The sequence below is a fragment of the Magnolia sinica genome, chromosome 1, assembly GCF_029962835.1.
Source record: "Magnolia sinica isolate HGM2019 chromosome 1, MsV1, whole genome shotgun sequence".
NCBI classification, from domain to species: domain Eukaryota; kingdom Viridiplantae; phylum Streptophyta; class Magnoliopsida; order Magnoliales; family Magnoliaceae; genus Magnolia; species Magnolia sinica.
Window position 1 is genome coordinate 52,816,733 of NC_080573.1, and position 72,089 is coordinate 52,888,821.

Consider the following 72,089-nt stretch of genomic DNA (forward strand, 5'->3'; position numbering starts at 1 on the left):
CAAACGCACCCTAACAGAAAACCTCATATATCTGTCTCTGCCATGGAATGTCTGTGTCCATGCCGGTTCATGTTGACAGCTAAAAAAACTAAATGTCATATTCAGAAAGTGGTCTATCTGGTTTGATCGGTGTGCCCCACATTCCAATTGGACCATAAATCATGGCCGGATTTGCATCCAAGCATCAGTGGGGTCAACCGTGGACCCCATCTGATGGCTCAAATAGTCCTACGTCATCAGACTTCGCATAAATGTACCATATTGTCACGTTTGAGAGAGTAGGATTCAAAATCCTACTGTTGTGAATAGCCATAGAAGGCTACAAAAAGTAAAAGAACTTTCACTTGTCCAGAAGATGAACTAATTTTGCAACAGAGGAGCAGTATTTAAAGAGTGAGTACCTCAGGGGCAACATAATTTGGAGTTCCACGTAAGTGCAACAACCTGCACATGGAGAGAGAAACAAACTGCAATTAGACATGCAGAGTAACAAATGGCTGGAGCACCTTCATTGTTGCAACAGACTGTCAACTTACTTGCTGGGGCGATGCACCAAGGCCAAAATCTGAAATTTTGCCTTGGGAATCGAGAAGAAGATTTTCAGGCTAAACAAGGAAGATAACTTCTGTTGCTCCAATCTTTGAGCTTCATAAATGGGATTGAGGAGCGAGTAAAGTTGCTACAGAAACGATGTCAAATGTAAATCCAAGAAGAAAAAATTTGGATGTTAACATACCATCAAATTCTCGAATTTTGACAAACCATTTCTAATCTAAGAAACACCATTGTTATTGAAAGTGGAACAAAGAAATAAATTCAATTTCTAAAAAAAAAAAAAAAAACTTTTTGAGGAATAAATAGGGTTAACACGTGTGATACTTGAAAAAAAAAAAAAAAACTCTTAACGTGTAACATGTGCACACTTCTAAGTTAACATGTGTGGTACTTGAAAATAAACAGGGGACATGTGATACATGCAATAAACAGGGTACATTTTTGGGGAATGCAGAAGCTTTGAATCAAACTTATATTTGTGCTTTACTTTCATCGGAGTTTATGTGACCTTATGAATAAGTTGGATGGAAAATAAACATTACAATGAATATGTTGTATAGAAAATAAATATCAAAATGGATCTCAAGAAGCTTTCAACTAGGAGTGTTAAGATTCTGACCAAATGGAGGAATTTATTATTTTCTTTCTTTCTCTGGATTAGCAGGCTGATCAAACTCTATTGAAAATTCAGTTTTATTTATATGTTTTGGCTGCATTTGGATGGTCAGGATAATTAATGAAGCATGATTATAAGACCATAACTCCTTTATAGTGGTACAACAGGTGCCTTTAGTTCCCAACAAGTTATTTACAAATAAGCTTGCCAAAATAACAACTATATACCAAAAAAAAAAAAAAAAAAAAAAAAAACCCAAACTGTTTTCTCCCATTTAAGATCCAATTTTCTTAATCATGCTAAGCTTATGTTATGGATTACTGGGGCTATGGCATGTATAATCGTGTGGAGACGAAGGAAGAGAGATTGGGACAGAACGTAATGACTAAAGTAGCCGTTGGAGGGTTTTCTTTAAGTGACCAAAATGACCTCAGTTGATTACTTATATTTTAAATGCCCAAAATACCTTGACCTGTATTGGAGGTTGAGAACTCTCATGCAAACGAATTGCAGGGGCAGAATTGTCCAAAACTGCCGTGGTATATAGAGATTACTGTATTTTTGTACCAAGTACATTTCTAATTTCCTCAATAAGTTCCATTTTTTGGGCTTAGCAAAATCAATAAGCATCTTGACCTGTTTACCCCATAATTCCCACTTCTAAGAGGTCTCGTAAGCTACAATGGCTAGAGTAGATGTAGACATGGATGTGGTGAGCATGGATACCATGAAGCATTTCTCAAAATTGAAATCGACAACAGTGATATGGATTATGAATATCTCATCTGATACTTCAATACCATGACAAAAACTGATAGTACAAACCAATACAACAGGATACGGTTTAAGCTGCATTTTAGCACTGTTTGGTATTGATATCGCATTGCCAAAACAAGATACAGGTATTATAAGCATATAAATATATCTGGCTATCCTAGCTCATCATAATAAAAAGCATTAAAAAGACAAACGACCATACCAATGTTGAAGTAAAATAAACTCTGTATAAATGGAATCAGTCGATCATTTTATAACACTTACCTCAGGGTCCAAATTGATGTTTACCCCCAATGCCTCTAACACGTCAGCACTTCCACAGGCAGAAGAACTGGATCTGTTTCCTTGCTGCTACCATAACATAGAATTCTAATTAATTACAGTACATACTAGAATAATTTCAACATTATTCCTTATGTGAAAGGAGCATCACCTTGGCTTTTTGGGATCTTCAGAATATGCATGATGGACAACAAACAGATGATTTTTGCAGTTGTTTAAATTGCTGAATTTCTATAGAACATCTTTCACTTGAGATTTTGAATAGTTGTTCATTAGCTTATTTGGTAGATGCAAGTGAGATAATAATTAGAATCTTAAAAAGATTTTCTTTTTTCTGGAACCTCATATTGGAATATGGTAAACGGATTCTTTATATTTCCCATGATTTTGACATGCAAGGATTGTACCTTGGTCATAAATTTTTTAACCCACGAAATTAGCATCTAGAGAGCCAGATAACAGCACAGGCCATTTTTAGGAATGTGGGATCAAAACATTCCCTGTATCTCACTATTAGGGAAAAAAAAAAAAAATCCCAGGCAGACACCTAGTATATGTAAATAAAGGGCTCCTAGTATTGCACTGTAATGGAAAGATGAAGGGTTTTATCTAATTGTATGTACATGTGCTTGGGCATGTTTGGCCGAACATGAAGCTGGTTTTAATACAATCCTGTCAGAGTATGAGCAGATCCTTATTGTTTCATACATGCAATACTATATACAGACGGGAATATAATCAGTAACTAAGAATTACAAGAAGAAACAATCTGCCACAGCAAAACTTCACTAAGTACACATTCAAGGCAGGTTTTTTTCTTTCTTTCTTAAAAGGGAAAGTGTAAATCTCATACTCCTCTCAAAATACTCTACTAGTTTCTTGAGGATGGAAAAGTGTAATTATTACTGGGTGGAAACCATCCTTTCTTTGCCATCCAAACAAAACAAGTCGTCATATCAAAGGCAAACTCCTTTCCATTTCCATTGTTAGGCACAGAATCCATGGTTCCCAAACATGGCCTTATGGGAAAGCAACACCAGGTATTTCATCACTTCAGAAGCATTACTTTCAATTACAAAACTTCACAGCAATCTTCTTGCACTAGGTATGTCTAAAATAGTGAGTTTTGAAATTTTTCCTCTTTTGAAAACCTGGAGATGATAATATAAATAAAAGAACAATGCAAGGTTAGTAAAAAAGAAGTCCAATTCTCTCTCTCTCTCTCTCTCTCTCTCTCTCTCTCTCTAAAAAAAAAAAAAAAAAGGGGTCCAATAGTCCAAATTCAATACATGTGAGGTAATAAGTCTACTAGCTTATCTTTGTTATATGGCACGCTCGCAGTGCGCAATGGAAATGAATGGCCCAGGTCTCTGAACATATTCCATCCACCCCATCACATTAGGGGGGGCGGATTGGGTGCGAACCTTACCACAGGGCCCACCTTGATGTATGTATTATATATCCACACCGTCAGCCAAAATTGAAGAAGATCAGAATTTTAGATGGACCATGCCTAGGAAACGGTGATGATTGACCATTAATGGGTCACATAAGCGGATTAGGTGCGAACCTTACCACGGGGGGAAAGTGATCTCTAGTTCAAGACTAGAGGACTGTTGAGCTCGCTCACAGTCTTGCATTCGTGATCTATAGCATTTGGCAAGATTGTTGGGTCTTTTCCGGCAATCTCTTTCTTTTCGTATTAATCCATTTGCTTCCCCATTCGAGTTTGCATTACATTTTTTTTCACTACTGTGGCCATTAATTGGTGGGGCCAACCATATCAAATCAAGGGTGACACATGAATGAATGGTGGAGATCACTAGGGAATACAAATTTGAGTAGCCGTGGGGACTACCCATAGTCAAAATAAAAAGATTTAGATACTATTTAAATCTTAACATAAACGATGGGTGCGCCATTTAATGACCTGCCCCAACGGCAACACACACAGTAGACAGATGCCATAGGCGCACGTTAGTGAAACCCTAAGAAGAAGTACGGAAACCTAGCGAGATCTACAAATTCTACTAGAGACAGATTTAAGGAATTTTTTTTTAAATGAAATAAAATCAAGAGAGGAGAAATCATACATCAATCTTTGTCTGCTCGAGATGAGAGGTGAGGAGCTCTTCTTGCGTCTGAGCAGTCATGGCGAGCTTCTGATTTTACCTGCATTCCTACGTAAAGCACAAGGGAGTTTATTAGGGGCACATTGTATCGAGTCCCAGCCAGTGCAGCCTCACCCTAAGGAAGCAGCAGTCTCTGCTTCAGCTCTGTTAAGAACGGAGATCCTTATTGCCTTGTCTGTGGAAATTCCAATAGAAGACAAAAATCAGGAGCAAGCAAACGTCACAATACTTTCTTCCATAGATTCAAATGCACGACTACATCTTTCATATGAGAGGAAATGCAGGGAGAGGGAGATCGAGAGAGGGAGGGAGAGTGAGAGGGAGATCGAGGGAGAGGGAGATCAAGAGAGAGAGGGTCGAGATCGGAAGAAGGAGAGGGAGATCGAGGGAGAGGGAGGGAGAGTGAGAGGGAGATCGAGAGAGAGGGTTGAGATCAAGAGAGGGTTGAGATCGGGAGAGAGGGTTGAGATTGGGAGAGGGAGATCGAGGGAGATTGGGAGAGAGAGACACAGACGGCGATGGATGTTAAATGAAGAATTTTAGGGCGTTTTGGCATAGGAAATGAAGAAAAATATTTGGTAGTCTGCGGTAATTTAAAGTAATGTGGCTCTCGAGCCATGTGGGTCCACTCAGAGGTTACTAATAGAATCCATTCTGTCCATCTGTTTCAAAATAAAACAATAAATCATAATAATAATAAATAAGAACATAAAAAACCCAATTAGGACACACCAACAAAATAATGGAAATAACAGTGTATAACAGCAAGTAGTCAAGTATAGTTTAATACCATTTCAAACCAGGAGCGGCTTAGAGCCGTTTCTAAACCAAATTCTCGACCGTACCAGAACGACGATTTTGGTGTAGTGTTATTATCATTAGGATAATTAGTATGTTATTAAAATTATTATCATTATCATTATTAAATAATATTGTCATTTCTATTTTGAGTTTGTATAATTATTAATATTAGTTCTTATTAAATTGTGTTTTATCATTATTAATTTTATTATCATTTATAGCATTTATTAAACTCTTAATTTATGATATTAGATATTGATGGGAGATTTATACTAAATCGCAAAGTATCGTTAATAATATTATTTTATTCATTGCGCAAAAGTTAGAGTTCAAGTTCTAAAACCTACACTTAGATATAGATTGCTGGATAAATCCCAAAATTTTACATAATCTAAACCTTAAACTTAAATCCTAACCATATAAATTTTTTTACTTTGTAATCTAACCACTCAAATATTCTAACTTTGTTAGATTTTGATCCAAGGATGTGTACAATTAACTTTAGCATCGTCGGGAAACGAACCAACTCTTAAAAGGTGAGGATTACCTTCAAGCTTTTCTACATCACGATAATTAGCTTATTTATCCATTCTTGTTTATTTATCTTTTTATTTACTTAATGTGTCTCATTACCCTTGCTAAGTTTGATTTCTTATAATTGATTGATGAATTGGATTTAAATGCATATGTCTGAATATGCTATGGATCTTAAATATCCCTATCTTGTCTGAAAATGAATATTTTACATGTATAAGTGTCATTGATATTGTTCGTGGCTTGTTTGACCACTTGGGATTACTTTATGGTGCATTTGGGAGTCCTCAAACTAGTGGTCATTCTATTTAATAAATTAAATCAAAGTTTGTTATGGACCTACCATCTAAGAGATTGTTGTGCATTTGTGGCTTTTGGGGTCAATCCCTTTCATCGCATCCTAGAATGGACTATTTGCCCTTTGTGGCTTTGACTATATATTTGGCCTGGTGGCTTGATGGAATAATTGCCCTAAGTGGCTTTTATGAATGATTTTCTTACAACCTCATGATGGTAAGTTTCACTTGTTTAATTAGTTCCGGCCACCAGTTATGTAGGTTACCCTTAAATATCTTATTTGTTAGCCCCATGAGCCAGGGATGGTGGAATGAGACACTATGCCTGTGCTGTCGGCCTATGCTGGGTGACATACCCCCCATAGCGACCTTTAAGCTTTCTTAAAATAATTGTTTGAAATTAAAATAATAATGGTTAGGCTAATCATGCATTTTCATGGCATTATGGTCTTTTTCAGGTGGTTAGTTCTCCTTGGGCGTACCTTTGTGTACTTTTCTAGGTGACTAACTCTCCTTGGGTGATCCATATTATTTAGTCTTTTCCAAGAGGTTAGTTCTCCTTGGGCATGCCTTTATGTATTTTTTCAAGTGACTAATTTCCTTGGGCGATCTATATTATATGGTCTTTTCCGGGTAGCTAGTTCTCCTTAAGTGTACCTTTGAGTATTTTTTCGGGTGACTAGTTCTCCTTGGGCGATCTCGTTGCATAGTCTTTTTCGGGTGGCTAGTTCTCCTTGGGCGTACCTTGTAGTATTTTTCTGGGTGGTTAGTTCTCCTTGGGTGACTTTTTACCTACTGGATGTGCATCCCCAGATCTGTAAGCATGTGCATGCATTCATGCATTTAAACAAGCTTATCTTGCATGATTTATTTAATGAATGTGTATCTGATGAACTTTATTTGATTTCCATGATAATCATTGTGTAATATTTATTATACTGTCTCTGATAACTATGCTAAACTATCTTGATGATACAATAAATCTTGGGGGTTATACTTCACTGGATAGCCATTGACGCTATCGAACCGTATTCAGTGTGTAGGAGACGCAGATGATGCGTATGCTGGTGCTCATGTGGAATGGGAGGAGTCAGATGATCTCGCGACTCTCCATTCCTGACTTTATTTGTATTTAATTTATAATGTTATGTTTGTAAAGGTTAAGACATTGGGTTGTATAAGTTTTTGGGTAACCACTAGAAATCTTGGTTATGAATGTTGGACTCCCTCTAATATCTGATTTATTACCATCCCGCTATATTATTAACTCTGATAAAAAAAATGTACGTGAAATTGGCTATCTTTAAAGGTTAGCACTCGGGTTTTGGGAAAACGAGTAGCGTACTCGGGTTTCGGAAACCGGGGTGTTACAATGCCGTGAGAGTAGAGTTTGAGAGATTGGTAAAAAGAACACCTAAAATTAAGTGGAAGATAAATGCGGATATTATCATCCTCCTCCCTCTCATCATCACTGGTTAATAAGTAAAACCCTTCCCTTCAGATTCAGCGCGACTCATCGGAATCAGTGCCACATGATAATAACTGCAATCCATGACAACAACGACCCATATAACATGACAACCACGACCCATGCAACATGGGACTACTTACCATACAACATGACAACCACGACCCATGCAACATGGGACTCTACTCACCATACTACATGACAACCACGACCCATGAAGCATGGGACTACTTACCATACAACATGACAACCACGACCATAATTACAGCACAACATGGAGAACAACTCTGTTGAATGGGCACCCAGCGAGCTTTAAAAAATCTGTTGAGAATGTCTTGTTTTAGCCTGATAAAAACTCTGTTGAGAAGGTTAAGCATAAACAAGACATTCTCAACAGACTTTTTCAGCTCACTGGTGCCCGTTCAAGAGAATCGTTCTTCCTATTGTATTGTAATTTTAGTCGTGGTTGTCATGTTGTATGGGTCGTGGTTATTACGTTCAATGGGTCTTGGCTGTTATGTTATATGGGTCATAATTGTCATGTAATATAAGTCGTGGTTGTTACGTTATATGAATTGCTGTTTGGAAGAGAATTGTCGTCCATAATTCATGCCACCCATATAACATGATGCAATCTGGGAGTAAGAAATGATAACAACGACCCATCTTCAATAGAGTTTTTCAGCTCGTTGGGTGCTCGTTGAAATTATCGAGTTGCCTTAGAGAAATTAACTCCGAGCTGCCGGAGTACGGAAATTGTCTTCAGAATTTCCTATGGAAGCCGTTGAGCTTCATGAAAATCGTCAACATCCCTGAGGAAAGAGAAAGGATCACAAATAAAGGAAGAACTAGAGAGCGACTCGATAGCTTCTTCAAATATCTCCTCCATTATTTTGATTGAAGAGAAAAGAAATCCATGAATGATTAAGGTGTTGCAATAAGGATTGTGGTTCGGATTGACTTGTGGAAATAATTTGAAACCCAAGTACCACTTTTATAGGCTGGTCAACCCATGGTTAAGGTGCTGATTCCGAAGGGTCTCGGTGATTCCCAAGGATTTATGAGGAAGTAGCGACATTAATACGATTTTCTACAAAAGAGTGTGGTGCTAATTCTGAAGGGTCGCGCTGAATCCGAAGGGAATGGTCATAGATATGACGAACAATGGGTCATGGTTGGGAACCACAACCCCAGTGTGTATGACAACAACTCTGTCGTGTGATCGTCGCACACATGCCTATTGGATCGTGGTTTTTATCCACATTGGATCGTGGTTGTCATCCAATGCCAGATCGTGGATTGGGGGAAAATGGAATGGCACCTACGACCCATATAATATGAGAACCATGACCCATATAACACAAGAACCACGACTCATATTACATGAATACTGTTCATCTGTTTTTTACAAAGGATCTAAGGTGGAACACACCACATGATATTACATGAGAACCGTTCATCTGTTTTTTACAGAATCATTTTAAGACCTGGTCGCGCTAATTTCCAAGGGTCACGCTGATTCCCAAGGGATTACAGAGAAGTAGCGACATTAAGGTGATTTACTGAAAAAGAATATCACGCCCCAAACTCGAAAAACGGGCTCACAAAATTTCCGATCGCCGAATCCGGCGCCGACAGCCTTGGTAGTGCCCCATTCTCGGCTCCCAGCACTCATATGTCAATTCCAATCCTTGGATCTTATAAGGAGGATTTTCAGCATGATTTTTTTGTAATGGAGCATAACCACAAGCATAACTAGGTCACAAAACAACATCACCACATATCCACTATATCAAAAACTTTAAGTACAATGTGGAAAGGGAAATACAAGGTGATTAAAAGGCTCCAAAATGATCCGATACGCGCTCCTACCTCAGCGCTGCTACGATCTAACGTCACCTGCACGCAATGGTCATGCATAAGCTTACAAAAGCTTAAAGGGTGGTGTAAGTGTGTGCACAAGACAAGTGTCAAGTATGCAGTATCAGAGTAATGCGGAAATATGTTGGTAAGTCAATGAATACTATCAGTCGTGCCAAGGCTATGCGATGCGAGACATGAATTCTATCGGCCATACCAAGGTCATGTGATGCGAGACATGAATGCTATCGACCATACCAAGGCCATGCGATGCGAGGCCTATGTAGCCAAATGTCATATGCGAGATACAAAGCAAGCATGTCAGTCCTCATCAAGTACACATATCAATGCAGTTCCTCTCTGGGATATCACCAGGGTCTAGTACACTCCACACTGACTGTCGCCTCCCTAGCCGTACAACCCAGCAAGTGGAAGAGACAACACTATCCGCCTAACCAGTAGTCTGTCAATACCTACCTGGCTCATCGATAGCCAACTCATTTATGAGCTGGTCAAACTTAGCCTAGCTTACAACCCCCTCACTCGGGCTGATAAAGCCACACCCCCTTCCAATCGACTACGACACAGTGGAAGACGCGGCCTACTGGTATTTGACACTCAGGCGCTTGTGTATCCACTCGGTTTAGACGTTGGAGCATCTCCTGGTACCAAAAAGGTTCTAAGACTTTCACCCAAGGATATCCTAAGTGCCCACAGTGCTAGAACCAAGTATTTCTAGTATCCGATATGGCCATCCATGATGTTCCTATGGAGGCTACGGCCCTGATGTCGCTAAGGCATGCAATGATCAAGTCACACATATGCGAGATGCATGAGTCACACCGTACAGTCATGCAGTAATCCTGCGCGTACCACACGCTCATGTGGGTAACTCCTATCAATGAGTCTCATAAATAGTCTGCCCAATGGCATATGCTATGATCAGTCACTACTCATATCAAGCATACATATGATGTATATGAGCATGAATCATGGAGTTACACTAAGTATGTTATAATGTGATGAACTATCCTCACAACGAAGATGGGCCTAGATAGCTTACAACAACAAGTATGGGCCTATCAATGGGCCCTAAGGAGAGTTACAATGCGGACATTTAACCAACATTGTACTTACAATGTGGGCATCAAACCATCATTGTTCCCAAGGCATAGCCTGCCATAAACATTATTATATAAGCCATTGTGGAATCACACGTTGCAATGGACCTTATATACATCCCATTGGGCCTCGACCCATAGGCCTCAAATACATCAAATGGACCGTATCACATGGGCCTCTACAACGGGCCTCATACATCACATCAAAGTGGGCCTCAACAACGGGCCTCATATATCACATCGGGCCTAATCAAATGGGCCGAAACAATGGGCCGAATCAAATGGGCCAAGTTGAATGGGCCAAGTCCAACTCATCTATTTTTAGAAATCAATATACATACATATATATATATAAATGAATCATATCAAAAGATCAACTGGACCGCACTCCAAATAACAGTGGTGACAATGATTTCCACCATTAAAATCCTCAAGGCTCACCATAACATTTATGTTCCATCCAATCTGATCATAAGGTCACATAGACCTAAATTAAGAGGAAAAACAAATCCCTTATTAGTTCAAAACTTCTGGAATCCAAGGGTTTTAATGGTAGATGTTCAATTCCATTGTTTTTAAAATGTGGTCCACGTGGTACTAGATATGTCTTATTTTTTATCTCAAGCCTTAAAATGAGCTTTCAAAAGGTTTGGACAGTATGGATGCAACACATGCATCATGGTGGGTCCCATAAATGGACAGCGTGGGTGAAACAGGTGGGTCTCACAGAACTTGGTGACGCCACTACAGCAGCTAGGTAGCTGGAGTGAGGTACACTAGCCATCCCACTCTCAAAATAGGGATGGTCACGTGGGGCCCACCATAACGTTTATTTGTCATCCAATCTATTAATAAGGTCACACAGACCCGGATTGAAGGGGAAAAATAAATTTCATAATGACCCAAAATTTCTTTGACAACAAAAGGATTTCAATGGCGGACGCTCAATCCCACTGTTTGCTGCCATGTGGGCCACCTGAGTTCCACATGCAGCTAATTTTTGGGGTGGCCCACTGCCCTAAGGGGGCCTACCAAATGCATGGTGTTGATGTCCAACACACCTCATGGTGGGACCTACGCATGGGACCCAAGTCCCTTCCCTCCTTTCACGTCCCAGCGCAGCAGAACACTGCTGCGCGTCCTCTGGACGTTAGAAGCAGCACCACATCTTGTTTTATTTTTATTTTTTTAAAAATAGATTTTTCACAGTTTTTCCTAGGTGGGGCCCTCATCAACAGAATCTACCCAACCCATTGGATTCTACGGCTCAAGACAGACTGAATGAGCCCAATATTCAATGTGTTTTGGTGTATAGAAACATCAAAGTGAATTTTAACAATAAAAACTACTGTTTTCTATGCTATGGCCCGTTTGATAATCGGATTAGCTTCATTTTTCGGCTCAACACCTAAAATGATCTGGGGAATGGGATGGTCGGCGTGGATCAAACACATACATCAAGGTGGGGCCTACATGAGCGGCCCTCTTCAAAGCTTGTTAAATCAAGCTAATGTTTTTATTTTCAGTTCACGTCCAGCGTCCTTGGACACTGGACAGTTTTGGGCATAACACATATAGTTAAGGTGGCCCTGCTCAGGTGGGCCACCAAATGGCTAGGTGGTGCGGATAAGACATACATCAAGTGGGGTATATCTGGGTGGGCCACATGGCCCCATCGTCACACATAACAAAAGTGAGAGAGAGAGAGAGAGACCGAGTGATGGAGGGACCCCGGCACTATGGGCCCTCCCTTCCATACATCACAACTTATATCAAGTGGGTCCCATTACATGTGGGCCCACCGATCAAAATCAATGGTGGAGATCATTTCTCCACCAAAATGTGAGGTCTAGATGACCCTATTCATGCAAGGAAAATAAACATCATGATGGGGTCCATAGAGAATGGCCCCATCATGGAATGATCATGAGAATCAAGGTGAGCCATCGGCCACATCTAAGGTCCAAAGTGAGATCCATACCATCAATCTATAGGCCTCACTTGGCCTATCATCAAAACATGAAAATCTAACCTATAAAGCAACTACCGACCGATCTTCTTAGTCCGATGGAACGCCGATCTCCTTGTATCCCTATTTGATGGAAGATGATGAGAAATGAAGGGTTAAGATGATGGATCATAGGAGAGGAAGTGCGCCACACAACTCACTCTTTTCTCTATTGGAAGTACTTGGACATGCACTCCTTTGCTTGCTTGGAAAATGTGAAGAGAGAGAGAGAGAGGGTAGTTGAAAGAGAGGTGATGGATGTGAGGTGATAGTTGTACTTGACATGTATGGGTGTGTAAGAGAAAGAGAGAGGGAGAGAGTTGACTTTGGGGTTGCTCTTGTACTTGACATGAGATGATTGATTGATTAATTGATTGGACATGTTGTAGAGATTCTTTTAGGATTGCAAACGCGCGATATTTTTCTCGAACTGAACGCGAGCCCACATATCCTAGCCAGGGTATCGGATCGGTATGCAAGACGTGACATTAGAACCGTGGTGACGGTGCGGTCGCAATGATATAAGTCTCAGATTGAGCCGACTCAGATCTACGGGATACGACTTAGGGTCGCGAGCAAACATCGATTATAGGTCGCAGGTTGTCGGAATTCGACAAGAAGGATTGCGGGAGTCTACGAAATAGTACGGATTAGGATACGAGCCTTACAAAGAGTGTGGCACTGATTCCGAAGGGTCGCGCTGAATTCGAAGGGAATGGTCGTGGATATGACGAATAATGGGTCGTAGTTGTCAACCACAATGGATCGTGGTTGGGAACCACGACCCCAGTGTATATGACAACAACGAGCCTATCGCGTGATCGTGGTTCACATGCCTATTGGATCGTGGTTGTCATCCAATGCTGGATCGTAGTTGTTATCTAACGCTGGATCGTGGATCACAGGAAAATGGAATGCACCCACAACCCATATAACACGAGAACCACGACCCATATTACATGAATACCGTTCATCAATTTTTTACAAATCTAAGATGGAACACACCACAGGATATCAGCTGACAACCACGACCCATATAACATGACAACCACGACCCATAAAACACAACAACCATGATCCATCAAAAATACGACCCATATAACATAACAACAATGAATCCATGGGAAACAACGACCCATATAATGTAACAACCACGACCCATATAACATGAAAACCACGACCATAATTACAATACAATATGAAGAACGGTTCTCTTCAACGGGCACCCAGTGAGTTGAAAAACTCTGCTGAGAAGGTTCATATAACATTGGTCGTGGTCCTCATGTTATATGGGTCGTGGTTCTCGTGTTATATGGGTCTGGTTCTCATGTATTATGGGTTGTTGTTACAATTTCGTTTTTCCCGATCCACGATCCACTGTTGGATGACAACCACAACCTATATAACATAACAACCACGACCCATGAAAACTACAACCCATTACAACCACAACCCATATCACATGATCACCACGACTCATATCACATGAGAACTACGATCCATGACACCACGATCCATATAACATAACAACCACCACCCATATAATATGACAACCACGACCTATATATCATAACAACCACAACCCATGAAAACTACGACCCATATCACATAATAACTACAACCCATATCACATGAGAACTACGATTCATGACACCACGATCCACATAACATAACAATTATGACCCATATAACATGACAACCACGACCTATATAACATAATAACCACGACCCATGAAAACTACAACCCGTTACAACCACATCCCATATCACATGATAACTACAACCTATATCACATGAGAACTACGATCTATGACACCACGACCCATATAACATAACAACTACGACCCATATAACGTGACAACACGAACCATGGATTATGCCATCCATAATTTGTGTCGCCCATCCTTTTTGCCTTCCATAATTCATGCCACCCATCCATGCCGTCCATAATCACAACCACGACCTATATAACATAACAACCACGACCCATATCACCTGATAACCACAACCCATATCACATGAAAACTATGACCCATATAACATGATGCAATCTGGAAGCAGGAAATGAGAAGCACGACCCATATAACATGATGCAATTTGGGAGCAGGAAATGATAACCACGACCCATATAACATGAAAACCACAACCCATGCAACTTGGCAACTATGACCATGCAAACCATCTCCATAATTCATGCTGCCCATCCTTTTTGCCATCCATAATTCATGCCACCCGTCCATGCCGTCCATAGTTCATGCCACCCATCCATGTTGTCCATAATTCATGCTATCCATATGACATGACAACTCATATTCGAAAAATGCCACGCTAGCTTTGGTACGGAAGGGCACGTTCCTTTTTCTAATTTTGATAGACCACGACCCATGAGGGTCGTGGTTGTAATGTGATATGGGTCATGGTTTTCATGTTACACGGGTCGTAGTTGCTATTCCGTTTTCCCCCGATCTATGATCTAACGTTGGATGACAACAACAATCCAACGTGAATAAAAACCACGATCCAATGTGCATGTTAACCACGATCACATGACAAGGTCGTGGTTGTCATACACAATGGGTCGTGGTTGTCATACACACTGGGTCGTGGTTGGGAACCACGACCCCGTGTGTATGATAACCACGACTCATTGTTCATCATGTCCACGACCCTTCCCTTCAGAATCAACGCGACCTTTCGGAATCAGCGCCACACTCTTTTTCAGGAAATTCCATTAATGTCATTAGTTTTCCGTAATTCGGAATGTTTGACCAGTCTACCTATAAAAGTGGTACTTGGGTTTCAAATTTCACAAGCCAATCCGAAGTAGAATCCTATTGCAGCACCTTAAGCATTCTTCCTTCCTTTATAGATATATTTGAAGAAGCCATCGAGTCCTTCTCGCGTTTTTCCTTTATGGGTGATCATTTCCCTTTCATCAGGGATGTTAACTATCTTCCTGAAGATCAATGGCCTCTATAGGAAATTCTGAAGACACCTTCTCAACAAAGTTTTTCAGCTCGCTGGGTGCCCGTTGAAGAGAACTTTCATATTGTATTGTAATTATGGTCATGTTTGTCAGTAGCTTTAGCCTCTCTTCTGGTAATGACAGAAGTGAGAGTGCATCTTTAGCTTATCTTCTGTCAATGACAGAAGTGAAAGTGCAACTTTAGATTCTCTTCTGGCTGTTGTTGCATTATATGGGTCGTGGTTGTTAGGTTATATGGGTCGTGGTTATCATGCAATTTGGGAGCAAGAAATGAAAACCATGACCTATATAACATAACAACCATGACCCATATAACATGACAACCGCGACCCATGGGATTTTCCATTGATGACCAAGGGCGTACCATTTCTGTTATTGAGCTACAGAGTTGTCCTCCACGACCATAATTACAATACAATATGAATAACAGTTCTCTTCAACGAGCACCTAGCGAGCTGTAAAAACTCTGTTGGGAATTTCTTGTTTAAGCCTAACCTTCTCGCTAGAGTTTTTGGTCAGGCGAAAACAAGACATTCTCAAAAAAAAATTTCAGCTCACAGGGTGCCTATTGAAAAGAATTATTCTTCATATTATATTGTAATTATAGTCGCTAAAGACAACTTTGTAGCTCAATGACAGATATGGTACACCCCTGGTCATCAATGGGAAATCCCATGGGTCGTGGTTGTAGATCGTAGTTGTTATGTAATATGGGTTGTGGTTCTCATGTGATATGGATCGTGGTTGTAATGGGTCGTGGTTTTCATGTTAAATGGGTCGTGATTCAACCTATCAGTATCTAATCCGCGTCCTCTCCACAAAGTCGGTGTTTCGTAGTTTAGAAACTCGGAGAAAATGAATCGACACAACTGATTGAATGCAAGACTCAATTTACTAGAAGAGTCTCGGGAAAACTCAATCAGAGTTATCTCCGGATGAGTCGAGTGGGGTAGGGCGAAACCTGCACCTTACCGGCCTCGTGGTTGTCATTATATATGGGTCGTGGTTGTCATGTTAAATGGGTCGTGGATGGATCAAATGACTATTATATTTAAATGAAATTTATGATACATGGTGAAAATATGATTCCTTATCTGATGGATAGAATGGATCTCATATAAACATGTTCCCACTGTACTGTTTATTTGACATCACAACTGTGCTCGGTGGCCCACAGACCACCGAGCACCAGCCACACGAGTTTTGGATCATGGATTATACATGACAAAAAGGATGGGCGGCATAGATTATACACATACATTAATGTGGACCCCATGAGTTTGGTCCTTGCCCACGTGCAAAAAAAGGGACCCATACAGATCATTTTAGGGCTTGATTAAGGTAAAGGAAGATCATCCGAAAATGTGAAGTCGTGAAAGGGTCGTGGTTTTCAACCAAAATGAGTCGTGGTTCACAGGGCAGTGAAAGACACGATCCTTATAACATGACGACCACGACCCATCTAGCATGACAACCACGACCCATAACATCTGCTAACTACGACCCATGTAACATGATGACCATGACTCATGTGCATATGAAAAACACGATCCTTATGACATGACAACCAAGATCCAATGTGCATGGGAATCGGGAACCACGTTCCTTCGTCTGAGTCGTGGTTTTGAATACATGAAGGGTCGTGGTTGTCACTTTTGGTGGTCAAGGTTTGATTTCCAAGAGAGTGGAAGGTTTGAAAAAAAAAAAGGGGGGGGGGGGGTTTCGTATAGATCATTTTAGGGCTTGATCGAGGTAAAGGAAAATCAGCCGAAAACGTGAAGTCGTGATTTTCTATTATCAATGGTGTAGGTTTGATCGAGATGTGCCCTACGGTTAGCTCCCTTCATGTGACAAGAACCTTCTCGACTCTGATCTTCCTTTACCTTATCAAAATGCCTACAAAAAAATAAAATACGAACCTCATAGTGGATAAGAATTTCAGACATTAACAAACAATGTCCCTCTCTGGAAGTTGGTCCCTAGATCTTCACTTTTCTATGAAAACGAAAGATAAAGAAGAAGGTCCGTAAAAGGTGCATGTGAAAGGAGACATTCGGCCCTTCCGAGCTCATATATTCTTCCGTATTCTCAGATGAGAACGTATAAAGTCCTCCCCCTGTCACCAGCCATGGGTCCAACCACGATGTATGTGTTTCATCCATTCCATTCATCTGTTTTTACAGTGAAAGGCATGATCGTTCATCTATTTTTACAGATCATTTTAGGGCTTGATCCCAAAAATGAGAGGGATCATTTTAATGGTCTACGACCCTCGTTCAACACTGTTTCCTGTAATGTGGTCCACTTGCAATTGGGATATAGCTCATTTTTGGTCTCACACCATAAAATGATCTGGAAAAATATATGGACGGCATGGATGAAACACATACATGGTGGTGGGTCCCAGCGACCACCAAGCACCAGCCATTGGCCGGTGGCAGGGGGAGTAGCCGATCCGTCGCTTTCTCGAGCGTTGGAGTAGCAGGTGACTTCTACTGCACTCTAAGACCTTACAACTCTTGAACTAGGGATAAGAGCATTTTCGTCCAAAACAATCTTCAAAAGTTGTCAAAAGGCCACATTCAAGATATATCGACGGTAGTAGCTTTCTAGGTAATTTACCCAAACTTTGAGGCGAGTACGGTCAATTTCAGTATAAATAAATTGTGCAAATTATGGGACCCAATTTAGATATATCATCACCCTGCTTATTTGATTATCAGACAATCAGATTGTGGACAGTTATTTGGATGGTTAAAAATGAAAAGTATCCAACGGTCCTATTTCAACAAACAGGTGTCCACAAATCAGATGTGGGATGCTTGGACGAATCTGATTTTAGAACTGTGATCTGGAGAAAATGATTTACACAATTTACTTGGTTTAATCTGAGTTAAGTTATTCTACCAAAAAAAATTCCGAGCGCCTGTGTATCAGGTGTCATACAGAGACCGAGTACCAACTAACTCACATTTTTTAAAAAAATGTTCTACCCTTTAATGAGGCTCATGGGTCATGGCATAATCATATGTAATTCAGACCGTCCAAATAGTAGCACAACCTAAAAATAACACTGACAGATGATATTAACTGTCCAAATATTAACCATTTGATGATTATTAATTAGATGGTTAGGATGGCTTTATCAATGTGATTTTAGAAATATGCGCAATCCACAGTGGGACCCGGAATTTGGATGGTCCGTATGGCCCTACAACAGTGCTACGTGAGGTGGATGAGTCCCCACCAACTTTCAACGGTGCAAAACTAACCTAGGACTCTAACCCTGTCCTGATGCCACCGTCCTTTTGTGATGAGGAAATGCACTTCCTCAAGCTGCCCAACTTGAGGGACCTTACCACGTGCATCACGTGCTTCACGTGTGACATTGGGGTGGCCATGGAACCTGGGGAACGGATTAGGTGGGGCCCCGGCTCCACCCAAGACGGTGCAGCCCTTACCGTAGGGCTCATCTTGATGTATATATGTATTCCATATCCACACCGTCAATCCGTTTTTCCAGATCATCTTAATGCATGAGCCCAAAACTTAAACAGATTAAAATCTCAGGTGGACCATACCTTAGGAAACAGTGGTGACTGACCATTAAAAGTTTTCTGTGGGCCACAAAATTTTTGGATCAAGCTGATATTTGCTCTTCACCCTTCATCTAAGTTCAATTGACCTTATCAACAGGTTGGATGGAAAATAAACATTATAAAAAAATTATCGTGGGCTCTAGGAAGTTTTTAATGGTGGAGCATTCAATCACCACTCCTTCCTACAGTATGGTCCATCTTGGTTTTGGATCTGCTACATCTTTCGTCTCACGCCCTGAAATGATCTGTACAACAGATGGACGGTGTGAATTAGGAAAAATACATCAAAGTGGGCTCCACGATAAGGGCCGCACCGTCTTTGGTGAGGCTAGGCCAAACCTAAACCGCCCTCTGAAGCCAGATATGCGTCATTATTGTCAGAGAATGGACATTTTTGTCATTAGTCTAGTGTATTATTAGTCTTTAGCTTTTCTACACATGCATGCATTCATACACACGTGTGTTGTCATTATATCCATGCGAAAGGTGGACCACACCATCATTATCACCTGCCATTGAACTCAGAAGGATCCACTAGCTAGGTAGGCCATATGTACTTGTATTGATGGGACTAAAATTAATTTTATAATATTTCTCAAAATTTGCAATTACTTAGGCCAAAAAGATACTTAAAGCGGTTTGGCAAGATGCTGAATGCCAAGCAGGTTAATGTATCATGAAGGGACTAAGTTCCGCAATTTTTGAAATGTTGGAAGGAATTGTGAGCATTAAAATTGAAATAGTAGTCGAAGCCATTTTGACCGGACCTACTGTTGTGGTCTTCTAGCTTAAGTTGAGCTGGTTCGTTCATTTTTATTAAAGAGAATGAAGTGACCATCTTTATTCATGTTGGAGAAAAGACAATTAGCGTAATTTATAATGCTTTTTTTTGATGTGTTTTTCTCTCGACAAAGGAAGGCATGGCCAATGGAGCAATTGAATTCTTAGTGCTTTCTTTATTCTTCTTCTTCTCGATTGTATGTTTCTCTGTCTTTGATGAGGAAGAAAGTCAGCTGATAATTAGTTCACAAGACCCGCTGATCAAAGTCCCATAGTAATTCTGTCACTAGGAGCGGAATGACTCTAGTTGTTGTGAGTGAATAGTGAAGAGAGGAAACGTAAAGGACAGACTGAGGGACTCGAATCCTTTATGGAGAGTTTGGAAGATGACAATCAAATCTGTAACTGGCCGATGAGTTGATGGTTGGTTACAAGTCCAGTGCAAGATAGGAAAATGGATACCTTGAGCCAAATCTAATTGGTGTGTAAGGAGATTAGGGCGGTGTTGTTCAATGCCAGCTTTGACATTAACCCCAGTATCAATGGTGCTACCATATGGTAAGTCTCTACCGACCGGTAGCATTTTCATGCCACATCCCTAAGATTTGCCATATCGGTATCGGTCAATTCAAATTCTATTGTGAATCAGATCGGACCAAACTCATTATTCTTAAAAGGGCAAAAGGTGCGACTGGATATATTGACGGTAAAAGAAAGAAAGAAATTCATACACTCAGCAAAAGAAAAGTTTGGTTTTGAACCAATGAATGTTACGGTGGCCTAAGGAAGTGAATTCAATATCCATTAGGGTAGATTTGATGAGTTTTATTAAAAAAATATTTATAAAACCACATCTGGACAAACCAAATAGGCACACCAGATTGGTAAAATCCTTTAGTTGTGGTTTCATACATGTTGCGGTAAAGATGATTGAGTACGAAAGGGGCAAAGGCAAGTTAACGACCCAGAGCAAGCACCTCAGCCAAGTGAATGTACTCTTTAGTAATTTGTCGAGAGTTCACACATAACAGAAAATAGTAGATCCACATCAACAGAACTGACGTGTATTCTTCTTCACCTACTTCATCCCGAGACTTGCACTAAAGTGCCATGAAAATGGAGTACGCCCACAGGTCTTGCTTGGGAGAACAAAGGAATGATGAATTTTGTGAATGCACACATATGATCTATGATCAATGGACTCATGGGGCCTTATCTGAAATAGAATGTGTTAGTCAATCACCTCCAAAAGGTCGACACTTCTATAAGGAGGAAATGATTGGTTGGAAAGTCGTGCAAAGAGAGTTTAATGCATTCATAAATTACTGGGATTAAGATTTTTTATTTTATTTTATTTTTTTCTCTCGTGTAGAGCTAGCTCTACCACCCATGCGGATGCTCAACTTCATTTTCTACCTCTCCCACGCGGATGCTCAACTTCAATTTCTTCTACCTCTGCTTGATGCCGATCCTAGTGATCAAATTCATCTGCCTTCAATGGCAAATGGGTAGTTTGGAAAAACAAACAAATAAATTAATTAATTAACTAGAAAAAGAACAATTTCTCAAACCAACCAAATAAAACTTCTTATTATTAAGCTGACTTATTCAAGCAGGAAGTTTTTATTATAATAGGTTAAGAAAGGATTTCTTATTTAGGGATAACATATTTAACCGTTTAATTATCTAGAACTGTGCCTTGAGTAAATCAATCACTTTGTTGTCCACATGGAAGGCCGTTGCGAGAAGATCATCAGGGAGACGCGGGTTCGAACCAAAGATAGCATTAGATATGGTCATGACACCAGGGAACTGGCTGCTCAGACTGGCGATTGCAACTGCATGGGTTTTGCCGATGTTGTATTGGAAGTGAATGAGGCCTTTTGGGAAGACGAACACATCACCCTTATGTAGGATCTTTGTTATGAGGCGATTGTCAGGGTTGGTGGTGACGAACCCAGCGTAGAGTGTGCCCTCTATAACAGTCAAGATCTCTGAAGCCCGTGGATGCTCGTGAGGAGAATTGACACCGTTAGGTTCAATGTCGATGCGGACCATGGATATACCGAGAGTGTTGAGTCCGGGTAACTGAGCCACAGTGACAAATGTAACTTTGGACCTAACGTTATTTGAAGTGTTGCCCGGCACGTTTAGTCCACTGAAGAAGAAATCATCAGCTTGCACCTTCTTTGGGTCCTTACACACGTACCCATTTACAAATACTGCAAAATAAATGTTACCATAAGATAGAAGAAGAACACTTGTCTTCGAATATTGAAGTTCTAAAGAAAAATGCCAATTAGGCTCACTAGTGTAGTCCCGGCCTTACATGAAAGATCCATGCCACTCATCAGGTGGGCTCTATAACATCATCTAGCTCACTTCATATGGCAAACGACACGACAACATCATCTGAGCTAGGAAGATGTTAATTGAGCATTTAAATTTTATAAATTCGGCCCACCAGACGTATGATCTGGTCTATTTCTCTGCCCAGGAAATCAACGAAGTTGGGCCCACCTGATGGGTGAGTTGGATCTCATATGTTGTCACATGTGATGTCAAATACACTGGTGGTTGCATCTTGCATGTATAAAACCAGAGACGACATAGTGAGTGCATCACGAAGTTTCAAAACCAAATGCAAAGAAGAGCATAGGGACCTGGCGGTTGTGGTTCTAGTATGGCAACACAGAAGTCCTGTAAGAGACTGGGGTCATAGGCATGTGTGAGAGAACAAGTGAAAGCGAGAAGGGAAAGCACAAGGATGTGAGCAGCCATCCTCATTCTCATAAAACCCGAGGAAAAAAGAAAGCTAAAGGAGCTATTGGGATTCAAAGTTCTTTCGAGGATGAGAAATAAGGACACAAGCCATGTATATATATAGTGGGAATTCACTGCGATGGTCTTCTTTTTTGCCCACATGTAATGCTCGACACTTGAAATGGTTTTGTTGTTGCGTCGATGCCAAAAAGAGAGGACCACAATAGTCTGTTTATGAATTAAGTCACTGTCATTCTCCAGCTACCACAACTAATACCCATTATCTATTCCTCGAGTGCCAATCTAGAAAGATGCGGTCCCTTCTATATTTTTAATTAGATTAGAGTAATTGTAATACCATTTCCCGACGATAAGATTTGAAAGGCCATCTGCAAACCAACACATGCTGACCTGGAATTTGTGTGTATGTTTCAGTTCATTCATCAAGTGGATCCCACTCTGAACAGGTCCTGGCCCAAAAACCAGGCTTATAGCGTCAAGTGCATGAAACTTATACAGGGAATATAAACCATACCAGTCTTTTTCCTCTGTCCAGTTTTCTCAAGTAAATGTGGTGCACTTATGCTACAAGAATTCACCATGTGTCAGATTGAAGCCAATCACCATGTGTGGCTCCGTGGATATGCCCTAGTCAATAAATCAGGCCTGACACTTCACCGTTAATGCGCAGAATTTGAATCTGTCCTCAGGTTGTCCAAGTCGCACATTCAATCCTCTGATTAATTTGGTGTGTCCTGCATTGATTCTCATCCATAAATTAAAATTAAGGACCATTACAATTTTGATATTAAATGATAACTTATATTTTTAGATCCATTCGCAGGTAACTTCGGAGACCATTTGATTTAAATTAAATTGCTAAATAAATGTGGGATATTTATGAAGATGCTGCACATCCTAAATAATTGGTGACTTGTTCCATTGGGAATGTTACCCACAATGCCTTACACGATTCAAAATGCCTTTAAAAATTACATGGAAATTGACCAAATGGCCTTAGAAATTATATAGGAATTACATTGGTTACATATCTAACAAAAAATTAAGCTATCAAAATTACAGATAACAATTTAGACGCACGATCGACTAAAAATTATGCTTATTTGATAATGTGATTATGGGGTTGATGGACAATTAATTTCATGCATTAAATATTAATAATAATAATAATAATAATAATAACAACATCCAATTGTCCTCATGTCAACAAGTGCCCATGGATTTGAGGTTAGGATTGTCCAATCAATATGATTTTAGGATCATGACTTAGTGAAACACGTACACGTTGAGTTATTGTATAGCCTAATTTGAGATACTCTCTATCATCCATTCAATTTCTGAGAGCCTAAGTTCCAAGATTCGTACTTTCTGTAGTATCAAATAACTTCCGTTTAGCCATTGTACAAATCTTGGAGTGTTTTTATTTATAGAGGACAAGTTTGGTAATGTAGCTGGTCATATATCAGCGGCATTAATCCAGGTCTTACAAGGAGAGACTGCCCTAAAACCTTACAGAAATTTTAAAGAAAAATAAAATAAAATCTTCCAAGAGTTTCCAAGTTAAAATTTCGACGTAACGTGTTGAAACTGTAGCCTACTCACCACGTGCGTAACGCAGTTGGCGCTGACGTCCTGCAGTTGGCCCTGTCACCCTCGGGGGAAAATAATAATAATAAAAGGCTTGTAATTATTGCCTTACGAACAATTTGTACATCACATCAATGTTTTCAGCTCATAGAAAAATTATACATGCCTACCCTCATTAATTATTTTAATACCACCTGCTTTATGACTGTCGGTGAGGAAGATTCCTTGGCCGAAAATCAGATCAATCAAATAGATCGTTGCTTGGTTTTTTACAATATTCGATCTGATCCGATCCATAGTGGGACCCATGGTTCCCTGACCCACTCTTTTTTATCTCTATGCCCCCAAATCTCCTACAGTGGAAGGTCCTAACCTTTTGATAAGTGGCCCACAAATGGATGGTTACAGAAAAATGAATACAATTATAGTTTGTCAAAGAGGCATATGGTTGGATGGGTAGGATCTTTATTGTAGATTGCTCTGCAAGTGTTCCCATATGCACCTTAGGGCTTGTCAGATAAATGGCCTAGATCAACTGATGGGCTCCACTTTTAAGGACAACGCGCATCAACACTTGATGCACGTGGCTTGATGCATTGGGCCTCTGTACTTGTACTTTTTTCTTCTTTGTTTTTTTTTTTTCTAAAGATCGCATATAAATCAACTACTCTGCCAAATGACGGAGGGATTTGCAACATGAGTCGAGATCCTCTGTTATTGGTCAGCAGGGATTTCCTGTTATCATTTGCTTCCTCTTTTGGATGAAACTTTTTGCAGCAAGGATCTTATGACAGATTTTGTAAAGGGTGGGTTTTTGTTTGATACTTTTTGGCCATGTTTGGCCACGTGAAGCACGGCGGATTACATGGGAGTGAATCGTCGGTTGCTCATGGTGTGCTACTATATCCCATGCGCCGCCGGCCCTATTTAGGTTTTGTGGGATTGCAACCATCCCATGGGTTATCTACATTGGTACAGGTTGTTTGGATACCCTCGTGGGATTCAACTGCATATAAGAAACGGACGCCTCTCCCGGCAACTTTACCCACTATACGGCTGGTATGTGGGCCCACGGTGAGATTTGTGTTTAATCCGCTCTGTCCATTTATTTTAGTAGATAATTTTATGGGTTTTGGCCACATGAAGCACTGCGGATTACATGGGATGGAATTACGACCATCCCAGCATTTATGACGTACAGTGATTTGTTAGTTATTCATGGTGTACTACTTTATCCCATGCGCTACCAGGCCTGTTGGGTTTCATGGAATTACAACCATCCCATAAGTTATCTGATACAGGTTGTTTGGATACCCCATGGGATTCAATTGCATATCGGAACCGACGCCTCTCCCGGCAACTTTACCCACTGTATGGCTAGTATGTGGGACCTACGGTAAGATTTGTGTTTAATTCGCTCCGTCTATCCATTTTAGTAGATAATTTTATGTATTCAGCCAAAACTTATAGCACACCCAAAGTTCATGGACCACACCACATGAAATAGTATCAATTGAACTTCCGTATAGAAATTGTTTTATGGGGTACAGAAGTTTTTGATCTATCTGACATTTATTTTTTCCCTCCATCTACGTCTTCGAGATCTTACGAAAACATTGGATGACAAATAAATCTCACTGTGGGTCCTATGAAGAATTCAACGATGGGAATCATTATTCCCAGTCTTTCCTATGGTATGGTCCAGTAGAGCTTTTGAAATGCTTCAAGTTTCGACTCAATGCCTCAAATTAGCTGGAAAAATGGATGGAGGGCATGGATAAGCCATTTTACTTCGTTGTGGGCCCCAGTTCAGGAAAGAACATTATACATTGATAACACCTATTAAAATCAACGTCTGCCCAACTGTCACTTCTAATTTGATATCCAACATATTGATCAGGCCCAAAGGCTAAGATTTATGGAAATCAACTACAGGAAGATCAAAAGCTTTTTATGGCCCACCTAAAGAGTTTTAACCATCAACACTCATTTGAGTTGGTTTCCTGTAGCGTGGTCCACTTGAGATTTTGAAATTGTCATAGTTTGGTCTCATATCATGAAACCATGTAAAACAAAAAAAAAAAAAAAAAAAAAAAAAGATTGAGGGCATGGATGGAAGCTATACATCATGGTTGGATCCACCACACTGACCAGCAGCCATTGGCTACATTGGGTGGATCACAGCCCTGGAAATGTAGGTTAACATGTATCCAAAATCACCGAATATACTACATTCATTATATTGACGCTACCACTGAAAGACATAAGCCACATTCAACAAACACATCAACTCATAATAAACATCACGCAAATATCTTCAGTTCTTCTGTCATGTTCTTCCAATCTCCCCTACAAGACGACCACAATGTCTATGTCATGTGATAGATCAGAAAGATGGAGCCACCTTACGGATCGTGAACCAGGGACATGAATTATTGTCTGCAAAAGCAATACGAAATGAAAATTGAAATCCCATCTCATTTCCATGCACCTTGTAATCATATATAAGAAAAAAAAAATGAGATGATCCGGGCTATAGAACTTACACAAGCCGATGGAATCAAGTCTCAGAGTTGGAGTTCGCCCTGCATAGTTGTTTGGTGCATGACCTTACTGTAGAAGGAGGTTAACAACAAGGGCATTCATGGATAAACTACTTAGTAAATTAATTACGACCCGACTACAAATAAAAGGAATTTGCAATTAATGGAAATCATACTTCGAGAAGGAGATTTTAGGTGACGGATGAAAGGCATTGTACATCAACCCAGAGAAACACAATGCATATTCTTCTACTAGGTCTGACTACTACCCGTACATGTCCGATTGATGTCAGTATGTGATAACTTGTAATGTAAATTGGAAATGGAAATTCATACCAATTTAACACACGATCTTCGAATGATCCGGTGGTTACCCTCCATGATAGATCTTGTCTACACATGCGTTCACAAAAGAAATAGAATTATACATTAATCTGATCACAATTTAAAGACATCATACCTGGCCCTTGGGAACTTATGTTCAGGTGTCAAGACGGAATGCTGTGAACTCCATACTCATGGAGATTATGGGATGACGGTTATAAGATTGTAATGCATGCAGGAATTAAAAGCACATGTTACATTCTATTGGAATAAATCAGTACTATTAAATACATGCAAATCTAGAGATGATTAAAACATATTCGTATCCTGCAATTATACATGCCATTGAAAAAGCCTACTAGATTCAAATATCTGATGTCTACCAAAAACAGAGTGAGAATAAGTGCTGGAACACTGAAACTACAGCTTAATAATTAAATATAAGATGAACATTGTAACCAAGATGACAATTACAAATGCAGCCACCATTTCCCTGTAATTCGTGTGAGTATCATCTGTTTAGGTACTCTTGCACACCCTGGACCTCAAAATTTCTTAGATCGATTTAGTGGCATATGTAGGTGACTCAACCTCACTACAACTCTAGATCATTAACTCACTACTCATACTTGCATGGTTAGAATTCCACCATGCAGTCGCATGTTGGAAAGATTTGAAGGATCGATGTCTGACACCATTATATCCTTCTATATGCAACCGTGCCTCATCCCAAGACATATATCCCAAGTCGACGACCATTGACTATAATGTAATATTTACTTAAACCCATCTATATTCACATAAACATAACCAAGATATGAAAAAATGCATGTTATACAATTCATAATATGAAGGCATGTAAAGTGAATAGTACTGAAAAGGGCAGATTAGTTTCACACAAAGCAGAATATCATGCAGGTGGTACAGTATATAAATATCCAAAGACATGTGAAAAAGACGGTCACTAACAAAAACACAAATGAGTATATAGTTATTACATATCCTTCATTGAAATTATCTAAAATGAAATCTAATTAAGGTTGTTTCAACCATCAATTAGAACCCCTACCAACATTTCTATTGAAATCAGACAAAGTTTTTTTAACCAATTGACCCTCCGCTCTAGTCGAAGACTTACAAAAAAGGAGGCTAGCTTCTCATCCCTGGTTAGAAGCTAAACAAACTCAAGGAACTCTGGGTTGGTCAGTCCCTAAACCTCTCTCAAGGATATCCAGGACTTTACTAGTACGGTTGACCTCTTTACCAAGTCCAAATTTGTGCATTGCCTCTGCCACCCCATTTAGAGATATGCCGAGGACATCAAAGGGACGAGTAGAATGCATACTCTTCGTTGTCGTACTCCCACTACGACTACTCTCAGATTCAGTTGCTTGGCTGGGAGTGCTACAGAATTAGCAATTTTCTGATGCCCTATGGCTTTCCTTCGAAGCTTAAAAATTCTGAGTCGAATCCCTGAGATTTTCCTCGAAAATATCGATAGGTGCATCGGTGTCATCATCCAGGTCAATCCAAGCTTCATTCAGATCTTGTTAAATACGAGATGAAGATGCGGCCATGTTCTTGCTTCCTTAGGCGTAGTGGCCTGTTACATGGTCTGAACCTACAATCGCCGCTAAATCATCCAATCGTTCTATCTTCCCGCATAGTCTTTCTGCTCTCAGATGCGACTACATACAAGGAAGGGATTAGGTAAGTAGATGATAGTCGAATACACATAATTAAGAGAGATATCTATGTGACAAATGAAATTCAATGAAAGGGGTTATGAGCAATCTTTACCTTCAAGTACTCTTCCCAAACCTCATCTGGTGCCATGACAACCATATGCTCGCTATCCCACCCAAAACCACTTGCGGCCAGCATGTCCTTCACATCGTTGTACTCTCGTTTATGATACTGCAATCAGTTTTGCACATTTTACCAGTTTACCAAAATTTCAATCCTCCTAGACACCTCCTCAGTAGCCGCATGATATGTTTCTCTCTTAAATCCATTATCCGCCTTTTGGCCTAAAGCTATTTGCTCAAGTAACGTATCGAACAATATCTGATCCATTGTTCTAGTCCATTTGATTTTTGTCGCTCGCGATAGAGGCTCAACAAGCGATTCCACAGTCTTCTCGCGTGGAGAAAAACGTATCAGTAACACTGGAGACCTCACTGGGGACTGCATCGGTGTAGGTGTACTAACCTAATTGTCAGACATCTCACCTAATGTGTGGATTAACAAACAGTTATAAACTGAAAATAGAGTGAAGTGCACAGTTCTACTAGCAAATATAAATTACTTGAAGACTAAATAATCGTATCAAGTGAATATGTAAGTCCAGAATGACAATGTTTAACTCGACCATAATCTGTTATACATATATGTGCCTATAACATAAGTCAATGCATTTAATAAAAAAATGGAGCCTATCTATTCCTACTATTTATTTGGCCATCTGTCCACATGTGCTCTATAATTTGATCACGATATTTGGTCTACGCCTCTTTCTCCCGTTGTGTCACTTGAACTAGCCACTGTCGATCATCCATTCTTGATACCTCTTTTGGTGTAGGATTACTCTGTCAGGCCCGTATCCTAGACCGTACCATTCTATAGGCTCCTTCGATCCTCCCAGTCGAATTTCTGTGACCCGCGATCTGTTATCGACCTTTGCGTACGATCCTGAGATGTGCCTCGTATATCAGAGTCGGCTCGACCCGAAACATGTACTAGTGCGACCGCGCCATCATCGCGGTTCCGATGCCGCATATTACATGGCGAGGTGATACCCAGGCCAAGAGATGTGAGCCCGCGTTCAGTTCGAGGAAAACGCGGCGCGTTGCAAATACCAAGGGAATCTTTACAATACGTCACATCATTTCATCAATCAAGTACACATCACACTCCATCACTCACCCATCCCCAAGTACAACCATCTTTCCCATAAAGTCAACTCTTTCTTACACAATTACTCTCCCTTACACAAGTACACATCACTCATTCATACCCATCACACCCATCTCTCTCTCTCTTACACCTCTCTTTCTCATTCTCCCTCACAACCCATGAGAGTCCATCATCCAAGCTCTATGAGAGAAGCTTGGCATCGCCCACCTTCCTACCACCCAATCCACCCCTTGGATCATCATCTCAACCGTCGAAATTGTCCCCTTGAAGCTTTAGAGTGCATAGGCGGAAGAAGGAATAAGCGATCAAAGATGGGTGATTTTATTTGTTAATTTTAATGATCAAAGGGTCCACTTATGGTGGGACCCATTTTGATGTATGATATGTATCAAGAGGAGCCCATAATGGCGAGGCCCCTTCGCTACTCCTCCCTCCCTCCCTTCTTCTCTATTTCACTCTCTTTCCCTTTTGGTGTTGGGACGTGGCCCACCTTGCTACTGGATTTTAGCAGGTCCTGGATGCAAGTAATCTTAAATATCAGTTTGATCCAAATAGATGGGCCACGCTGACGTGGACCTCACCTTGAACTGTGTATTATCCACACCGTTCAGCAGCTTGGGGACGGTGCTGGACCCACCAAGATGTATGTTTCACCCACGCCGTCCATCTGGATGTGGGATGGAGTGGGTGCACTATGATGTATATGTTTATCCACACCGTCCAGATACCCTAGACGGTGGTACCCACCTGATGCAGTGCTGCATCCAGCACGTGGACCCCATCTGGACTATATATTCCATCCAGGTCATCTATCTATTTGTATCACGCCAGCAGGGCCGTGGGCTCTATCATGAGGTGCGCGTTACATCTTGTCCGTCCATTTTAGGACACCATTAGAGGGCTAAGTCCTGCCGGATAGATCCACCATCCAGCAGCTATTGTACCGCTCATCCTGCTGTATGTAATAAATCTTAGCCGTCCAGTTGGTGGGCCACGTGTAGTGGGACCCAACCCTGATGCATTTGTTGTATCCTCACCATCCATCAGGGACGGTGGGAGCCACCATGTTGTACGTGCTTTATTCACGCCGTCCATCTCATGCAGCGTGTTGGAGTCCAGCAGCTGTAGGACGCTGGCATGATTTAGTGTAAAATAATAATAATAATAATATATTATATTATATGTATTTCTTTTTATTTTTTTATTTTTTTTATCTTATCTGTGTCGTCCAAACAACAGATGTGTGGGGCCATCCCACATGTGTGACACGTGTGGGATGGGACCCACCTTGAAGTATGTCTTCCATATCCACCGTCCGTCCACCTATCTGGATGGTGGACCACACCTTAACATATATGTTGTATTCACACCGTCCATCTCTGGACGGTGTGCCCTGTGAGGCCCATGTGTCATATCCACTCCATACGTCCGGTACAGAGACGTGGGGCCCACCTTTGTTGTGTTTTATCTCGGCCGTCCATCCATGTGGCCATTTGTTAGGTGTAGGGCCTACTTGCTGTTTGTGTAGAGCCCACCTTATATGTATGTGTTGAACACACACCGTCCCTCCATGGGACCCCCTTGATGTATGGGTTTTATCCATCCTGTCCGACCAGATGGGCTGAACATGGGCCCATCAAAATGTTCATGTCTGATCCGAGCCGTCCACATGGGACGTGGGGCCAACGTGATGTGTTTGCTTCATCCACACCGTCCAGACCATCTGGATGGTGATGGACAAAGTTTGGACAGTGTTAATCATCATTAGTGGGCCATGTGCCCCATGGAGTGATGTGTATGTGATACACATGCTGCACCTGCAACCATTGAAATGATCTTAGATGTAATCCAAGCTCCCATCTGTGAGGCACACCTTGATGTATTTTTTTGTGGCCCATTCATCAGGCACACCTTGATGGGTTTACTGTATCCACATCGTCCATCCTTGGACGTGGGGCCCACCTTGGTGATGTATCTGCCGCACCATCCGGCATAGGACGGTGGGTCTGCCATGATGTACGTGTTTTATCCCATGCTATCCATCTGTTTGATAGGTGGGAACCACCTTGATGGATGTGTTTCATTCCATGCCGTCCGTCAAACGTGGGCCTCACGTGATGTATGTGTTTGATCCAAACAGCCCAATCTGATTTGTATAGGACCTGATGTGATATGTGGGGCCTGAGGTGACATATGTATGGCCCATGGGATGTGGCCTACTTGATCTGTATATAGGCCTACGTAATACGGCCCATTATGATGTATTCGAGGCCCATGGGCAAGGCCATGTGATGTGTTTACGGCCCATACGATGAGGCCCATGAGATGTATGTGTGGCCCATGTATTGTGGCCCATTGCGAGGTGTTAGGCCCATTGGTGTGGCCCATTTGATGTATATGAGATCCATGTACTGTGACCCATTGTGATGTATGTGAGGCCCGCATGACGAGGCCCGATGTGATGTAATCATGGCCCATGTGCTGAGGCCCACTGTGATGAGTATTTGACCCATGAGTGAGACCCATAGTGATGTGTATTAGGTCTTTGTATGAGGCCATGGGCCTACGATACGTTTAGCCCTATGTGGGCCACTCCTTAGGAACAATGATAGTTAAATGTCCACATTGTGACTTTTTCTTATGCCGGGTTAAGTTCATTCTCATCATTCTCTAGTGGGTTAACCCAAACGAATGGGCCCCATTGATATTGCTTGGTCCATCATCAGTCATCCATCTATGAATCCCACCTTGCGTCGAGATCGATTATTGATCGATTCCGATTGTTGTGGCCGATTGCCGATTAGTGATCGAGGCCGATTATCATGACCGACTGTCAATTCCAATTTGACGTGACCAATTTGTCGATTCCGATTGTCATGGCCAATTACCGATTTCGATTGACGTAACCAATTTGCCCAGCCCGATTATCAATCGATCCCGATTATCATGGCCGATTGTCGATTCCAATTGACGTAACCGATTTTCTGACTCTGATTATCGATCGATCCCGATTGTCGTGACTGATTTGCCAATTCTGATTATCGATCGATCCCGATTGATGATGCCAAGTATCGAGGTCGACTCCGATTGTCGAAGCCGAGTCCGAGTGTCGATTTCGATTGTCGAGGTCGATTTCAATTGTCGAGGCCGATTGTCGAAACCTATATGGTGTATATACGACTCATGGTTGAGGCCCATTGTGATGTATAGTCGACCCGTGTTTTAAGCCTAATGTGATGAATATGAGGTCTATGTGTTGAGGCTCATTGTGATGCATTTGAGGGTCGGGCGATGGAGAACATTGAGATGTATGTTGGACCCATGTGAAAGGCCCATCGTGATGTGTATTAAGCTCTTGAGTGAGGCCCATGGTATTGTATATCAGGCCCTTTGTGAGGCCATGGGTCCACTATATGTTAGGCTCTATGTGGGCCATTCCTTGGGGGCAATGTTTGTTAAATGTTCACATTATCGAGGCCGATTGTTAATGTAGGTTATTGATACCGATTATGAGTATGTGGCAGCATAGCATCATGATACATGCACATACGCATCATCTGCATGTTGTTATGAGATGTGATTGACCATTACATATGTCATTGAGTATGTTGTTATGAGACTCCCTGATAGGCGGAGATTATTTTACATGAGCACGTGGTATGCATAGTATGGATGCATGACTGGATTGTATGACTCATACATCTTGCATTGTGCGTTGAGATTACTATATACTTTAGTGACATCAGGGCCGTAGCCTCCATAGGCATATCGTGGATGGCCAGATGAGACACAAAAAATCTGTTCTAGCATCGGTCTACCATAGATGGCTCTGGGTAAAAATTCTTAAACCCTCTTGGTACCAGATGACGCCCCAACGTCGAGACCGAGTGGATACATGAGCGCCCGAGTGCCGAATACCATGAGGCCGTGTCTCCCACTGTGTCGTGGTCCGTTGGGAGGGGGTGTGGCCTTACCAGCCCGAGCGTAGGGAGCATAGCTAGGCTGAGCTTGACCAGCTCGTGAATGGGTCCGCTATCGACATGTCGGATAGGTATTAGCAGACTATTGGCTAGGCGGATAGTGAGATTTCTTACGCTCACTTGGATTGTGCGGTTGGGAGAGTGACAGTGTCATTTGGAGTGTACTAAACCCCGGTGATAATCCCAGAGATGAATAGTACTGATATGTGGACTTATTGAGGAGTTACATACCCATTCATTCATTCATTCACTATCCACTCAGGCTGGTGGTGCGCAACTATTTATTACGTGTACCTTCGCAATGGCCAGGATTTCAGTTGGGGCGTGCGACTAACTTGAGATCAGGAGTTTACCATGTTGAGTCTGACTATCCAAATTTAGGTATGGGACTGGTTTGGATAGAAGCCCTTTGTGGTGGACCCCGTAGCCCGTGATACTACGTACTATCATCCCGACTTCACACTTCAGCTTGGTCATTTCATTCGTATAGCATATTGTTTTGCATCCTCAGCATATAGTATTTGACTTACTATCTCCACATTGCATAACTGATGTATATTGCTTCCTCAATATATGATATTAGTTTATTATATTTTTGTATCGCATTGCCTGGATAAGACTGATGGTATTTATGTGTCTATCAGCATGTCTTCTCATTACTCTGATATTATATGATTTATGAACTTGTTAGCATTTCTGATATCGTATGATTTATGAGCTTGTTAGTATTTTCGCTTACTCTGATTACTCTGATATTGCTTACTTGGCACTTGCCTTGTGCATACACTTACACCACCCTCTAAGCTTTCTATAAGCTTATACACGATAGATGCTTGCAGGTGATGTTAGGTTGTAGCAACGTGGAGCTTGGAGCATGTAGCTGACTTCTGGAGCTTTAATTTTGACATATGTATTTCTCCTTTTAGCATTGTATTCAAAGTTTATATTAGTGGATATGTGATGATGATGTTGCTTTTGTGATTTAGGTAAACTTGTGGTTATGCTTCTTATTAGATAAATGTACATTAGAAAATCCTCCTCGTAGGATCCTAAGATCGGAACCTGGCATATGGGCGCTGGGAGCCGAGAATGAGATACTACGGAGGCTATCGGCACCGGATTCGGCGATTGGGATTCCTGTGAATCCGATTTCTGAGTTTGGGATGTGACAGAAGTTGGTATCAGAGCATAACTTGGGAATACCTGAAGATAATATCACATATCTGCTGATAGCTAACCTGCACTCTATGATTGTTGAGAACTCAAAATGATTAGATCCCCGAGTTCGAACAACTTAGAGACATATGTAAGTCCAGAATGACAATGTTTAACTCGACCATAATCTGTTATACATATATGTGCCTATAACATAAGTCAATGCATTTAATAAAAAAATGGAGCCTATCTATTCCTACTATTTATTTGGCCATCTGTCCACATGTGCTCTATAATTTGATCACGATATTTGGTCTACGCCTCTTTCTCCCGTTGTGTCACTTGAACTAGCCACTGTCGATCATCCATTCTTGATACCTCTTTTGGTGAGGAGAGCTTTCAGGCCCGTATCCTAGACCATAACATTCCGTAGGCTCCTTCGATGCTCCCAGTCGAATTTCGGCGACTCGTAATCTGTTATTGGCGTTTACACACAATCCTGATACATGCCCCGTATATCAGAGTCGGCTCGACCCGAAACTTATACTAGTGCGACCGCGCCGTCGTCGCGGTTTCGATGCCACATATTACAAGCTAAGGCGATACCCGGGCCAAGAGATGTGGGCCCGCATTTAGTTCAAGAAAAATGTTGCGCGTTGCAAATACTGAGGGAATCTCTACGACATGTCACATCATTCCATCAATAAATTACACATCACACTCCATCAGTCACCCATCCCCAAGTACAACCATCTTTCCCTTAAAGTCAACTCTTTCTTACACAAGTACTCTCTCTTACACAAGTACAAATCACTCATTCATACCCATCACACCCATCTCTCTCTCTCTCTCATTCTCCCACACAACCCATGAGAGTCCATCATCCAAGCTCTATGAGAGAAGCTTGGCATGGCCCACCTTCCTACCACCCAATCCACCCCTTGGATCATCATCTCAACCGTCGAATTTGTTCCCTTGGAGCTCTAGAGTGTATAGGCAGAAGAAGGAATAGGGGATCAAAGGTGGGTGATTTTATTTGTTAATTTTAATGATTAAAGGGCCCACTTATGGTGGGACCCATTTTGATGTATGATATGTATCAAGAGGGGCCCATAGTGGCAGGGCCCCTTCGCTACTCCGACCTCCCTCCCTTTTTCTCTATTTCTCTCTCTCTCTCTTTCCCTTTTGGTGTTGGGACATGGCCCACCTTGCTACTGGATTTTAGCAGGTCCTGGATGCAAGTAATCTTAAATATCAGTTTGATCCAAATAGATGGGCCACGCTGACGTGGACCTCACCTTGAACTGTGTATTATCCACACCGTTCAACAGCTTGGGGACGGTGCTGGACCCACCAAGATGTATGTTTCACCCACGTCGTCCATCTGGACGTGGGATGGAGTGGGTGCACTATGATGTATATGTTTATCCACACCGTCCAGATACCCTAGACGGTGGTACCCACCTGATGCAGTGCTGCATCGAGCATGTGGACCCCATCTGGACTATATATTCCATCCAGGTCATCCATCTATTTGTATCACGCCAGCAGAGCCGTGGGCTCTGTCATGAGGTGCGCGTTACATCTTGTCCGTCCATTTTAGGACACCATTAGAGGGCTAAGCCCTGCCGGATAGATCCACCGTCCAGCAGCTGCTGTACCGCTCACCCTGCTGTATGTAATAAATCTTAGCCGTCCAGTTGGTGGGCCACGTGTAGTGGGACCCAACCCTGATGCATTTGTTGTATCCTCACCATCCATCAGGGACGGTGGGAGCCACCATGCTGTACGTGCTTTATTCACGCCGTCTATCTCCTGCAGCATGTTGCAGTCTAGCAGCTGCAAGACGCTGGCATGATTTAGTGTAAAATAATAATAATAATAATATATTATATTATATGTATTTCTTTTTATTTTTTTATTATTTTTATCTTATCTCTGTCATCCATACAACAGATGTGTGGGGCCATCCCACACGTGTGACACGTGTGGGATGGGACCCACCTTGAAGTATGTCTTCCATATCCACCGTCTGTCCACTTATCTGGATGGTGGACCGCACCTTAACATATATGTTGTATTCACACCGTCCATCTCTGGACGGTGTGCCTTGTGAGGCTCATGTGTCATATCCACTCCGTACGTCCGGTACAGGGACGTGGGGCCCACCTTTATCGTGTTTTATTTCGGCCGTCCATCTGTGTGACCATTTATTAGGTGCAGGGCCCACTTGCTGTTTGTGTAGAGCCCACCTTATATGTATGTGTTGAACACACACCGTCCCTCCATGGGACCCCCTTAATGTATGGGTTTTATCCATCCTGTCCAACCAGATGGGCTGAACGTGGGCCCATCATGATGTTCATGTCTGATCCGAGCCGTCCACATGGGACGTGGGGCCAACGTGATGTGTTTGCTTCATCCACACAGTCCAGACCATCTGGACGGTGATGGACAAAGTTTGGACAGTGGTAATCATCATTAGTGGGCCATGTGCCCCATGGAGTGATGTGTACAGTGATACACATGCTGCACCTGCAACCATTGAAATGATCTTAGATGTAATCCAAGCTCCCATCTGTGAGGCACACCTTGATGTATTTTTTTGTGGCCCATCCGTCAGTCACACCTTGATGTATTTACTGTATCCACATTGTCCATCCTTGGACGTGGGGCCCACCTTGGTGATGTATCTGTTGCACCATCCAGCATAAGACGGCGGGTCTGCCATGATGTACATGTTTTATTCCATGTTGTCCATCGGTTTGATAGGTGGGAACCACCTTGATGGATGTGTTTCATTCCATGTCGTCCGTCGAACGTGGGCCTCACGTAATGTATGTGTTTGATCCAAACGGCCCAATCTGATTTGGATAGGACCCGATGTGATATGTGGGGCCCGATGTGACATATGTATGGCCCATGGGATGTGGCCTACTTGATGTGTATATAGGCCCACGTAATACGGCCCATTATGATGTATTCGAGGCCCGTGGGCAAGGCCATGTGATGTGTTTACGGCCCATACGATGAGGCCCATGAGATGTATGTGTGGCCCATGTATTGTGGCCCACTGCTAGGTGTTAGGCCCATTGGTGCGACCCATTTGATATATATGAGGTCCATGTACTGTGACCCATTGTGATGTATGTGAGGCCCGCATGACGAGGCCCGATGTGATGTAATCATGGCCCATGTGCTGAGGCCCACTGTGATGAGTGTTTAACCCATGAGTAAGACCCATAGTGATGTGTATTAGGTCCTTATATGAGGCCATGGGCCTACGATACGTTTAGCCCTATGTGGGCCACTCCTTAGGCACAATGATAGTTAAATGTCTACATTGTGACTTTTCCTTATACCTGGTTAGGGTCATTCTCATCATTCTCTAGTGGTTTAACCCAAACGAATGGGCCCCATTGATATTGCTTGGCCCATCATTGGTCATCCATCTATGGACCCCGCCTTGCATCGAGATCGATTATCGATCGATTCCGATTGTCGTGGTCGATTGCCAAATAGCGATCGAGGCCGATTATCATGATCGACTATTAATTTCAATTGACATGACCAATTTGTTGATTCTAATTGTCGTGGTCAATTGCTGATTCTGATTGACGTAACTGATTTGCCGACCCTGATTATCGATCGATCCCGATTGTTGTGGCCGATTGCCATTTTCAATTGACGTGACCGATTTTCTTACTCTGATTATTGATTAATCCTGATTGTCGTGACCGATTTACCGATTCTGATTATCCATCGATCCCAATTGACGAGGCCAAGTATCGAGGTCGACTCTGATTGGCGAGGCCGAGTCCGAGTGTCGATTTCGATTGCCGAGGTCGATTTCAATTGTCGAGGCCGATTGTCGGGACCTATATGGTATATATGTGACTCGTGGTTAAGGCCCATTGTGATGTATAATCAACCCATGTTTTAAGCCTAATGCGATGAATATGAGGTGTATGTGATGAGGCCCATTGTGATGCATTTGAGGGTCGGGCGATGGAGCCCATTGAGATGTATGTTGGGCCCATGTGAAAGGCCCATCGTGATGTGTATTAAGCTCTTGAGTGAGACCCATGGTATTGTATATCAGGCCCATTGTGAGGCCATGGGTCCACTATATGTTAGGCTCTATGTGGGTCATTCCTTAGGGCAATGTTGGTTAAATGTCCACATTGTCGAGGTCGATTGTTGATGCAGGTTATTGATACCAATTATGGGTATGTGGCAGCATAGCATCATTATAAATGCTCATACGCATCATCTGCATATTGTTATGAGATGTGATTGACCATTGCTTATGTCATTGGGCATGTTGTTATGAGACTCCCTGATAGGCGGAGATTATTTTACATGAGCGCATGGTATGCATAGTATGGATGCATGACTGGATTGTATGACTCATGCATCTTGCATTGTATGTTGAGATTACTATACACCCTAGCGATATCAGGGTTGTAGCCTCCACAGGCATATCATAGATGTCCAGATGGGACACCAGAAATCTGTTCTAGCATCAGGCTGTCATGGATGGCCCCGGGTGAATATTCTTAAACTCTCTTGGTACCAGAGGACGCCCTAACGTCGAGATCGAGTAGATATATGAGCGCCTGAGTGTCGAATACTAAGAGGTCGCGTCTCCCACTATGTCGTGGTCAGTTGGGAGGGGGTGTGGCCTTATTCGCCCGAGCGTAGGGGTCATAGCTAGGCTGAGCTTGACCAGCTCGTGAATGGGTCCGCTATCGACATACTGGATAGGTATTGGCAAACTATTGGCCAGACAAATATTGAGGTTTCTTACGCTCACTTGGACTATGCAGCTGGGAGAGTGACAGTGCCATTTGGAGTGTACTAAACCCTGGTGATGATCCTAGAGATGAACCGTACTGATATGTGGACTTATTGAGCAGGAGTTGCATACTCATTCATTCATTCATTCACTATCCACTCGGGCTGGTGGTGCGCAACTATTTGTTACGTGTATCTTCGCAATGGCCAGAATTTCATTTGGGGCACGCAACTAACCTGAGAGTAGGAGTTTACCACGTTGAACCTGACTATCCAAATTTAGGTATGGGACTGGTTTGGATAGAAGTCCTTTGTGGTGGACCCTGTAGCTTGTAATACCACGTACTATCATCCTGACTTCACACTCCAGCTTGGTCATTTCATTTGCATCGTAGATTGTATTGCATCCTCAGCACATAGTATTTGGCTTACTATCTCCACATTGCATAGCTGATGTATATTGCTTCCTCAGTATATGATATTGGTTTATTATATTTTTTGCATCGCATTGCCTAGATAAGGCTGATGGTATTTCTAGGTCTATCAACATGTCTTCGCATTACTCTGATATTATATGATTTATGAACTTGCTAGCATTTCTGATATCATATGATTTATGGGCTTGTTAGTATTTCCGCTTACTCTGATTACTCTGATATTACTTACTTGGCACTTACCTTGTGCACACACTTACACCACCCTCTAAGCTTTCTATAAGCTTATACACGATAGATGCGTGCAGGTAATGTTAAGTTGCAGCGACGTGGAGCTTAGAGCATGTAGCTGACTTCTGGAGCTTTAATTTTAACACATGTATTTCCCCTTTTAGCATTGTATTCAAAGTTTATATTAATGGATATGTGATGATGATGTTACCTTTGTAATTTAGGTAAACTTGTGGTTATGCTTCTTACGAGATAAATGTACGTTGAAAAATTCTCCTCGTAAGATCCCAGGATCGGAACCTTGCATATGGGCGCTGAAAGCCGAGAATGGGGTACTATGGAGGCTGTCAGCACCGGATTCGGCGATCGGGATTCCTGTGAATCCGATTTCCAGGTTCGGGGTGTGACATACTCTCTACATCCCCCATGGGTATACCAACATCTTCTAAATCTTGTTCAGTTTCGCCTTTCTGATGAATGAAATTATGTAGTACACAACAAGCTACTACAATCGTGACCTGTGTTTTAAATAGATATTATGCAACTGTCTTCAAAATAGGAAATCTTCCCTTCATTACATCGAAACAACGCTCAATTGAGTTTCGCAATTGCGTATGTCGGTAGTTAAATAACTCCTTATTCATGGGTGCTCTCCTGATTCGATATTCCTGAGGTGATATCGAACACCGGGGTAAGGCATTATGAATCCAACTGAGTGAGCATATCCCGCGTCGACGACGAAATATTTTCCTACATTACGTAAGAGTTATGGTTTTGACGGTTAGTATGTTGAGAATGATGTTATGGTGAACAATATTGCCAGGTATTTGTGACAAAATAATTAGCGTGTAGGACAATTAGTGGATCATCACTTCGTGTCAGAGCGTTATGTAAGACCCGTGCATTCGAAGCGGAACCCTCCCATCCAACTATCACGTATAAGAATGTCATGTTAAACGAACAAGCAACAAGTACATTTTGAGACACGACACTCTTCTTATTGCGAAAGCTTGGGTGTTGGCATGCTTCCACATGAGCAGGAATATGCGTCCCGTCTATCACACCAACACAATCTTATCCGGCATTATATCGAATTTCACTTATAAGATAATATGATAAATATTAACTTATTTCAAAATAATAACGGAAGAGCATATCCTGCATAAAAAATGGTGCCTAGAAATAAGTGGCCCAATAAGGATTTCATTGAATCTCGACGGGGGTGTCAGTACCAGCCTGCTTAACAAATTAAGGATACAAAGACACTATCGCATCTAACACATGGTGAAAGTGACGACTTACAATTTCACACAATTACGTACGTTATGTTCAATTGTATGGAGGAAGATGACTAGTTGCTCCTCAAGATTAATGTTACGAGTATCATGTAGTTGCGTTCTCTCATGCAGTATGTTACATAACGAGAAGAAACCTTCTTGTTTCATCTTCAACTGCGTAATACAATCCCTGTCACTTGCACAAATGATAGAGATGTAAATCTTGCCCGCTCATCATCCCCTTGACACACCGGTTCTCTTAACATATGGTGACGATAATATTCCCCAACAGCAGCGACGCATGCGGCCACCGCAAGGACCACTACGATCTCGGCCATCTCTTCTTCATCATCGCTATCCATCTCATAAACCTCACCTATACTTATAGAGACAAGATACTATAAAATCACCACTGCAAGCCCTACTTGAATATTTGAGTTAAGCACGTAAAGCTTTGGGTGGCCACATAGGGTTTACTGAAAACATTATTCAAAAGAAGCTAAGTTGTGGATACGTCATGGTTATAAACCAAATCTAAAGGTCAATGCCTCTATCCCAAATCCCAATATTAGCATTTGTCCACCCATTTCATATGTCACAGTCCTGGTTACAATATGAGATGGTATAAATGGAAAGGACAGATATGCTCATTATTTCCAAACAAGTCATGAAGAACATAAATTACCATGTTCTAATAGCATTTTGGTTCAACAAAATTCTTGACATAAATTACCTGCTCTGAAAATCTTGCATGACATTCTGGGATACAGATGTCATGCAATATAGAAGAAATCCATGTTACATTCATAGTTCTTGCAAGCATACTTGTTTTTGTGATGCTTCAAAGTAGGTCTCAAGAAAACATTACCCTGCTGCAATGTCAACAGAATGATATCTAATAAATCTCAAATCTTTCATAGGAATGAAGCATATGTCCTTGGGGATGTCTCAGCAAAATCCAGAGTTAAGGGAAAATCATGGAGGATGAACTTAATAAATAATCGGCTTGCTCCATGGTACCTGGAGCTGACTTAGGAATGTAACCTTCTGTTTTGAGCAAGCAACCACGAATATAATAGCAACTAAACAAACGTCGTGACTACTTCCATGTGATATTGATAGTGTAACTAAAGTACCTTTTGTTTTTGCTTCTTTTTTTTTGTGTGTTTCATTTTTTAACAATAGGTAAAGCTCATCCTTGTTGTTAATCTCTCTTCTATCTCTAAAGACTCTAATTCAACAAATCACTAGTTAATCTCTCTTCTATCTCTAATTCAACAAAGCACTTGTTGTTAATCTTTCTTCTATCTCTAATTCAACAAAGCACTTGTTGTTGTTAATCTATCTTCTATCTCTAATCCAAATACATTTATCTCTTCATTCCTTTGTCTTTACATTTCTGACTCAACAACATCGAAAAACTAATAGTTCTTGAGGTTGTGATGGACAGTTCTAACGAAAGGTGTATCGCACAACATCACTCTTTTTTCCATATCTGATAAAATATTGAACAGGTACTAAACAAGAAAGAGAGAGAATAATAACTTGGCCAAGATAAGCTTTGGACTTCATGGGCCTTGTTTGGGACCTCGAAAATTATTTGCTTGAAAAATACTTCGCAAGAAAATGACATTTTTTCCATTAAAAATCATATTTTCCAATAATATAATTTCATAGAATAAATTCTTTAAAAGGAAAATAACTTTCAAAGAAAACACCACTCTCTCCTTTTATTTTCCAAGCTCCCAAACAGGCCCCAAATGTTTCTACCATTGGTTTGCTCCTTCGGATTGGAGTTAACTAGAATCTGGAATGTAATCTTCTGTTGGATCAAGCAACCATCAATAAAAGGTCCAGCCAACTGGAAAATACAAGCTATTTTTATTGGAAAATAGAGTTATACATTCATTTGTTGCTTGCTTTCTACATTTTTTTTCATAAAAAGAAATAAAAAAGATCCACATTTTGTCTGGACAGTGTTATGTAATGACCCTGAAAATTTTGTGCCAAGACCCGAGTACTACCTCTATTTTCCTTAAAAGCTTTTTGGGGTAATTAGCGCTATACTCGATTGCTTGTAAAATTTGCATCAATCACTTTAAATTGTATCTGCATGACTCAAAATCTGTAGAATAGTTGGCGCTAGGTTACTCTGAAATCTGGGATTCATTGCTAAAGCCAGTTGTTCTTGGGAATTTTTGGAAGTTCTGGATCAGACCTGGACCGCGCGTCGAAAGTCCGATAGCGATGATCTTAGGCTGTTGCGGTCACCATGTTGGACTTGACCATCACCTCAAACATCAAGTTCATGTGATGTCCTGGGTCAATTTGATTGAGTCCGGAATGAAGTGCGTGAGAACGGTTGGAAATTAAATAAGATTTTATGAAATCTGAGTCGTGTCGCTTGCGCGACGATTTTAAGCAATCTGACCGTTGGATTCTGACCCAATTTCACCCTCTGATCAGGAAAGGTGGCCTAGGCATGTCCTTGTGCTTGTGGACCTGATCGAGATTCGGTGACCATTGAATTGAGTGTGGTCCGCCACGGCTGATTTGAAGATCCGGTCGGTACGAAAACTCAGCTTGACCTAAATCCATGGTCAATGAGCTTAAGTCCGACCTTTCGTGGTAATAGGCCCACCGGAAGTGCTTCGTTGGATCGAGAGAGGATTGTTTTGGTTATACCCTAAGTATACCTTTGCCCTGGGGTTATTTTCATCAATATTAGGCCTATTTATAGACCTTAAAACCCTAGTTCTCTTTTCCATACGAATTTCCTAACCCTAGCTAAGAAAGAGAGAGGAAAAGAGAGAGAAAGTGAGAGAGAAGTTGGTGAATCATCTTAGATTCTTTCCTGTTCTTCTTCATCCTTAAACCTTCACTTTTGAATCGTTATTCCGGTGATTCTGAGTTCATCTTTGGGTAAGTTAACCTAACCCTAATCTGTGTTAGAGCTTAGAATAGTTTTTGTATGTTGTAGCTCATTTCTATTCTTACTTTAGGTGGTCCTATTGCCGTTGACGAAGACATATCGTCTGAATCAATTCGGTGTTCTTTTCTGGTTTAAGGTGCGGACTTTAAACGTATAGGTTATGGTTTTCAAGGCTTTCAATGCCAGTGAATGGTTTATTCTTACTATGGATGAGTTTTCACATGCCAAATGTTATGTTTATTTTGCGTTCCTGATATGCATGTGTTACATTGAGATTTATGTATTCTATGTGTATGTATAAAGTACCGTATGCATATAAAATATGAACATGTGATTGCCATGATTATTTGTCATGTACTTATGCTTATTATATGTGCGGCAACTCCTCGGTAAAAGGAATTGTCCAAATGGGTGTATTTCAACATACGTCATGTATGTTGTATTATGTATTCTAAGTGTTTGTAGAAATGTCTGAATGATCTAAAGTGTGATATATCAACCTAGTATGGGCGTTGAGAAGCGATTCTCAACTCTCCCACTAGTGTGTATGATTTCCTTCATGTAAGTTATATTCCTTGTTGTTTAATTTCAAGTATTACTTATGCTTAAATCCATGTTAAGTTGATATTCTTCAGATGCTTACATACCATATGATTTGAGTTGTTGGTCCATTGCTATTCTAAATTATAGATATCAATAACTATTGTAGTGGAATGTGTGTGGGACTATGAGTTAGTCCAGGAAATCGGTAATCGGCCTTAAGTTCGTGGCTGAGGTTGCTTTCACCACGAAGGACATGATTAGATGAACTCGAGTCGTATTAGAGTTGTTGGCAGTGGTTTGCCACGTGGAGTGTTTGCGCACTCTATGTCGTTCAACCCAACGTACGCTCGTGCTAGTCGAGTTCGTCAAGTAACCCGATTGTCCGATGTATGTTCACCATGTATGGACGCTATTGTTTGAATTTAGGGTACCAAACTTACCGATGAAATCCTATTAACCATGGTACCTTGATCCGCTAAGACTCATGAGCCGGACATGGTAGTATGGGACACCGTGGCCGAGTTGTCGGCCTACGCTGGGGTGACGAGCCTCCCCATAGTGACCAATGAGCAACCAAACTTGTGAGCCGATTATGGTGGTATGAGACACTATATTCGTGCTGTCGGCCTACATTGATTGGTGACGAGCCCTTTGTAGTGACCTCGAGCATATCTGGATACCGCATTAAGGTGACGAGCCTTAGTGTAGTAACGAAGGTGTGATAGGCGTGCATTGATTGGTGACGAGCCCTTTGCAACGACCTAAAAACATATGATCGTATGAGATTGTTTAGGACTGATGACCCTAGAATGGATCACTGTTTGGATGGTGATATGAGGAAGGTACCTTAGCTTCCCAATCCTGCTGTATGAAAAGGACTAATAACAACTTGGTAATCATGTTCATGCACTACATGTGCATGTGCTTTGTAGACGTGGCGCACTTTGAGGCGATGTCATACGTAATGTAAGATGAAGACGGTGAGGGTGTACGCGTGAGTGCACGCATCATTTTTTATATATCCTTGCATTAACAAGAGTACTTAGGACATGTTTAATTGTTCTGCTTTATCATTACTGCTTGATTGAACTGATAACATGTTTACCTTTGTTTTATTGTTCCACTGAGTTGATCACTCACTCCCACGTTCTGGGCCGGTGTTAAACACCCACCGACTCTGTCTTAGTTGATGATGTTGCAGATGTTGATGCAACCTTTGAGGCAAAGCCGGAGATCGAGGATGATGAGGCTGCTTTCTCTTTTATGCAGTTTTTAAACGGGTTCTAGTAAGCCTTGTTCTGATGCGCAGAATTCTGGGATGTCTTTTGGGAATTAAATGATGTAATTTGATACTTGTAATTTTGATAACAACACTTGTATTACGACCCGGTATGTATATGTACTTCACGGATTTGCACATGTACACATATATTTCTTTAAGTCTTCCGCTTGCTTTCTTCACTTATCCCTGAATTATATTTGTTATTTGGCTTAATCTATTCCATGTTTTATACACTAATACAGACAACATACATTCATCATTAAATATGTTGCATAAGTGATGTTTTGGAACTCGGGAGCTGAGTTATGCTTGACCCACGAATTTCAGGGCGTTACATGTTATGATCCATGTTTTACACTGTACTTAAAGATGCTCCATGACATTGCAAATGTTTATATGCTAATAGCTGACATACCATATGGTAAGATTTGGACAATTAATGTTAAAAATAGGGCTGCCTTGCCCTAAAAAAAATACATATTCAACACTGCCTTTGTCATGTGATACTTTCATTCCATGGTTATTCATTTCAGCAACTACTCTTTTGGCATTGGATGGTTTTAAGGATGACTCATTAAGGATAATGAAGGATATTGAAAGAAACAGTTCCCATTGTCAGGTTGGTCAATTGTAATTAGAAATTATTCATGCATACTTGAAATAAAAGGGTATAGATAAGCTAGTTTCTAGAGTGCTTCCAAATTGTTGTTTCAATTGTTCACTTTATCTCATGGTTTTTGTTGAAGTACATGCTACACTTAATGAAAGTTATGATACTCCGATTCTTGGAGTGTCGATTATGATTTCATAACATCAATTTTTGATTTCTAAATAAATTTTATCAAAAAATGAACTAAAAAAAAGATTAAATCTATTTATAGTAGGGGCCATGATATGCACACCTTTCAGAATTGACTATTTGGATTTGTGTATTAAATTACTTCTTCGATTGCTTTTTTTTTTCTACGATTGACAGTACAATGAAGTAACCCCAAAATAAAAAAACAAAACACATCTAAAATTCATCATGTAACCAAACGACCTACCTAATAGTCGTATTTCACCTTGACCAAGAAGTAGTGAAATTACTCTTCAAGTTAAACTACATTCTTCTGCCGTTTCCTGCAACAGTAGACATCCAAGAAGAGTAGGAAATATCAATTCAAAGAAAAACCATTTTCACATTTACAAGGGGGGTAAATCTATGCCATTGGTAAAATATATAAAAATACATGAGAAGGTCACCCAAAAGAGAAAAACATAATGAAATAAACATTATACAGAACCTAACAGAACCGAACAAATGACAATAACAAATTAAGATTGAAAACAAAATAGATCACTGCCACTTCCTGCAACAACAGCCATCCAAGACAAATAGGAAATTTCAATTTAGAGAAAGTCATTTTCGCATTTCCAAGGGCTTTAATTCTTAAATGAAGATATCATATAAAAAAATATATGACAAGGCCACCAAAATTTTTTTTTTACAATCATCTTATTTAAATACGAGAATAGGAAATATGCATTCCAAGGAAAGCTATTTATAGATTTAAATGGGCTGCAATGGAAAAACAAACACTATAGACTAGAATCTATAGTCTGGAAATCAAGGTGGGAATAAGTGGGAAAAGGAATGCTATTTACACATTTCAATGGGCAGCAAATGATAGACCTATGAAGCCTATATACTACAATCCAGTACTGCACCTTTCCTGCCAAAACAACCCCTGAAAAAAAGGATGGTAAAAACCCTAGATAATGAACTATTTCGCATTTCCACCTGTTGGAAATCATGGTGGAGAAAAAAAAAAGACCTTCTTCACATTAATCATCTGTCTTCATACCTTGGAAAAATAAATTAGATATGCCATAACCGAGGAAAAATACCAACTCCTAATTACTAAGTGCCCCATAAGAAAAAACTCAATCCCAACTGGTTAGTAACCAATATATTCATAGAAGAAGATATTTGATCTCATGTAAGCGACGTGGTCATTTGCGCGAATGCAACATTCCATACCTTAGATTCCGTGATGTAGTTGGAAAGTCCTTGGAGATACCTCTTCGAATCTAACCGGTGGAAGAAATATATGGGGACAGGGATTCCAAAAACCAACCTTCCAATTGCAAGGATGCCTGTTTACCCAGAGTAAGTTCATCCTCCATCTACAATGAATCCTACTATGGGGGTTAAATAACCCACGCAATCCCGCCATTTCTTCCAATTTCCTGCAATTACAGTCGATGGGATGGAAGAAGATGGATGCTGGTCTTCGGTCCGTACGGGTCAGATGAGAAGATAAGCTAATATCCCATCGTGCAGACTTCAGACGATGTTTTGGGGAAGACAAGGGGTGCGGCTCGAGGGATTGAATGAAAGAGGCGTATCTCGGTGGGATTTCGAAATCCCACCGACTCCATCGCACGTGCCAGTCCATCTTAAAAGGTGGAGAGACGGACGCCATCCAAACACGAGTCCGTCCATCACATCGGGGATTAGCGAATCCCATCCACCGTAATATGTTTTAAGCCACTTACCCAAATTGGCCCTTAGTGTTTTCTTACTTGTTTTAAGGAATAATTGTCCTAAGTTGTCCGGTTTTTGTTCTTATTCATGTACATGCTAATGCTATGTAGCAGCAATGAACAACTGTGTTTTCTTACTTGTTTTAAGGTGCATTTGTAGTTTGTTTTGAAAACCTTAAATAGTCAAATAACTTTTTTTTATTAGTATTGTGCTTTTATGAATGGATTAAAATGAATGCTTCTATTTGATTGAATAAATAAATGATTATGCAGATATTTTTAAATGGATTAAAATGAATGATTTAGTCTCAGTTGTTTAGAACTGAGGTTAAAAATTGAATTTAGACACAGTTGATGCCAAAAGAGGCTAAATCCATCTTTTGCCTCAGTTACCTAAATTAAGACTACAACTTCCGTGGCTAAAGGCTTTAGCCTTGGTTGTCAAGAACCGATGTTAAAAATAGATTTAGTTTCGAGTGGAGGAAACTAAGGCTAAAATATGGATTTAGTGTCGGTTGGAAACAACAGAGGCTAAAATTTTGATTTAGCATCATTTTGAGGCAAGTGAAGCTAAAAGTCTTTTAGCTTCACTTGAAGAACCGAGGCTATAAAAATCCTTTTAATCTCGGTTGCTAAAGCTTTTAGCCACGGGATTCCAACCTTGGTTTGGATAACTGGGGCTAAATTGAGGCTTAAGGCTTTAGTATTAGTTTTAACCTTTTTAGTCGCAGTTTTGAACCGAGGGTAAAACCTTTTATTTTTATAGTGGCTACGGAAATATTTTCCACTTCCTTTCCTGTAAGTACGATTTCTGAGAAACAGTAGAGGGAGGTACGAGTCTGGTCCTCAAGACGAGGACATCCAAAGTCTCCTTATGCCTTTATCTATACAACTGTTGCCATGGCTTCTTGATCCAAATCTTTGATCTAAATTATACGTCTACCTAATTAGTGGACATGATTGATTTTTATTTCAGGCGATCTTCATGGTAGGGCCCACCGTCTGCACAGTTCTTACGGACTAGTTGACGTCAAAGCTTTGTGGACCCCATCATGATGTACATGTTTTCTCCATGCCGTATATTTATTTTCCCAGCTCTTTAATTGACCCAAAACTTTGATGGCTCTCAAAAATTTTTAAAGGTTAGTGTTCAATCATTCATCATGGAAGTAAAGTAAAAAAGTATAGCCACTAAGTAAGTGTTCAATCATTCATCATAGAAGTAAAGTAAAAAAGTATAACCGTCATGTAAGTGATCAATCATTCATCATGGAAGTAAGAAAGTATAGTCGCGAGGTGAGTGTTCAATCATTTATCATGGAAATAAAGTAAAAAAGTATAGGCATCAAGTAAGTGTCCAATCATTCATCATGAAAGTAAAGGAAAAAAGTATAGCCGCCGGGAAAGTGTTCAATCATTCAGTATGGAAGTAACGTAAACAAGTAAGTCCGTCAAATAAAACAAATTTCATTTTCCATTTCTTCATTTGCTTGTCGTGTTCTTTAGAAGAGTCCTTGTAATATAATAATTCAAAAAACTGTAACTACTTATTTAGTTGCCAGAATAAATATAGTCATCAGGGGAGATCTTATTTCACTTATCTTTTATTGCCTAACCTGCTCTTTCGATAAGTCTCTGTATTGTAACAGGTTAAGACGTGCTAACCACTCACTTAGATTCCATGTTGAGCAGAAAACGATAATCGTTGGGACAGAGTGTCCCATTCTTCAAAAAAGCTAGGGAAGTCCAAGTGGAACACCTTATAACAACATTTAAGACGAGGATGGTTATATTACACAAGCGTGTGGGATATTTGTGGGATAGGCTTATATTACAAAACGACTTATTTTGGCCATTTTATGTTTAGTGCTATATCCAAACCGTCAGTCACATTGATCCACTGGGATATTCATCATCTTTTAAGAACTGTTGTAATCAAAGCATTAGATGAGCCACACTACACTGGAAAATTTGCTCACCGTTCATCCGTTTTCACATGGGCATTTCGTTATTTTGAAAATTACTCAACTTACTCTCGAACGATGGCGAAAACGGGCCAATTCTTTCCCCTCTTCACTCTGTTAATTACGGAACTTCCATCATGATTTGGATTTCCACTATAAATGTGAAATGGGGCCCACCTTCATTAATTTCATTTATCGAAACTGTTCATCGGTTTGTTTATGTCCTTTTTTATCATGTTTCTAAAAATGAGGCTGATACGATTTTTAATTTGGCACTATAAAGTCTGTGCAGTTTGTAATATTTGGACCATTAAAAATATATTTCTTGTGTGGTTCACTTGATCATTTTATATACATTATATTTTCATGCATGTAACTATAAATCCATTAATTTTCAATGGACGGGACTGATCTAAGTATAAAACTTGTGTGACCATCTTACATCAAACCCACTTAGGTGACAATTCGTGACAACTGAATGGCAGAACCGGAGTAGGTGTTACCCGGGTAACACGGTACTCGGTCTGGCTGTCACGATATGGGACCTACCTTGGTAAATGCATTGTTAATCTATGCCGTCCATCCGTTTAATGACATCATTTTAGGATATAATGTTAGAGTTCAATATGATAAAAATTCCATGTAGAGAAAGTTATTAGAAAAATGATTAATCACCACTATAAGCTTATTGTGTCCTAAAACAGTTTAGGATGAAGCTGATACTTCTCTGGTATCTTCATCCAAGTCATCATCACATTATCAACAGATTGGACGATGATATTAGAGATTTTTAGAATATAAATAAACATTCAAGTATACTCCTCGGTTAAAGATCCACCAACTATCTAAAAGTACATGGAGATTATAGCGGGTGAGAGACAGTCCTCTCCTTAGATGGTGCTTACCTTTCCTGGTGGGCCACCCTGAGTTATGTATTCTGTAGCTATACCGTTCAGACATTTTTCTTCATATCATTTTAGGGCACAAATGTGAAATGAAGCAAATTCAACTATCAGGCAGACCGTACCATGAAACATCGGTGATTCAACGTCCTATCATTAAACTTTTCTTAGAGCACACTTTATTTGTTGTTTATTTTCCATCCAATCAGTTAATATAGTTAAATAACTCTTGATGAAGGGAAAAAAAACATATATCAGATTGATCCAAGACTTTTTAGCCCATTAATGGTCTATTAATGGTCAATCACCACTGTTCCCTTTGGCATGGTTCACCTGATTATTGAGAGATTTACGACTGTGGACCTCACCTTTTATCTAGCAGTTTTTTGGAGCAATACAAACTTAGAATACGCACTTGGACATCCTCGTACGGCCACCGAATTTGAGGATGAAAATACCCCTGCCTTCTTCTGGCTGGCCTGCAGAGACGAGCGCTGACGGAAATCCTCCCCCATCTAAGTTGGGGCCCACTGTGATGTTTGTGAGAAATCCTCCCCGTCTAAGTTCATTCATAGGGTCACAAAGACCTAGATGAAGAGGAAAAACAAATTTCATGATGATCCAAAACTTCTGTAACCCCTAAATAAGTTTTAATGGTAGACGTTCAATTACCCACTGCCATTTACAGTGTGGTCCACTTGATAGCTAGATTTGTCTTATTTTTCATCTCAAGCATTAATACGAGTTCTCCAAATAGATGGACGGTTTGGATATAACACATACCTCATAATGGGACTCACAAAAATCGGTGGGGATTACAATAGGGAAGAAAGAAAAAAAAAGAAAAAAAAGAAAGGAACCAGTGAATTGGGGTCGATCGGGTTGGGACCCGGTCGACCGGGTCAAAGCTGAGCTATGGCTACGGATTATAACCGCCGGCCGCGGTTGTCTAACAGATTTTTTTTTTTTTTTATTTTTTATTTTTTACATGAAGAACTTTTTCTCCCTTATATTTTTCTCTAATACATAATTATGTAAATATGTATATATAAGTATATAAAAATATTTTTCTATCTTTTAATTCATTTCTTTATTTATTTATTTAACAAACATATTTCTTAAACTAGAATTTATTTTTATTTATTTTTTTTTTTATTTATTTTTATACACATGCACACACACTAGTGGAATTTCACCACGTATGGATACTCGAATGATTGACCGGGTGTTGAAGCTCATAAGAGTCTACCACCCGAGCAAGAGTAAGAATCCTAAACTAGAATGATTTACTTACAGGGAAAATTTTAGGAAAAATTTAGTTCATGGTGCGACCCATTAGACGACTGGCCTGGATCACCAAACCATGCGTCACAGTTGAATAAACTCAAGACCCAAGAGTACTATTCATATTATCTTGTCAACGATCATATCATTCCTCTCTAAGTTTTACTGTTAGCTTTGATTTTCATGTTTATTTGAATAGGTAGGAAACCATTGGGAACTCACAATCATACGGTTAATTAAAAATGTGAAAGCAATGAAGAAAATTAAAGAACACAATTATTTATGTAGTTTGTCACGAAAGTGATTATGAGATTATCAAGTAAAGTTAACCATATGAAGATTACGAGTAAAAGCTGTGAACGCGTCATTTTTTGTGTTCTCAAACCCTATTTCAATTGGGAGCAGAAAAAAAGATTCAAAACCCAAAAACTCCAAATCAAAAGTCTCATCCAAACAAGGAAACTATGTGGTTTATACATGACGAAATCACCCGTGAAAATTAGCGGGGCACGCATGAAAATGAGAGGGGCAAACTAGAAAAACAGCGGGACAAACTAGAAAAACAACGGGGCAAACTGAAGTATGAGCCGGGCAAACTAGAAAAACAGCAGGGTAAACTGAAATATGAGCGGGAGAAATTAGAAAAACAGCGGGGCAAACTGAAATATGAGCGGGGCAAACTAGAAAATTAGCGGGAAAAATGAAAATCAGCGGAGAAACAAGAAAATCAGCGGGGAAAACATGAAAATGAGCGGGGGAAACTAGAAAATCAGCGGGGAAATATGAACATGAGCGGGGCAAGCATGAAAATGAGCGGGGTAAACTAGAAAATCAGCGGGGCAAACATGAAAATCAGCGGGGCAAGCATGAAAATGATGGGTCAAGCATGAAAATGAGCGGGTCAAGCATATGAATCGTCATTTTTGCAAACACAATTTTGCTATTTGCTTGTGTCATATATAATTGCTACACCTATATATAAATCGCCATGCTGACAGTGTGTAACAATAAAGCCCATTTTCTCTTCTTTTTTAGTGCAATACTGACTAAAATACGGAAATCTCATGATTTGTTACTGGACACTTTTGGTGTCCTGCTCAAAGCTATTAAAAGAAGTTCAATGCCATCGACGAACCGTCGATGACATCAAAGTCCCATCGAGAAAATTCGAAAAATACATGTTTAGTTGCTAGAATATTTTGGTTAGTTCGATAACATCGAAGATGTTCGATGCCATCAAAGTGTCATCGAATGTTTCATCGAACGATCGTGCGGGATTTATTTCCTATTTCGATTGTGATTCACCTAGATACCATGCATATATATATATGGGTGTAATCAAGAATATGGGGTATCAAGAGCTTTCTAATTCGTTCGTAGGGTTTCAAGCATCAGAGAGCAACAACATAAACTACATCTCCAACACATGCATCATGAATTTCTCTATCTTCTCTTGTTCTAAGGCCATCCATACATTGTCACCTCCACCTCTCCTCACCCCAATACCATCAGAGAGCAACAACACAAACTCATCCATTTCACTCACAACTGGGCCACCATAGGTGGGCCTCCCATACCCAAAATTCAACTCATGGAAGGGCAGCTTCCACCAAGCTGACACATAAAAATTCTCATCTAAAATAGAAGGGACCCCTCTATAAACCTCTAACCAATCCACTACTGATTTCACATACTCATCTGTCACCATCTCTATTGCTTCTTTCACCTTCTCAACACAAAATTCCAAAGACTTCTTATTCAAATCCACCACCTTTGCACTTGCACAAGCTATTACAACAGCATTCCCAACAAACCCCGCTCATATTTCAGTTTGCCCCGCTGTTTTTTTAGTTTGCCTCGCTGTTTTTCTAGTTTGCCCCGCTCATAATTCAGTTTGCCCCGTTGTTTCTCTAGTTTGCCCCGCTGTTTTTCTAGTTTGATGTATAGCATACTTTGTAATTTTGGTAGATAGCATACTTTGAAAATTTTTTGCATATTCGTCAGAATTGTAAGTTATGATGTATAACACACGTTATAATTTTTGTAAATGATGAAATGAACTTTATACTTTGTCCCACTATATTTTTCATTTGCCTCGCTATGCTCGTCGATCAAATTCAATGTACATGGAACTCAATGCTTGAGATTGGCCGGCTGATTTTCTAGTTTGCCCCGCTGTTTTATATTTATACTTTTACAATTCAAACCGAGTATAGTGGTAGCCATCTCATAAATGAACCCCTCGATTTCTTGACACCCAGCACATGTCTCCATCAAAATCATTGTTCGTCATCTCATCTGCCAATGATTGCAGCCCTTTAGTTAGAAAGAAAATAACATATTAAGAATTTCCAATGACATTCTCTAGATATGTATGATTCATACCTAGTTACATGTCCCCATCAAAATCACTATTTGCTTCGCTGATTTTCTAGTTTTCCCCGATTTCCAGTTTCCCCCCCTGATTTTGTAGTTTGCCCCGCTAATTTTCTAGTATCCCCCGCTGATATTCTAGTTTACCCCGCTGATTTTCTAGTTTGCCCTGTTGATTTTCTAATTTGCCCCACTGATTTTTCAGTCTCCCCCGCTGATTTTCTAGTTTGCCCCGCTGATTTTTTAGTTTACCCCACTGATCTTCATGTTTCCCCAGCTGATTTTCTAGTTTGCCCCGCTAATTTTCATGCTTGCCCCGCTGATTTTCGAGTTTGCCCCACTGATTTTCTAGTATCCCCCGCTGATATTCTAGTTTGCCCCGTTGATTTTCTAGTAACCCCCGCTGATATTCTAGTTTGCCCCGCTGATTTTCATGTTTCCCCCGTTGATTTTCATGTTTGCCCCATTATGATATAAGACAAAAAATGAGACAAATCTAAAAAAATGAATTGACTACTCTCATTATGATATAAGACAAAAAATGAGACAAATCTAAAAAAATAAGTGGGGTGATGGTTGAAATATAAAAAAACAAATGAGCCAACCAACCTAGTTATTTTTCAAGATTCCATCGGGTTGGAGTTACTACTTTCTTGGGACTCAGCACATACAATGTGACAATGGGGAACACGTGCAAGAAATCCAGACCGTCATTAATCAGACAAGCCCCAATGCATATCTCATGGCCTAATGGTGGACCACACATATGTCAAATTTGGACCACTAGATCGTCCATTTCGAGTAGATGTCTGGCCTATATGAGGATCATACTGGCCTGATTTTTAGGTCACAAGACCATATATGGTGGGGCTTGCCTGATGAAAAACACTGATCTCAAATACACACCCATCCCTGATGAAGGCGGATGGAAAGAAGGATGGGCTTGGGTTGAGAATTTCCAACCCAAGATTGGGTTGGGTTGGGTCAAGGTTTAGGTATAGGAACTTTGGGTTGGGTTGGGTCAAGGTTTAGGTATAGGAACCTTGGGTTGGGTTAAGGTTGAGCACCAACCCGAACTAACCCGCCCGACTTTCAGCCCTAATTTCATGTTTGCCCTGCTCAATTTCATGTTTGCCCCGTCGAATGTCTAGTTTGCCCCGCTCAATTTCATGTTTGCCTCGCTCAATTTCATGTTTGCCCCGCCAAATTTCCAGTTTGACCGCGAAGTGATTGAATTTGACCACAAACTGAATGAAATGGATTTTCGACCATCGACCCGATGGAATCTTGGAAAATAACTAGGTTGGTTGGCTAAATTAGCTACTCCTACCCCCAAAATCTTATGTGGTAAGTTAAGTAAATCATTCTAATTTTGGAGATATGCTTGATAAATAAATAAACAAAGAAATGAATTAAAAGATAGAAAAATATTTTTATATACTTATATATACATATTTATATAATTATGTATTATAGAAAAATGTAAGGGGGAAAATGTTCTCCATGTGAAAAATAAAAATAAATAAAAATAAAAATAAAAAAGAGAAAAAAGTATATAGCACTACAGTTATGGCTACGGTTATAATCCGTAGCCATAGGCCAAGCTCTGAGCCGGTCGACCGAGTCCCAACCCGGTCAACCCCAACTCGCTGGTTTTGTTTTTAAGTAAGGCAACCTATAGCTACGGATTTAGCGGCCTCTATGGCTACGGATTATAACCGTAGCCATATGTACCGCGAATCCGTAGCCATAGGTACCTTGGTTCAGGGACCTGATAAACTGGATCAGCTAGTTGGGGTCGACCGGGTCTGTTGTCTTGCCCACTTATTTTTTTAGATTTGTCTAATTTTTTGTCTTATCTCATAATGAGAGTTGTCAATTCATTTTTTTAGATTTGTCTCATTTTTTGTCTTATATCATTTTTTATATATTTTTTATATATTTTTATTTTTTACATGGAGAACTTCTTCCCCCTTACATTTTTCTCTAGTACATAATTATGTAAATATGTATATACAAGTATATAAAAATATTTTTCTAACTTTTAATTCATTTCTTGTCTATTTATTTAACAAGCATATCTCATAAATTAGAATGATTTACTTACCACATATGATTTTGGGGTAGGAGAAGCTAATTTAGCCAACCAACCTAGTTATTTTTCAATATTCCATCGAATTGGAAAATCCCTTTTGACTCTTCTTTTCAATTATAAATGATGGAATTCTCTATTGCAATATATAAAAAACGATCACTTTGAGAAAACATTGAGTGGGGAAAATTAGAAATTTGATCGAGGGAAACATGAACACATACCCCCACACACTCACACTAGTGGAATTTCACCACCTACGGATACTCGAACGCTTGACCGGGTGTTGAAACTCCTAAGAGTCTACCACCCGAGCAGGGCAAACTAGAAAAACAGCGGGGCAAACTAGAAAAACAGCGGAGGAAACTGAATTATGAGCGGGGCAAATTAGAAAAACAGCGGGGAAAATAAAATTATGAGCGGGGCAAACTAGAAAAACAGCGGGGCAAACTGAATTATGAGCGGGGCAAATTAGAAAAATAGCGAGGCAAACTTAAGTATGAGTGGGCCAAACTAGAAAAATAGCGGGACAAACTGAATTATGAGCGGGGCAAGCATGAAAAAGAGCGGGGCAAGCATGAAAAAGTGCGGGGCAAACATGAAAAAGAGCGGGGCAAGCATGAAAAACAGCGAGGCAAACATGAAAATGAGCGGGGCAAACATGAAAATGAACGGGGCAAACATGAAAATGAGTGTGGTCCATTTGAACATTGGATACGTTTAGATTTATTGGCTCGAGTCATAAAATTATTTGTTAAGTTTGCCCTGCTGATTGTCTAGTTTGCCCCGCTGAATTTCATGTTTGCCCCGTCGATTTCCTAGTTTGCCCAGCTGATTTTCTAGTTTGCCTCGCTGATTTCTTAGTTTGCCCCACTGATATTCTAGTTTGCCCCGCCAATTTTCTAGTTTGCCCCGCTCAAATTCATGTTTGCCCCGCTGATTTTCTAGTTTCCCCTGCTGATTTCCTAGTTTGCCCCACTGATTTTCTAGTTTGCCCTGCTGATTTTCTAGTTTGCCTCGCTAATTTTTTAGTTTGCCCCGCTGATTTTCTAATTTCCTCCGCTTAATTTCATGTACGGCTGAAAGTTGGGCAGGTTCAACCCGACCAACCCGTGACCGATCCGACATTGGGTTGGGCTCGGGCAGGATATATCGGGTCCGATCTCAAGCTTGAGCTATACAAACACCAACCCGATAAAACTTAGGCTGGGCTTGGGTTGAGGTCTTAGGTTGCCCGACCTAACTCGAACCTGATCAATATATTAGTTACTTATAAATTATAATTGAGTGTGGATTGTTTATGTAGAAGGTACACTAGTGATGTCAGGTCTCATTTATCCACGTCATTTCCAAGGACTCACGCTAACAAGATATGCCGGATTTCTCTCCAAAATAGATTGCGTGTTATGCTACATGACTTTTTAAAGGAGTAGTCCCATATTTTAGCTTGGTTTTAATGAAGTTCTTTATGATGAATAATCACGTATATAATTAATAAAATCATAGATACAAAAAATAAGTCCTATATTAAAATATAATAAACTAATGTAATAAAGAAAATATTAGCACGTATACACCCGACCAACCCAATCAACCCGTCGAGCCCTCTTGGGTTGGGCTTGGGTCGAGAATTCCCAACCCAAGATTGGGATGGGTTGGGTCAAGGTTTAGGTATAGGAAACTTGGGTTGGGTTAGGGTTGAGCACCAACCCGAACCAACCCACCCGACTTTCAACCCGAACCAACTCGACCGCGAAGTGATTGAAATTGACCACAAACTGAATGAAATAAGATTTTCGACCGTTGACCTGATGGAATCTTGGAAAATAACTAGGTTGGTTGGCTAAATTAGCATCTCCTACCCCAAAATCACATATGGTAACTTAAGTAAATCATTCTAGTTTAGGAGATATGCTTCTTAAATAAATAGACAAATAAATGAATTAAAAGATAGAAAAATATTTTTATATACTTATATATACATATTTACATAATTATTTATTATAGAAAAATGTAAGGGGGAAAATGTTCTCCATGTAAAAAATAAAAAAATAAAAAAATAAAAATAAAAATAAAAAAGAGAAAAAAGTGCATAGCACTACAATTATGGCTACGGTTATAATCCATAGCGATAGGCCAAGCTCTGACCCGGTCGACCGGGTCTCACCCCGGTCGACCCCAACTCGCTAGCTGTATTTTTTTTTTTTTGTTCTCTGACCCGGTCGACCCCAACTCGCTGGCTTTGTTTTCGCTTTTTTTTTCTTTTCTTTTCTTTTTCTATTGTAATCCCCATCAATTTTTGTGGGTCCCATTATGAGGTATGTGTTATATCCAAATCATCCATCTATTTGGCGAACTCGTATTAAGGCTTGAGGTGAAAAATAAGACAGATCTAGCTATCAAGTGGACCACACTGTAAAAGGCAGTAGGGAATTGAACGTCTACCATTGAAACCCTTTTAGGGGTTACAAAAGTTTCGGATCATTATGAAATTTGTTTTTCCTCTTCATCCAAGTCTTTGTGACCCTATGAATGAACTTATACGGGGAGGATTTCTCACAAACATCATAGTGGGCCCCAACTTAGACGGGGGAGGACTTCTAATGGTTGATGCTCATTCAACAATGTTTCCTGTAATGTGTTACACTTAAGATTTGGATATACCTCATTTTTTGTCTCATACCATAAAATGATCCGGAAAAATATATGGACGGCATGGATGAAAAGCATACATCATGGTGGGGCCCACAGACCACCGGCGGGTGGCAAGCAGAGTACCCAGTCCCTTTATGTGAAAAGGAGGGGTATTTTCGTCCTGGAATTTATCGTCCGTACGAGGAGGACCAAGTGCGTATGTTAAGTTTGTATTGCTTCAAGAATATCCCATGGATAAAAGGTGGGATCGACAGTCGTAAATTGCTCCCTGATTATTGGATCGACTTTACTTTTGGGATAATACTGTAAATTTATTTGGAAAAACGGATGGATGAAGTGGATACGAATACATACATTAAGGTGGACCCCACGGTATGTGGTTTATCAACATTTAGTACATTCAATTGTGGATACATAATCTTTTCGGGAATAGATGCCACGTCAAACCGTAGGTGATTTATGTATTTTATCCACTCCGTCCATCCATTTTACCCAATAATTTTACTGCTTGTAACGCAAAAACAAAGCATATACAAAGCTCATGTGGACCACATCATAAGAAACAGTGTGAATTGAAAGTCTACCATTGAAAAATTCTTGAGGGCCACAGGAGTTTTGAACCAGATATTTGTGTTTTCCCTTTATCCATGTGATCTTACAACAGGTTGGGTAAACATCACTGTCGATCCTAGAAAGGTATCAACGCAGGAAATCATTAGTCCCACCGTTTCCTGCGTTGTGATCCACTTGAGCTTTGGATAATCTTCAATTTTGGGCAAAACCCCTACAATAAGCTGGAAAAATGGATGGATGGCATGGATAAACCACATACATTAACGATGGGCCCAACAGACTTTACTCAGTGCGATACAGGGGACTGAGTTACTCAGTACCCAATCCCATTTGAAAACTGGAAGTGTTTTTCTTTGTATTTTCATTAAGAGATTATCATTGCCATAATGAGAAATGCATGCTCAAGATCTGGGATGGTCAAAAGTCAGATTCCCTTGAAGATGCCTTTCAGCCAGAAAATCAAGTTGGTCCACCCATCAGGTGGGCCACACGTGCCATGACTCTGAACTGTTGGCTCAATTTTTCTATCTGTGTGATTTTCTATTCACATCTGGCTTAACAGATGAGTGAACCGTCTGGATTGTAGGCTGAACAACACTCACCTAGAGCCTGCTCGATGAGTGGCCAAGCCATTCAACCCGAAATGATTCATTAGTACTAGATGGTGTGGCAAATAGAGTGGGCTTGGGTGAAGCATCTAGCCCATATCGACATGCTATACTCCAGCCTATTCCATGAGCTAAAGTAATTTCTCTCTGGTTAACTACTCAGCCCAACAATGTAAAATATAAAAAATAAAAAAATACTCTACTTTGATGTGGAGTATCATCTGATCATCTCATCAGTGGCAATTCGGTGCTATTTTTCACAATGGGGACCACCATTTGGACTTGGTTGTTACAGTGGGTAAGACACCACAACCTAGAAAATAGCATAAACTATTACCAGAACCCTACCATATCTCGAGAATCATGATGTCTCTATATTGGTGGCTGGCTAAGAAATTTGTATATGTCACTTTCATACTAATATTGTGCTTAGGCCAAAGTGTCGTGAAAAAGGTGTTCCGTGTAACGCTATTCCTCTTCTTCTCTTCTTATATCGCATAAGCTAGCAAGTTGGGGTACAGCCAAATGCACCACAAATTCAGTAGTTGTTCAACAGTTTCCCCTTGCTTAGCCTCTACGTTGCATGTGTTTGTACATAGAAAATTTTAGGCATGGAAAAATCGTAAAGAGGAACTTGGAAATTACTATGAAGTTTCACACATGCCATACAACTAATTCAAATTACACTATCCATATCATAAATCCCAGTTTTGATGTATCATAAACTACCACTTATTTAATCATCTGACTATCAGATTGGTAGACATATATTGGACAATTAAAAATGAAAAAAAAATATCGAATGGTCCTATTTCAGCTAACAAGTTTCTACAAATCAGAGGTTAGGATTGCTCAAGCAATCTGATTTTGAAACACTAGGTTCCACAATTGAGTCTGTTTGAATTATGTTAATGTATGGCACGTGTACATCTTCTGAATGCCTGTGTATCTAGTGTTGTACCCTGCTGGAGTTAGATCCAGGCCATTCATCATGTAGGCCAGTGGAGTCCTTGAGATCCTCTGATTGATCTATAGATTGGTGAGCTCTGCATAGCCGTATATTTGGATGATCCGTACTATCGTGGATGACCACAGTTCCAAAGTCAAACTGATATAATCGTCCTGGCTATTTGATCGAACAGATGGATGAAAACAAAAAAGTTCAACAGGGCAAAATTCCCCAGTTATTGTGAATTTATGTATTGGTCCACCAAAGAAGGGTAAACTAGATGGATGATACAATGGGTTCATCCAACCATAGAGCAATTTGTGCCCCATTTACAGAGAGTTGAAACGCAGGACCTCTAACATGATTAACACAAGAACGTTCTTGGTTGAGGCATTTCCTCAAACAATTAGGGCCCGTTTGATCGGGTGGATTGGAAGGGATTGAATGGTATGAAGGTGGATGGCATGGATTTCTAGGTAATGATGGTGTTGTCAGTGGATTGTCTTGAGATCCATGGGATTGCTATATCCAGTCTGTTTGGCATGCCCGGCCAATCCCCGAATTAAACCTTCCCATCCCTACCAATCCCTCGAACCAAACATGTCCCAGGCAAATTTGAACGGATTAGGGTGGATTGGATGGGATTTAAAGGTAATGATGGTGTTGCCAGTGGATTGTCTTAAGATCCATGGGATTGGGATCAGATCACCGACTCTGTTTGGCATGCCCGGCCAATCTCGGGATTTAACTTCCAATCCCTTCCAATACCATCTAGTCCCTTCCAATCTGACCTGCCAAACGGGCCCTTAGCATGCAGATTTGCATATAAAAAATAATGAAATGCTTTAGTGAAATAAAAATTGAAATTCATATTATTTTCTTACTTTCTTGATTAGTTACAAAACTTTCATATGATTACATTAACTTCATGTAACTATCAATAGTAAAATGAAAATTATAAGGGGAAAGAAGTCTCACCAAATTACTTCATAAAGAGGAAATGCAAGTTACGAATTCAATGCCACTACATCTTAATAATCGCCTCTGTCACGCCCCAAATTCGGAAACCGAGCTCACAAAATTCTCGATCGCCGAATCCGATGCCGACAGCCTCCGTAGTACCCCATTCTCAGCTCTCAGTGTCCATATGTCAGATTCCGATCCTGAGATCGTACAAGGAGTATTTTCCATTGTACATTTAACTCATAATAAGTATAACCATAAGTTTACCCAAATCACAAAGGCAACATCATCATCACATATCCACTAACATAAACATTTGAATACAGTGTTGAAAGGGAAATACATATATCGAAAATCAAAGCTCCAGAAGTCCGCTGCATGCTACAAGCTCAGTACTGCTACAACCTAACACCACCTACATGCATCTATCGTGCATAAGTTTATAGAAAGCTTAGAGGATGGTGTAAGTGTGTGCACAAGGTAAGTGCCAAGTATTCAATACAACGTCATAATTATACAATGTCAAAAATACTGGTAAGATCGTGAATCATACGATATTAGAGTAAGCGAAAATACTGACAAGGAGTATGCAATACAGATCAGGTATGCAAATGAGGAGTCATAAAGAGTCAAATATCAAATGCCGAGGATATAATGCAGTATGTAAATCCTGCTAAGTCCGTTTAGGCCATATAAGTGTAGAAATATAACAACCCAAAATGTTATATGCCTACGGATGTAATGCAATATGTGATGCGAATGAAATGAACTAGCTGGAGTGTGAAATTGGGATGATAATACGTAGTATCACAGACTACGGGGTCCACCACAAGGGACTTCTATCCAAACCAATCCCATACCTAAATTTGGATAGTCAGACTTAATGTGATAAACTCCTGATCTCAGGTTAATCGCGCGCCTCAACCGAAATTTTACCCATTGTGAAGGCATCCATAACAAATAGTTGCATACCACCAACCCGAGTCGATAGTGAATGAATGAATGAATGAGTATGCAACTCCTGCCCAATAAGTCCACATATTAGTACTGTTCATCTCTGGAATCATTACTAGGGTCTAGTACACTCCAAGCTGGTTACCGCCCCAGCTGGCCGCGTAGCCCAGCGAGTGAAAAAGACCTCACTACCTGCCTGCCAATAGTATACAAATGCCTACCCGGCTTATCGATAGAGGACTCATTTGAGAGCTGGTCAAATTCAGCCTAGCTTACAACCCCCTCACTAGGGCAAATAAGGTCACACCCTCTCTCAATTGACTACAACACAGTGAAAGACGCGGCCTACTGGTATTCGGCACTCGGGCGCTTATGTATCCACTCAGTCTAGACGTTGGGACTTCTCCTGACCTCGGAGGTTTAGAGTCTTTCACCTACGGACATCTAAAGTGCCCAGATGCTCGAACTAAACATTTTCAGTGTCCCATCTAACTATCCATGACATGCCTGTGGAGGCTACGGCCCTGATGTCGTTAGGGCATAAGTAATCACAACACACAATGTAAGATACATGAGTCATACAATCCAGTCATGCATCAATCCTGCACATACCGTGTGCTCATGTGAGATAACCTCCGCTTATCAGGGAGTCTCATAACAACTTGCCTAATGACATATGCAATGGTCAACCACATCTCATAACAAACATGCAGATGATGCGTATATGCATGTATCATGATGCTATATTGTCACTTACTCATAATCGGTACCAATAACCGGCCTCGATAATCGCCATCGACAGTTGGCCTCGACTATGTGGACATTTAACCAACATTGCCCCCAAGGAGTGGCCCACATAGAGCCTAACGTATAGTGGACCCATGGCCTCACAAAACGGTCAAATATACAACACCATGGGCCTCACTCAAGAGCTTAATACACATCACGATGGGCCTTTCACATGGGCCTAACATACATCACAATGGGCTTCATCGCCTAGCCCTCAAATGCATTACAATAGGCCTCATCACATAGGCATCATATACATCACATTGGGCCTTAAACATGGGCTGAATATACATCACAATGGGCCTCAAATACGGGCTGCATATACATCACATTGGGCCTCAAACACAGGCCGAATACACATCACAATAGGCCTCAACTACGGGCCACATATGCATCACATTGGGCCTCAAACACAGGCCGAATACACATCACAATGGGCCTCAACTACGGGCCGCATATACATCATATGGGTCTCGACAATCGGCCTCGATAATCAAAATTGGAATCAGCCTGGACAATCGGAATCAGAATCAGAATCGGCCTCAAAAATCGGAATCGGCCTCAACAATCGAAATCAACCTTGATAATCGGCCTCGACAATCAGAATCGACCTCGATGATTAGCCTTGACAATCAGAATCAGAATCGGCCTAGCGACATCAGGGTTGTAGCCTGGATGTATGGATGCATGACTGGATTGTATGACTCATGCATCTTGCATTATACGTTGACATTACTATACACCCTAGCGACATCAGGGTTGTAGCCTCCACAGGCATATCATAGATGTCCAAATGGGACACTAGAAATTTGTTCTAGCATCAGGCTGTCATGGATGGCCCCGGGTGAAAATTCTTAAACTCTCTTGGTACAAGAGGACGCCCTAACGTCGAGATCGAGTAGATATATTGGCGCCTGAGTGCCGAATACTAAGAGGTCGCGTCTCCCACTATGTCGTGGTATGTTGGGAGGGGGTGTGGCCTTACCCGCTCGAGCGTAGGGGTCATAGCTAGGCTGAGCTTGACCAGCTCGTGAATGGGTCCGCTATCGACATGCCAGATAGGTATTAGCAAACTATTGGCCAGACAAATATTGAGGTTTCTTACGCTCACTTGGACTGTGCAGCTGGGAGAGTGACAGTGCCATTTGGAGTGTACTAAACCCTGGTGATGATCCCAAAGATGAACCGTACTGATATGTAGACTTATTGAGCAGGAGTTGCATACTCATTCATTCATTCATTCACTATCCACTCGGGCTGGTGGTGCGTAACTATTTGTTACGTGTATCTTCGCAATGGCCAGAATTTCGTTTGGGGCGCACAACTAACCTGAGAGTAGGAGTTTACCACATTGAACCTGACTATCCAAATTTAGGTATGGGACTGGTTTGGATAAAAGTCCTTTGTGGTGGACCCTGTAGCTTGTGATACCACGTACTATCATCCCGACTTCACACTCCAGCTTGGTCATTTCATTTGCATCGTAGATTGTATTGCATCCTCAGCACATAGTATTTGGCTTACTATCTTCACATTGCATAGCTGATGTATATTGCTTCCTCAGTATATGATATTGGTTTATTATATTTTTTGCATCGCATTGCCTGGATAAGGCTGATGGTATTTCTACGTCTATCAACATGTCTTCGCATTACTTTGATATTATATGATTTATGAACTTACTAGCATTTCTGATATCATATGATTTATGGGCTTGTTAGTATTTCCGCTTACTCTGATTACTCTGATATTGCTTACTTGGTACTTACCTTGTGCACACACTTACACCACCCTCTAAGCTTTCTATAAGCTTATACACGATAGATGCGTGCAGGTGATGTTAGGTTGCAGCAGCATGGAGCTTGGAGCATGGAGCTGACTTCTGGAGCTTTAATTTTAACATATGTATTTCCCCTTTTAGCATTGTATTCAAAGTTTATATTAATGGATATGTGATGATGATATTACCTTTGTAATTTAGGTAAACTTGTGGTTATGCTTCTTACGAGATAAATGTACGTTGAAAAATCCTCCTCGTAGGATCCCAGGATCGGAACCTGGCATATGGGTGCTGGGAGCCGAGAATGGGGTACTATGGAGGCTGTCAGCACTGGATTCGGTGATCGGGATTCCTGTGAATCCGATTTCCAGGTTCGGGGCGTGATATACTCTCTACATCCCCCATGGGTATACCAACATCTTCTAAATCTTGTTCAGTTTCGCCTTTCTGATGAATGAAATTATGTAGTACACAACAAGCTACTATAATCGTGACCTGTGTTTTAAATAGATATTATGCAACTGTCTTCAAAATAGGAAATCTTCCCTTCATTACACCGAAACAATGCTCAATTAAGTTTCGCAATTGCGTATGTCGGTAGTTAAATAACTCCTTATTCATGGGTGCTCTCCTGGTTCGATATTCCCGAGGTTATATCGAACACCGGGGTAAGGCATTATGAATCCAACTGAGTGAGCATATCCCGTGTCGACGATAAAATATTTTCCTACATTACGTAAGAGTTATGGTTTTGACGGTTAGTATGTTGAGAATGATGTTATGGTGAACAATATTGCCGGGTATTTGTGATAAAACAATTAGCGTGCAGGACAATTAGTGGATCATCACTTCGTGTCAGAGCGTTATGTAAGACCCGTGCATTCGAAGCGAAACCCTCCCATCCAACTATCACGTATAAGAATGTCATGTTAAACGAACAAGCAACAAGTACATTTTGAGACACAACACTCTTCCTATTGCGAAAGCTTGGGTGTTAGCATGCTTCCACATGAGCAGGAATATGCGTCCCGTCTATCACACCAACACAATCTTATCCGGCATTATATCGAATTTCACTTATAAGATAATATGATAAATATTAACTTATTTCAAAATAATAATGGAAGAGCGTATCCTGCATCGAAAATGGTACCTAGAAATAAGTGGCCCAATAAGGATTTCATTGAATCTCGACGGGGGTGTCAGTACCAGCCTGCTTAACAAATTCAGGATACAAAGACACTAACGCATCTAGCACATGGTGAAAGTGACAACTTACGATTTCACCTGAACATATAAACTTGTGTCCTATCACACAATTACGTACGTTATGTTCAATTGTATGGAGGAAGATGACTAGTTGCTCCTCAAGATTAATGTTACGAGTATCATGTAGTTGCGTTCTCTCATGCAGTATGTTACATAACCAGAAGAAACCTTCTTGTTTCATCTTCAACTGCGTAATACAATCCCTGTCACTTGCACGAATGATAGAGATGATAAATTTTGCCCGCTCATCATCCCCTTGACGCACCGGTTCTCTTAACATATGGTGACGATAATATTCCCCAACAGCAGCGACGCATGCGGCCACCGCGAGGACCACTACGATCTCGGCCATCTCTTCTTCATTATCGCTATCCATCTCATAAACCTCACCTATACTTATAGAGATAAGATACTATAAAATCACCACTGCAAGCCCTACTTGAATATTTGAGTTAAGCATGTAAAGCTTTGGGTGGCCACATAGGGTTTACTGAAAACGTTATTCAAAAGAAGCTAAGTCGTGGATACGTCATGGTTATAAACCAAATCTAAAGGTCAATGCCTCTATCCCAAATCCCAATATTAGCATTTGTCCACCCATTTCATATGTCACAGTCATGGTTACAATATGAGATGGTATAAATAGAAAAGACAGATATGCTCATTATTTCCAAACAAGTCATGAAGAACATAAATTACCATGTTCTAATAGCATTTTGGTTCAACAAAATTCTTGACATAAATTACCTGCTTTGAAAATCTTGCATGACATTCTGGGATACAGATGTCATGCAATATAGACGAAATCCATGTTACATTCATAGTTCTTGCAAGCATACTTATTTTTATGATGCTTCAGAGTAGGTCCCAAGAAAACATTACCCTGCTGCAATGTCAACAGAATGATATCTAATAAATCTCAAATCTTTCATAGGAATGAAGCATATGTCCTTGGGGATGTCTCAGCAAAATCCAGAGTTGAGGGAAAATCATGGAGGATGAACTTAATAAATAATCGGCTTGCTCCATGGTACCTGGAGCTGACTTAGGAATGTAACCTTCTGTTTTGAGCAAGCAACCACGAATATAATAGCAACTAAACAAACGTCGTGACTACTTCCATGTGATATTGATAGTGTAACTAAAGTACCTTTTGTTTTTGCTTCTTTTTTTTTTGTGTGTTTCATTTTTTAACAATAGGTAAAGCTCATCCTTGTTGTTAATCTCTCTTCTATCTCTAAAGACTCTAATTCAACAAATCACTAGTTAATCCCTCTTCTATCTCTAATTCAACAAAGCACTTGTTGTTAATCTTTCTTCTATCTCTAATTCAACAAAGCACTTGTTGTTGTTAATCTATCTTCTATCTCTAATCCAACTACATTTATCTCTTCATTCCTTTGTCTTTACATTTCTGACTCAACAACATCAAAAAACTAATAGTTCTTGAGGTTGTGATGGACAGTTCTAACGAAAGGTGTATCGCACAACATCACTCTTTTTTCCATATCTGATAAAATATTGAACAGGTACTAAATAAGAAAGAGAGAGAATAATAACTTGGCCAAGATAAGCTTTGGACTTCATAGGCCTTGTTTGGGACCTCGAAAATTATTTTCTTGATAAATACTTCGCAAGAAAATGACATTTTTTCCATTAAAAATCATATTTTCCAATAATATAATTTCATAGAATAAATTCTTTAAAAGGAAAATAACTTTCAAAGAAAACACCACTCTCTCCTTTTATTTTCCAAGCTCCCAAACAGGCCCCAAATGTTTCTACCATTGGCTTGCTCCTTTGGATTGGAGTTAACTAGAATCCGGAATGTAATCTTCTGTTGGATCAAGCAACCATCAATAGAAGGTCCAGCCAACAGGAAAATACAAGCTGTTTTTATTGGAAAACAAAGTTATACATTCATTTGTGACTTGCTTTCTACATTTTTTTTCATAAAAAGAAATAAAAAAGATCCATATTTTGTCTGGACAGTGTTATGTAATGACCCTGAAAATTTTGTGCCAAGACCCGAGTACTACCTCTATTTTCCTTAGAAGCTTTTTGGGGTAATTACGCTATACTCGATTGCTTGTGAAATTTGCATCAATCACTTTAAATTGTATCTGCATGACTCAAAATCTGTAGAATAGTTGGTGCTAGGTTACTCTGAAATCTGGGATTCATTGCTAAAGCCAGTTGTTCTTGGGAATTTTTGGAAGTTCTGGATCAGACCTGGACCGCGCATCGAAAGTCCGATAGCGATGATCTTAGGCTGTTGCGGTCACCATGTTAGACTTGACCATCACCTCAAAAATCAAGTCCATGTGATGTCCTAGGTCGATTTGATTGAGTCCGGAATGAAGTGCGTGAGAACGGTTGGAAATTAAATAAGATTTTATGAAATCTGAGTCGTGTCGCTTGCACGACGATTTTAAGCAATCTGACCGTTGGATTCTGACCCAATTTCACCCTCTGATCAGAAAAGGTGGCCCAGGCATGTCCTTATGCTTGTAGACCTGATCGAGATTCGGTGACCGTTTAATTGAGTATGGTCCGCCACGGCTGATCTGAAGATCCGGTCGGTACGAAAACTCAGCTTGACCTAAATCCATGGTCAATGAGCTTAAGTCCGACCTTTCGTGGTAATAGGCCCACCGGAAGTGCTTTGTTGGATCGAGAGAGGCTTGTTTTGGTTATACCCTAAGTATACCTTTGCCCTGGGGTTATTTTCATCAATATTAGGCCTATTTATAGACCTTAAAACCCTAGTTCTCTTTTCCATACGAATTTCCTAACCCTAGCTAAGAAAGAGAGAGGAAAAGAGAGAGAAAGTGAGAGAGAAGTTGGTGAATCATCTTAGATTCTTTCCTGTTCTTCTTCATCCTTAAACCTTCACTTTTGAATCATTATTCCAGCGATTCTGAGTTCATCTTTGGGTAATTTAACCTAACCCTAATCTGTGTTAGAGCTTAGAATAGTTTTTATGTGTTGTAGCTCATTTCTATTCTTGCTTTAGGTTGTCCTGTTGCCGTTGACGAAGACATATCGTCTGAATCAGTTCGATGTTCTTTTCTGGTTTAAGGTGCGGACTTTAAACGTATAGGTTATGGTTTTCAAGGCTTTCAATGCCAGTGAATGGTTTATTCTTACTATGGATGAGTTTTCACTGCCAAATGTTATGTTTATTTTGCGTTCCTGATATGCATGTGTTACATTGAGATTTATGTATTCTATGTGTATGTATAAAGTACCGTATGCGTATAAAATATGAACATGTGATTGCCATGATTATTTGTCATGTACTTATGCTTATTGTATGTGCGGCAACTCCTCGGTAAAAGGAATTGTTCAAATGGGTGTATTTCAACATACGTCATGTATGTTGTCTTATGTATTCTAAGTGTTTGTAGAAATGTCTGAATGATCTAAAGTGTGATATATCAACCTAGTATGGGCGTTGAGAAGCGATTCTCAACTCTCCTACTAGTGTGTATGATTTCCTTCATGTAAGTTACATTCCTTGTTGTTTAATTTCAAGTATTACTTATGCTTAAATCCATGTTAAGTTGATATTCTTCAAATGCTTACATACCATATGATTTGAGTTGTTGTTCCATTGTTATTCTAAATTGTAGATATCAATAATTGTTGTAGTGGAATGTGTGTGGGACTATGAGTTAGTCCAGGAAATCGGTAATCGGCCTTAAGTTCGTGGCTGAGGTTGCTTTCACCACGAAGGACGTGATTAGACGAACCCGAGTCGTATTAGAGTTGTCGGCAGTGGTTTGGCCACGCGGAGTGTTTA

At 40.4% G+C, this 72,089-nt stretch overlaps 1 protein-coding gene and 1 long non-coding RNA gene across 2 annotated transcripts; both read right to left on the reverse strand.

Annotated features, from left to right (window-relative positions):
* Window positions 1–21,376: 21,376 nt before the first annotated feature.
* LOC131249719 (putative germin-like protein 2-1) lies at window positions 21,377–22,677 on the reverse strand. The gene is made up of 2 exons (XM_058250491.1): window positions 22,479–22,677; window positions 21,377–22,037 (listed from the first exon to the last, which is right to left on the reverse strand). Exons 1-2 carry the CDS (start codon window positions 22,606–22,608, stop codon window positions 21,502–21,504), a joined length of 666 nt encoding a protein of 221 aa, XP_058106474.1. The 5' UTR covers window positions 22,609–22,677; the 3' UTR covers window positions 21,377–21,501.
* A 3,786-nt stretch (window positions 22,678–26,463) lies between these two features.
* On the reverse strand, window positions 26,464–29,189 carry LOC131243180 (uncharacterized). Its single transcript, XR_009169939.1, has 3 exons — window positions 26,906–29,189; window positions 26,733–26,799; window positions 26,464–26,625 (listed from the first exon to the last, which is right to left on the reverse strand). It is a non-coding gene; the product is annotated as an uncharacterized LOC131243180 (long non-coding RNA).
* Between the last annotated feature and the right edge of the window lie 42,900 nt (window positions 29,190–72,089).

What these genes read in the sequence shown, in the direction of transcription:
- LOC131249719 (XM_058250491.1), bottom strand. Translation starts at nt 22,608, where the DNA reads ATGAGAATGAGGATGGCTGCTCACATCCTTGTGCTTTCCCTTCTCGCT. An exon ending in ACTAGAACCACAACCGCCAG is followed by an intron (nt 22,038 to 22,478) that starts GTCCCTATGCTC and finishes TTTATTTTGCAG; the next exon opens with TATTTGTAAATGGGTACGTG.